The following is a 72089-nucleotide window of genomic DNA, read 5'->3' on the forward strand; positions in this document are numbered from 1 at the left end:
TACCCCGAAATACACCCCCTGCTTATACCCCCGGCACAAGCAAGACCAACCCACCACTCTCCTGTCAAGGGGTCTAGGTCCTCATCCAAACTTGGACTCTAAGCCCCTACTCCTGAGTTTCGGACTTAGTGTGGTGCTTAGACCTCCACCATCCCCACCTCCAATCAGTCATTCTAGAAAGAGCCAAAACCCACGATAAGAGAGCAACGAGCCTTCCCGCTCCTATAAGCAAGTATGTGCTCAGGATAATAAGTCTGTGACCTGACTAGAATCCACTGCAACGAACGGTCCTTAACCGACACGAACAGAAAAAACAGTGTAACCAAGCTATGCCCCGTTGGCCGGGGGACACAACCTATTACACCCACCAATACCTGTGCCATATCCCTGTCCGGTCTCTATTTCCTTTTACCATTTTGTCATGAGAGTAACAATAATCACCTATTGTGAGTAACGGCAGGTTACTCACGCTACCGATAGCCTAAGCATAGCAGCTACTAGACCTATGCTAGTAGGACTCATAGGTAGGTTTATCTATGCATGTAGTTTCAATATAGATCCTGTAACGGAAATGTACAACATAGATATATATATTCAATGATTATAAAAAATAAGGGTTATGCACCGGGGCTTGCCTTGGGCAGGCGGATGGTTAGCTAAGTCAGTCAGTGATAGCTCTGGGACCTCCTCCTCGTACTCCTCGATCACCTCCTCGTCCTCGTGATCGCCGATGGTCACGATCTCCACCAACTCATTCTCTACATGCATGCAATGGTGATGCAACACTTAGTATTTATGCAACAACAACTCTTAAAATAAGAATACACATGCTAAGCTACTAAGCTAGCTCTAATGACTAAGGCACTAAGCTAACTATCATCTTTACCAAATAGGTTCCAAGCTTACCCTACAAGTGCTTAATTTTTATAAATATTTAGCTACCATATTAAATAGTCTATTTTAGGGCTACAAAAATTACAGTGAGCACATAATAATACAATCAAGCTACTATAAAAATTTCAAGGTTTTTGTTATCACCAATCTACCACAAAAATTCCTACAATAATTAACTTAATAATATTGAGCACTCTCAAATGATTTAATAGCTCCTGGTATCAACAAGCACATATATGAACTAAATATACTAACAGATAGAGCACAATTTTAGAAACCTAACAAAATTTGTTTCACAATTTTTAGATACCTATATGATTTTATATGATTTACCAAAGATCAGCTCAAAAATTATATTAGAAAACTATTTCTAATTCCTCATGAAAAAGAAAAATGTATTCTCTCGCGCGGCCCACGCGGAGACAGCCCACGACAGAGAAATCCCGCGCGCACTGACGCTTTTGCAAAATAGTCCTCGTACTTCTCTCGAATTACAACTAAGTACTAACACTATTTCCCCTTCTCTCATAACTTCTCACTTAACCCTATAGACTTTCCCTAATTCACCCGCGTGCACCCTCGGTGACTCCGTGCACGGCGGTGCGGCGAGCAACGGCACTGGTGACATCGCCGACCACCCTAGACCCTTGCAGACCTAGCTAGGGGATTGATTCTCACCTATGGTCCGACGCATGACGATGGGCGGTGGTTACATGAACGGGGGTGAAGTAGAGCAGGCTCTCCTCGGCGGTGGGCGACCTGCAACGGCGGAAACCGCATTCCAGTGAGCCACAACGCTAACAGAACGAAAGAGATAGGGAATAAGCACCAGGGGCACACCCCAAACCCGACCGAAGTGGTGGTTTGGTCGGCGACTACCTGAGCAGTGCTGGCCACGTGCGCGCGATGAGCACGGCGACAAGCCGTGGTGGACATGGCCACATCAGCGGCAGTGGGAAGGCGGTAGCGCTCCCACTGGCGTGCGCATGGTAGAGAGGGAGCCATGGCGAGCTAGTGGTGTAGAGGAATTTGCACGGGGTGAAGTGGTGAAGGCTGGCCACGATGTGGGCGATGATGGTTCATAACGACACGATAGCGGGCAAAGCTCCAAAATTAGAGCTCAGCTGAGCTGCAATCAAAGCGGGGTGGGGGCGGCTGGAGAGGGGACGTGAGGGCGGAGATGCGGGCATGAGGAATTGATGAGAGGTGCTCGCTCTCTAACTCGTCGTGACCACGACATGACGATGGCGTAAAAACAGGGGGAGAAAGAGAGAAACGGGGCACAGCGGTGGGCTCGGCTCGTCCTGGCCTTAGCGGGACATGGTCGGCAAGTTCATGGAGACCCACACGTAGACTAGCAGACAGGCACATGCGTGCCCGATCAGTGTGGCCCACGCGGCCGTAGTGTCATAAATGACATGGCGACGGTGGCACATCCAGTGTGCCCATATGAGGGCTATGTCCGGTCACTGTTTTTTAGTGACAACCATCTCCTCCACTTCACCAACTTCTCCACCCTTACTCAAATGTGCCAACCACCAAGTGTATCACCTTGTGCACATGTGTTAGCATGGTTTCATAAACATTTTCAAGGGTGTTAGCTCTCCACTAGATCTAAATGCATATACAATGAGTTAGAGCATCTAGTGACACTTTGATAACCGTATTTCGATACGAGTTTCACCCCTCTTAATAGTATGGCTATCGATCCTAAATGTGATCACACTCGCTAAGTGTCTCGATCACCAAACCAAAAAGCTCCTATCAAGTTTCACCTTTGCCTTGAGTTTTTTGTTTTTCTCTTTCTTCTTTTCCAAGCCGAGCACTTGATCACCATGGCCATCATCACCATCTACATGATCTTCATTTGCTCCACCACTTGGATTAGTGCTACCTATCTCATGATCACTTAGATAAGCTAGGTTAGCACTTAGCATTTCATCAATTCACCAAAACCGAACTAGAGCTTTCAATCTCCCCCTTTTTGGTAATTGATGACAACCCTTTCACAAAGATATGAATTGAAATGCAATTGAATCCATGTTGCTTGCTCAAGCATATTTACCATGTGTAAAAGGATATGCACAAGTTTCATGAACCCCAATAGTAGCATTAGCTCCCCCTAATTATGCGCTAAGAGTTTGGATTGAAGCTTGCACATATGCATGGATTTTGAGTTTTGGGGAAGTAAAGTCTACCAAATGATGCTAAGGTATAAGAGATGGACCTTTGAAGCTTCAAGGGTGTTAGCTCTCCACTAGATCTAAATGCATATACAATGAGTTAGAGCATCTAGTGTCACTTTGATAACCGTATTTCGATATGAGTTTCACCCCTCTTAATAGTACGGCTATCGATCCTAAATATGATCACACTCACTAAGTGTCTCGATCACCAAACCAAAAAGCTCCTATCAAGTTTCACCTTTGCCTTGAGTTTTTTGTTTTTCTTTTTCTTCTTTTCCAAGCCGAGCACTTGATCACCATGGCCATCACCACCATCAACATGATCTTCATTTGCTCCACCACTTGGATTAGTGCTACATATCTCATGATCCCTTAGATAAGCTAGGTTAGCACTTAGGGTTTCATCAATTCACCAAAACCAAACTAGAGCTTTCAATCTCCCCCTTTTTTTGTAATTGATGACAACCCTTTCACAAAGATATGAATTGAAATTCAATTGAATCCATGTTACTTGCCAAGCATATTTACCATGTGTAAAAGGGTATGGACAAGTTTCATGAACCCTAACAGTAGCATTAGCTCCCCCTACATATGTGCTAAGAGTTTGGATTGAATCTTGCACATATGCATGGATTTTGAGTTTTAGGGAAGTAAAGTCTATAAAATTGTGGCAGAACTGCCCGAAATAACACACATTTGGAGGCACTCGTCTTCCTCCAGACACTAAGCACCTCGAAAGCGAGCTACATCGGGCGGATTCCATCGAGCACACCCCAAGGGAGAACTCGAATAATCCACATTTTTTCTCCAGGATCCAATAATGAGAACGAGTTTACAATACTTAGTCCATTTCATACAACCAGAGTTCTTAGAAATACATTGTTACAGTACCAAGTTCAGAGTGCGAAAATTAAACAGCGGAAAGAAAATAAACATCTATCGATAATATACAAGGATCCGTCTGTGCCCACTAGAAGAATCCTTCACACAACGGCTACTCAGGCTACACCTGCAACATGCATAAATAAACCTTGAGTACACAATGTACTCGCAAGACTTATCCGACTAGTGGGAATAATTTCTCGACTCTAAGGGATATAATAAGCTTTATAGCATGCTGGGTTTCCTTTTTGCAGAAAGCAATACTAATAGTGAATCCTTATGTATGTTTATCATTAGCAGTCATGGTTAGTTCATTATCTATTCATTCTATGAAAGCACCTGTTCTACTTTCAAGCAAGAGTTGAGCAACAGTTCTATTTTACCACCTTTCATCTTATAGTTCTTACTACGATGCTAGACTGTAGACAAGCCATACTGGATCATCTGACGATTTGCGAATCAATGTGGCCAGCTGGGTACCATGCAACACACACCCCGCTTGTACCCTAGGCACAAGCAGGACCAACCCACTACCCTCCTATCATGGGGTCCAGGTTCTCGTCCAAACTTGGACTCCAAGCCCCCGCTCCTGAGTCCTGGACTCAGTGCGGTGCTTAGACCTCCACCATCCCCGCCTCCAATCAGTCAGTCCAGAAAGAGCTGGAACCCATGACAAGAGAACAATGAGCCTTCCCACACCCATACATAAGTATATGTTTAGGATAATAAGTCTATGACTTGCCTAGAACCCAATGCAACGGCCGGTCCTTAACCGACACAGACAGGGAAACAGTGTAACCAAGCTATGTCTCGTTGGTTGCAGGACACAACCTCTTACACCCACCAATACCCAAACCATATCCCTGCCCGGTCTCCATTTTCTTTTCACCATTTTATCATGAGTGATAATAATAATCACCTATTGTGAGTAACGGCAAGTTACTCACGTAGTCATGCTACCGAAATCCTGAGCATAACAGCTACTCGACCTATGCTAGTAGGACTCATAGGTAGGTATATCTATGTAGGTAGTCTCCATAAAATACCTATAACATAAATGCATATCACACACACACACACACACACACACACACACATATATATATATATATATATATATATATATATATATATATATATATATATATATATATATATATATATATATCCAGTGATCATTCAAAATAAGGGCTATGCACCGGGGCTTGCCTTGGGCAAGCGGGGTGTCAGCAAAGTCAGCAACTGATGGCTCTGGGGCTCCCTTCTAGATGAGGATCTCCTCCTCATACTCCTTGATTATCTCCTCGTACTCTTGCTCGCCCGCAGTCATGAACTCTACCAACTCGTTATCTACATGCATGAAATGATGATGCAACACTTAGTAATACGGCAACAGCAACTCTTAAAATAAGAATACATCTACCAAGCTACTAAGCTAACTCTAATGACTAAGACGCTAAGCTACCTATTATTCCTACTAAACAGGTATGAAACATTTCACGTATTATGTTAGCAACTAAAGGCATCCTTATTCTTATTATCGATTTAATATATATACTACCACAAGGCGTACATAGCCACCATCTTTCTCAACCTATGCTAAGTCTACAAAAATTACAGTGAGCACATAATAATCTAATGAACCTACTATAAAAATTTCATGGCCAAATCTATTACCAATTTGCCACAAAAATTCCTACAATTATTAATCTAAATAACATTAAAACTTCTAAATGATTTAATAGACCTTAGCATCAACACAGATATATATAAACTAACCATACTATCAAGTAGACAACATTTTTAGGAACTCAAAAGAATTTATTTCACAATTTTTGGATACTTATGTGAATTGATATTAATTTCCAAAGTTCAACTTAGAATGTAAAATATAAAGCTATTTCCATCTTCTATAAAAATGAAAAACGAATTCAACCCACGTGGCCCACGAGCGAGCAACGCGGCCCACGCGGGATGTGGCCCAACCACGCGAAAACGGCCCATGACGGGGAGGCCCGCGTGCGCCGGTCACTTATGCAAAAACGCCCTTGAGTTACCGATGATTCACCCCGAGGTCTACAACACTATTCCTATAGTCTACACTCTAGCAAAGTAGCCCTTGGAACAACCCTTCTTTACTACGGCCAGGTCCTCGGGCCACCCCCGCACACACCGGCGTGGCGGCGATGCCCTAGACGGTCACACCGGCCAATCGAGACCCGCCCCGACCCAAATAGCGAGCCGAACAACACCTACAACCCTAGCGCCTACCATAGCCAAGGTTACAGGGGCAGCGGAGCTCGCAGAAATGGCGGCCACGGCTCGCGGCCTTGCACGATGGTGGTGCGACCATGCCGGCCAACCTAAGCCACCATGGGGAGAGCTAGCTAACTCTAAAGCACCACTATCGTACCCTGGTTGCTACTGTGGTGATGGTTTGGCCAGGGATTCCCCGAACCGGGCTGGCCACGTGCGACAATGGAATGCGACGGCGCACTATGGTGACATGGTCGCTTCAATGGCCAAGGCGAGCTAGTAGCGGCTAGGCTGAGGTGTACAGGGTGAAGGAAGGATCTAGGCAAAGGTAGTGGTGCAGCTAATTAGGCAGTGGGCGATGGGCGAGCGAGCTGTCCTCGCCCACGGCCAAGCACGGCCTTAATGGCTCATTGGGGCGGAAATGCCAAATTGGCGCCCGACCAGCCATCATCAAGGCTATGGGTGGCTTAGGCGGTGAGAGGACAAGAGAGCGTAGGTGCGGTCGAGGCAAATTAAATAGCGGTGACTCCTCTCTAGCGCACTCGTGGGCGCAAGGCGACGGCGACGGCAGAGAGAAAGCAGAGGCACGTGGACGGATGGGACGGTAGCGGGGCTCAGTCAGACTTCGACTAGGGCGCTTCTTGGTGGGGTGCGGGTGCCGTGGCCGAGGGACCCTCATCCCAAGCGTAGTGGACAAGGCAAATTAAAGCGTTCTAAAAATCTAAACCTTTGATCCAATCACCAAACCACCTTTGCTATACTTAAGAGGGCATATTAGGCTACTAAAACAAGCCATAAAATCACACCACTCCTTAACTCAATTACTCTACAAAAATTGCCAAACATAGCTTTGCCAAACCATTTTTCAGCCTTATAAATTTGACTAAGTCTTGATCGGATTCACATCAAATTCGATTTCCAAGCTATTAGACCAGTTAGCTAGTGAATTCATTTTTTGACCGCAGGTATTTCATCATCATCTACAAAGATTGTACTTCAATCTTTATTCAAGTATCCCATATATGTTGTATAGCATTTTCACTTAATAAAAATTGGTTTTAAACCCTAAGTGATATATCATAGCTATCAATTAAATTTTGTTTCGTATTTCTGTCGATCGTTTTAAGTTACAGAATTTGATCTACACACTATATTACATGCATTAACACATAAACATGAAGTTCATGACATGTTTTAGCAAAAGATTTATAGTGTAACATCGAGGGTGTTACAAATCTATCCCCTTAAAACAAAATCTCACCCCAAGATTTCATGTGCCTAGTGTGGAAAAAGAGATAAGAAATACATTTTGATTTTTAAATAGTTACCTCAGTTAACCAGATAGAAGGTGGGGATGATGCTTCAAGATATTGCTTTCTTGCTCCCATGTTGCTTTGTCCTCCGAGTGATTTTGCCACTGAACTTTATGGAACTTCACCACACTGTTTCCAGTCACTCTTTTTTTCTCATCTAAGATCTTAATAGGATGCTCAATATAAGTCAAGTCATACAGGAGGGGAAGTCCTTCAATTTCTATAGCTTCATCAGGGACCTACAAACATTTCTTCAACTGAGATATGTGAAACACATTGTGTACCGCCAATAAAATATCTTGAAGTTGGAGACGATAAGCCACCGGGCCACACTGCTCCAAAACCTTGTAAGGGCCCACATATCGAGGGGTTAACTTGCCATGGACACGAAACCGATGCACCCCTCTCGTAGGAGACACCTTGAGGTACACATGATCCCTGACTGCAAACTGCAAAGGCCTTCTTCGCTTGTCCACATAAGCTTTCTATCGGTTCTGAGCTGCCTTCAAATGACTCTGAATAATACTGACTTGCTCTCGAGCTTCTTTGATGAAATCAAGCCCAAAATATCCATGGTCTCCCACTTCAACCCAGTTAAGTGGTGTCCTACATTTCTTTCCATATAGAGCTTCAAAGGGTGCCATATGAATGCTTTCTTGATAGCTATTGTTGTAAGAAAACTCAGCTAAGTTCAAGCATTCATCCCACTTCTTAGGAAAAGAAATGGCACAAGCTCTCAACATATCCTCAAGTACCTGATTTACCCTTTCTGTTTGGCTGTCATTTTGTGGATGATAAGCTAAACTTTGGAGGAGACTAGTACCAAGACATTCCTGAAGTTACTCCCAAAAACGAGAGATAAAGACTGACCCTCTATCAGAGATGATAGTAAGAGGAACTCCATGTAGGGTCACAATCCAATCAAAATACAATTTGGCATACTTTCTAGCAGAATATCTAGTATCCACTGGGAGAAAATGAGCGGACTTGGTAAGGCAATCCACAATGACCCAAATAGAGTTATAGCCCTTGGTCGTGCGGGGTAAACCCATAATGAAATCCATGAAAATATCTTCCCATTTCCAAACGAGGATAGGCAAAGGCTGCAAATATCCTAGGGTACGCATATGGTTTGCCTTAACTCTACCACAAGTATCGCACTCCGCGACATACTTGGTGATATCATGCTTCATATTGGACCACCAATACAAGTGGCACAAATCATGGTATATCTTGTTACTGCCAGGATGGATGGACAACTTGGAATGATGAGCTTCATCCAAAATCTTTCTTCTAATCTTCTCATTTGACGGAACCACCAATCTATTCTTGAACCTTACTACACCTTGCTCATCAATACTAAACCGAGGACCATGCCCTTCAACAATTAATTTCTTGATGTGAGGAATTTTTAAAGTGTCTTGCCTTTGCTCCATAATAATCTGCTCAAGTAAATCCGAGACTAAGGCAATGTGAGCTAGCACCTCAGCATGGTTGAGAGACAAAGGTGTTTCTTCAACCTGATATGACTTTCTACTCAAAGCATCAGCTACCACATTAGCTTTTCTAGAATGATAATGAACCTCCAAGGTATAATCCTTGATTAATTCCAACCATCTCATTTGCCTTATATTTAACTCAAACTGAGTGAAAATATATTTGAGGCTCTTGTAATCCATAAAAATTTGTACTTTATTTCCCAACAGATAATGCCTCCAAATTTTTAGAGCGTGCATCACAGCAGCCATCTCTAAATCATGGGTGGGATAATTCACCTCATGCTTTTTCAGCTAACGTGAAGCATAAGCTATCACACGTCCATCCTGCATAAGCACACATCCCAACCCTATCTTCGAGGCATCATAATGTACATCAAAAGGTCTTTCAATATCTGGTTGGGCAATAACAGGAGCAGTGGTAAGAAATTTCTTCAAAGCTTGGAAGGCTTCTTCACAAGCCGGGCTCCAAACAAACTTGGCATCTTTTTGGAGCAGCTTGATCATTGACTGAACTATTTTGGAAAAGTCAGGAATAAAGCACCGATAGTATCCAGTAAGACCAAGGAACTGACGAATTTGATGCACTGACTTAGGAGACTTCCAATTTAACACATCTTGCACCTTGCTTGGATCTACAGAGATACCTTCAGGTGTCAGAACATGTCCCAAAAACTACACTCGATCTAACCAAAACTCACACTTGCTGAATTTGGCATACAACTTGTGTTCCCTTAATCGAGTCAGGACTATCCAAAGATGTTGGGCATGCTATTCCTTGTTCTTGGAGTATATCAAGATATCATCAATGAATACCACTATAAACTTGTCCAACACCGGCATAAAGACTGAATTCATGAGATACATGAAGAATGCATGAGCATTGGTGAGACCAAAAGACATGACTCGGTATTCATATAGCCCATACCTAGTAGAAAAAGCTGTCTTTGGTATATCTTGTGGTCTAATCTTGATTTGATGATAGCCTGAATAGAGATCAATCTTGGAGAACACCTTGGCACCAGCTAGTTGATTGAACAAAGTATCAATATGAGGTAAAGGATACTTGTTCTTAATGGTTACCGCATTGAGAGGGTGGTAATCCACACACATCCGAAGAGTGCCATCCTTCTTCTTCACAAAAATGGCTGGACAACCCCATGGCGAAGAGCTAGGATGGATGAACCCCTTTTCCAACAACTCTTCTAACTACATCTTCATTTCAGCAAATTCTTTCAGGGCCATGCGGTACGGGCGCCATGAGATAGGAGCAGTGCCAGGTTCTAACTCAATGGAGAACTCCACATCTCTATCCGGTGGCAACCTAGGTAGATCTTTAGAAAAGACATCTGGAAACTCACATACCATAGGAATAGAGGCCAGATCAGGAGAGGCTTTAGCATGAGCAGCAACAGGTAAGGCTAGATCTAAGGGCATGAGAAGAGACATCCTATCCTTAGAAGAAGGAAGCCGTAACTCAACAACTCTCTGCTTTAGATCCAAGACTACCCCATATACACGCAACCAGTTGATTCCCAGAATTGCATCAATGCCTTGCCCAGGCAGCACCATGAACTAGAGACAGTAAGTGTGAGTGGCTAGTACTAATCCAATTGTGTCCGTCTGAGTATTAACGCATAACTGCGCACCCAGAGTACTGATTCTATAGGCAATAGGTATAGTCATAAGAGATATATTATGCCTTTATACAAATCCCATGCTCATGAATGAATGTGATGCACCAGAATCAAACAACACATATGCTGGATGGGAATCAATGGTAAACATACCAGCCATCACCGGTTCATTTTGTAAGATTTCCTCAGCCTTCATGAAATTAACTTGCCCAGAACGGCTTACTGGCACCTTCTTCTTGATAATTGTTCACTTGATCAGACGAGAGTTAGCTGAGGATTAAGCAGACTATGCAGGCTGGTTCTACGGACACTCCCAAGCATAGTGGCCTTCCTTGCTATACTTGAAACAAGCACCAGGCTTGTTCCCCTATCCTTGATGAGGTGGGACCTGCTGTCCTTGGGGCTGCTGTTGTTGCACCTACTGGGTAGGTGCATGGTACTGGGTGGAAGATGCCTGGTAGGTCTGCTGAGGCTGATGGGACGAATGCCCACCCAAAGACTGATAGGGCACCCGCCTGACAACCTGTACATAATAAGCCTGGGGGTGACTAGAAGACCCAGTAGCCACCCGCTTGCGCTTCCACTCAGCCTGAGAGTCACACCGTAGCCCCTCTATGGCAATAGCAGCGTTCATCATAGCACCAAACGTCTTTTAGTTCCCTGTATATAACTTCTTCTATAGACTGCAAGAGAGGCCACGATAGAAATGACCCCTCTTCTTCTCATCAGTATCAATGTGAGTCCCAACATACTATGACAGATGGTTGAACTTGTTGACATAGTCCATCACAGACATGCTCCCTTGCCTCAGGTCTAGGAACTCTGTCAACTTTCTATTTAGAACACCAGCAGGAATATAGTACTCTTTGAAAGCCGTAGTAAACTCCTGCTAAGTCACCCAGTGATCCACCAGCTACATGGCATTGAATGTGTCCCACCATGCACTAGTAGATCCCAACAGCTGTTGCGCTGCAAAGCGCACCTTCTACTCCTCAGTTACGGTGAGTAGCAGAAACTTCTGCTCTAGAATACGAAGCTAATGCTCTGCATCTAGAGGCTCAGCAGTCGGCATGAACAAGGGTGTGTGCGTCTTCAAGAAATCCTGGTACAAACAGGGTCCCTCAGGACCATGGGCACCACCCCCGTTCCCACCATTGCCTCCATGGCCTCGGGTGAAGCCACTGATAGCCTGTGCTAACACCTCCATGGCACGGGCTGACTCGTGACGAGCAACCAACATCTCCGCCATCATCTCTGCATGAGTCATCGGAGACGGCGGTGATAGAGGAGGAGCTAGAAGTCGGGCCTCATGGCTCTCCCCGTTGCTGTTCTCATTTCCCCGGCCACTTTCACCTTGGCCTTCGCTAAGACCATGGCCCGCTCCGGCACTGGTGCTCCCGTGACCAGACCTCAGGTTCATCTGTAAACAGATAGGAACCGGCCATTTAGGACAACCCTCTAGATCAGGAATAAGAGATTAGAGAAATGGTAAGACATTTATTAAAGCATTCTTTTAGATTATCCTATCAATTTACTAATCCAGATTATACATGTAGGGGGAGTTTAGTTTAAGCAAGATTCTCCTATCATGATGCATGCATCGGCCTATATGTTCACTCAAGCCAGAATATAGCAGCATTCGCAAAAATTCTTAGCACGTCGCACACTCACTTTTCGCTTGCTAAACGATTCTTACACAGCGTAAGTTAGTGTACCTGTAGAAGATTAATTAGATAAAACCAGTGCCACTTTCCTAGATAGACCATATTGCTAGGGCTTATACTTATTTACATAATTTATCGCATCCTACCTTTCACAAAACTTTTGTTGGTCAAATTTTAAGTTTTTAAAAGAGTTATGAAACCCATAGACTCATTATTGGCTCTGATACCTCCTGTAGCAGAACCACCCAAAATAACACACATTCGGAGGCGTTCGTCTTCCTCCAGACACTAATCACCTCGAAAGCGAGCTACATTGGGCGGATTCCATCGAGCACACCCCAAGGGAAAACTCGAATAATCCACATTTTTGCACCAGGATCCAATAATAAGAACGAGTTTACAATACTTAGTCAATTTCATACAACCAGAGTTCTTAGAAATATATTGTTACAGTACCAAGTTTAGAGTGTGGAAATTAAACAGCGAAATAAAAATAAACATCTATCGATAATATACAAGGATCCATCTCTGCCCACTAGAAGAATCCTTCACACAATGGCTACTCCTCAGACTGCACTTGTAACAAGGGTAAATAAACCCTGAGTACACAATGTACTCGTAAGACTTATCCGACTAGTGGGAATAATTTCCCGACTCCAAGGGATATGATAAGCTTTATGGCTTGCTGGGTTTCCTTTTTGCAGAAAGCAATACTAATAGTGAATCCTTATGTATGTTTATTATTAGCAGTCATGATTAGTTCATTATCTATCTATTCTATGTAAGCACCCGTTCTACTTTCAAGCAAGAGTTGAGCAACAGTTCCATTTCACCACCTTTCATCTTATAGTTCTTACTATGGTGCTAGACTATAGACAAGCCGTACTAGATCACCCGGCGATTCACGAATCAATGTGCCCAGCTGGGTACCCTGCAACACACACCCCGCTTGTACCCTAGGCACAAGCAGGACCAACCCACTACCCTCCTATCACGGGGTCTAGGTCACCGTCCAAACTTGGACTCCAAGCCCCCGCTCCTGAGTCCCAGACTCAGTGCGGTGCTTAGACCTCCACCATCTCCGCCTCCAATCAGTCGGTCCAAAAAGAGCCAGAACCCATGACAAGAGAACAATGAGCCTTTCCGTGCCCATACACAAGTATGTGTTCAGGATAATAAGTCCATGACTTGCCTACAACCCAATGCAACGGCCGGTCCTTAACCAACACAGATAGGGAAATAGTGTAACCAAGCTATGCCCCATTGGCCGCAGGACACAACCTCTTACACCCACCAATACCCAAACCATATCCCTGCTCGGTCTCCATTTTCTTTTCACCATTTTATCATGAGTGATAATAATAATCACCTATTATGAGTAATGGCAGGTTACTCACGCTACCAAAATCCTAAGCATAGCAGCTACTCGACCTATGCTAGTTGGACTCATAGGTAGATATATCTATGCAGGTAGTCTCCATCAAATGCCTATAATGTAAATGCATATCACACACACACACACACACACACACATATATATATATATAAGGGTTATGCACCGGGGCTTGCCTTGGGCAGGCGGGCTGTCAGCAAAGTCAGCAATTGATGGCTCTGGGGCTCCCTCCTGGATGAGGATCTCCTCCTCGTACTCCTCAATTATCTCCTCGTACTCCTGCTCACCGTAGTCATGAACTCTACCAACTCGTTATCTACATGCATGAAATGATGATGCAACACTTAGTAATATGGCAACAGCAACTTTTAAAATAAGAATACATCTACCAAGCTACTAAGCTAACTCTAATGACTAAGACACTAAGCTACCTATTATTCCTACTAAATAGGTATGAAACATTTCACATATTATCTTAGCAACTAAAGGCATCCTTATTCTTATTACCGATTTAATATATATACTACCACAAGGCGTACTTATCCACCATCTTTCACAACCTATGCTAAGGCTACAAAAATTACAGTGAGCATATAATAATCTAATGAACCTACTATAAAAGTTTCATGGCCAAATCTATTACCAATTTGCCACAAAAATTCCTACAATTATTAATCTAAATAACATTAACACTTCTAAATGATTTAATAGACCTTAGCATCAACACGGATATATATATAAACTAACCATACTATCAGGTAGACAACATTTTTAGGAACCCAATAGAATTTATTTCACAATTTTTGCATACTTATGTGAATTGATATTAATTTCCAAAGTTCAACTTAGAATGTAAAATATAAAGCTATTTCTATCTTCTATAAAATGAAAAACGAATTCAACCCGCGTGGCCCACGAGCGAGCAACACGGCCCACGCGGGACATGGCCTAACCATGTGAAAACAGCCCATGACAGGGAGGCCCGCATGTGCTGGTCACTTATGCAAAAACGCCCTTGAGTTACCGATGATTCACCCCGAGGTCCATAACACTATTCCTACAGTTTGCGCTTAAACAAAGTAGCCATCGAAACAACCCTTCTTCACAATGGCCAGGTCCTCGGGCCACCCCCGCGTGCACTGGCGTGGCGGCGATGCACTGGATGGTCACGCCGGCCAACCGAGACCCACCCCGACCTAGATAGCGAGCCGAACAACACCTACAACCCTAGCGCCTACCCTAGCCGAGGTTATAGGGGCGATAGAACTCGCGGAAACAGCGGCCACGGTGGCGCGACCATGCCGGCCAACCTAAGCCACTACGGGGAGAGTGAAAGTGCATCTAGCCCTTTAGTGGGTTTTGGATGATTGAATGACAATATGATTAAAGGTCTAACCTATTTGCTAAGTGTGGATAGGTAATAGGTTATCTCACCGGTACTTAATGAAAGCCAAAAATGATGTGTTGTTGTATAAACAATCTAGTTCAAGTACAAGACAACAATGCAAATGGAATTTATACAAAGGCTTATTTATTGTGGGATTTTCATGTACTATGTGAAAGCAAGCTCGTAAGAATTAATTAATGAGATATGAGGGATTGCATATGGAATGGTCTCATATTTGAAGCTTGCTAAATAGAAATGAAAAAGATAACAATACAAATGAATGTATGATTCAACACAAGATGTGACTTAATGGCTTGAGATGGTGAAGATAACAAGGAAAGGCTTCGAGATACTAAGCAAGGGTGAAGGGCAAGCGATAGCTTGGCGGCCGAAGAACCTAGCTAGAGTGAAGAAGAAAGTACTTGTATTTAGTTGAGGTACTAATCAAGCTATGATGGTCATGTTTATGTGGAGGATCAAATCACTATTGGAGTGTTTGATGGAAGTGACTTGATGTATTTGGGATTATTCAAATTTGATGAATGGAATCAAGTCACGTGCTCAAGATGGCTATGCTCAAGTGAAAAGATCAATATCAACATGTCGACACCCTCACTTGATGAAGATTGGAATACATGGCTTCGGTTGAAAGAGATCAACTCAAAAGGTTTAAATTCGTTATACTCTTTAAATTTGAGTTAATAGGAATGTCGTACTATTAAGAGGGATGCATCATGTTGATAGATAATGTTTCATAAGTGCTCAAGCCAACCCATGTGAGTTTTGAGTGTTTGAGAGACAAAAGAGCTAATCTATTTTTTTGCTGATCTGGCAATACCGGACGTGTCCGGTATTTGCCCAGCAATGGTAAAGTTGTTGTTCTCGGGTTGGTTCGTTGGGAGTTCCAACATGAGTCAGGAGTTCCGGCAAAGGTCGGGAGTTCTGACATCTCGCGCTTTAACTGACTTGGAGAGTTCACTGTCCTGGTCATACCGGGCGTGTCCGGTATGGACGACCAGAGGCCAACAGCTAGTTTTTCCAATGCCTTGAGGGTCGGGAGTTCTGGCATATGTCGGGAGTTCCGACACCTCACACATTTTAACTCAGTTACCGTAGTTTTCAAATATGTTGTGGGTCTGGAGTTCCGACATGAGTTGGGAGTTCCGACGGTCAGAAGTTCTGGCATTCATCGGGAGTTTTGACGCCTCACAACACCACTATAACTCAGTTACCGTTGGCGTAGGTAACGGCTATAAAACGACTAGTTTTTCCAAGGGGGCTATAAATACCCCCAAGCCTCCTTCTTTGGAGGCTGCTGATTCTGCTGATCCTCTAGCACGTTTTTAAGCTTTGCTAACTCTCCCAACCCTCTCTTAGTGAGTGATAGATCAAATTTGCCAAATCTAATTGTGGTTGAGTGAAATTCAAAAAGAGAGCAATCCAACCACTTGATCACTTGTGCATATTGTCAATCTCGTGATTCGCATTTGTTACTCTTGGACTCTTCGGTCCTAGACGGTTAGGCGTCGTCGGAGAGCATCCGAGAGATTGTGGCATGCCTCGGAAAGTTTGTAACGGTTGATTCCGCCGCCTCAGAATCAACTAGTGGAAGGAGGAAAAGGAGTTGGAAAAGACTCTGGCTAGAGTGACCTTCGTGGTACCCTCTAGGGCTGACCTTCGTTGGGTCGCCCGTAGCCCCCTCAACGGAGAGTAGGACTCGAACGAGTCCGAACTTCGGTAAAATAAATATCGTGTCTCAATTCGTATTTCATTCGATATTTGTGTTGCTCTAGCTCTTATGCAGGTTCTCTATGTATATTGTCATCTCTAGTAGATACCTACAATTTGGTTTGAAGATAGAAATTGAAAGGACCAAGTTTGGGGCTGCTCTGCAGAAACCGTGCATACCAGACATGTCCGGTATTTCCTGTCTGTGCAGAATATATTTATTCTCTGTTCTAACTTTGTGTTGTAGGGTTGTAGCTTCTATATATATTCTTTATACCTTGTATACTCTGTGTCTAACTTATGAGGGGTGGTATTACTCTTTATTTGGAGTTTCCATTTTGGAAACTCCCTTTACTAATCATTTCCGCATTTAAAGGTGTTAATTTTTAGAAACGCCTATTCACCCCCCTCTAGGTAGCATCCTAGGTCCTTTCAGGGAGCTAGCTACCTCTAAAGCACCACTATCATACCCTGGTTGCTGCTGTGGTGATGGTTTGGCTGGGGATTCCCCGAAATGGGCTGGCCACATGCGGCGGTGGAATGCGGCGGCGCACTACGGTGACATGGTCGCGTCAGCGACCAAGGCGGGCCGGTAGCAGCTAGGCTGAGGTGCGTAGGGTGAAGGAAGGATCTAGGCAAAGGTAGTGGTGTAGCTAATTGGGTAGTGCGCGATGGGCGAGCGAGCTGTCCGCGCCCGACCAAGAGCGGCCTTAACGGCTCGCCGAGGCGAAAACGCCAAATTGGCGCCTGACCGACCGTCATCAAGGCTGCGGGTGGCTCAGGCGGTGAGAGGACAAGAGAGCAAAGGTGCGGTTGAGGCGAATTAAATAGCGGTGACTCCTCTCTAGCGCACTCGTGGGCGCAAGGCGACGGCGGTGGCAGAGAGAAAGTAGAGGCACGCGGACGGACGGGACGGCAGCGGGGCTCAGTTAGACTTCGACTGGGGCGCATCTTGGCTGGGTGTGGGTGCCATGGCTAAGGGACCCTCATCCCAAGCGTAGTGGATGAGCGAGTGCGTCGACGATAGGCCGTGGCCCACGCACTGCAGCGCCATTAATGGTGTAGCAACGGCGTGCATGGCCACGTGCGGAAGGCATCCGCCCGGTCATAGAGGAATAGCGCAGCGCAGCCTAGACGCGACGCGATGCAATGCAAAGGCAGTGACATGGCGAGGCAGAGCGGCCAGGTGGCAGCGGATCGGCTAGGGTGTCGGGCCCGCTACGGCAACAACAGCAACACGACATGGCAGAGCAGCTAGGCCAACCGGCCCCAGCGTCCCGACGAGCGTGGCGGTGCACGTGTGTGCGTGCGTGCATCCGTGCATGCGTCGGACGGCTGCCACTACGATGCCGAGTGCCCGAGGCACGGTGATCGCGCCCATGTGGTGAAACAGGCCGAGAGCATGCTGCGCGTGATTTTTAAAGCGTTCTAAAAATCTAAACCTTTGATCCAATCACCAAACCACCTTTGCTATACTTCAGAGGACATATTAGGCTACTAAAACAAGCCATAAAACCACACCACTCCTTAACCCAATTACTCTACAAAAATTGCCAAACATAGCTTTGCCAAACCATTTTTCAGCCTTAGAAATTTGACTAAGTCTTGATCGGATTCGCGTCAAATTTGATTTCGAAGCTATTAGACCAGTTAGCTAGTGAATTCATTTTTCGACAGCAGGTATTTCATCGTCATCTACAAAGTTTGTACTTCAATCTTTATTCAAGTATCCCATATATGTTCTATAGCATTTTTGCTTAATAAAAATTAGTTTTAAACCCTAAGTGATATATCATAGCTATCAATTAAACTTTCGTTTCGTATTTCTGTCGATCGTTTTGAGTTACGGAATTTGACCTACACACTATATTACATGCATTAACACATAAACATGAAGCTCATGACATGTTTTAGCAAAAGATTTATAGTGTAACACCGAGGATGTTACACAAATGATGCTAAGGTATAAGAGATGGACCTTTGAAGCGTGATACCAATCGGAGTGCACCAAATATACCATCCTTAGCACCATTAGTAACTAGACATACACAAAACTAGAAAACCCCCGTGAGATCAACATTAGAAGCAAGGGTCTAGTTTTTACAATATAAACACAAGTCTAGTTACTCAACCTATGCATGCTAGTTTTTTATTTCATCAATCAAACCTACAACTAGCATCCACCACACAAGCATGGAATTTTAATTTAAATCTTGTGCCATGCAAGCGTACATATGAAATGCATATTCAAATGCATCAATCAAGTTTATGAGCTTGCTCCCACTACTTGTGTGCTCAAAATTTTAATTGATCCCCTTACTTTCATATTTCCCTCCCTATGTTAAAGTTCTCCCCCTTAGTGATTACTTCTCCCCCTATCACTTTATATCTTTGTTTCTCTCCTCCTTTGTCATCAACGACCACAAAGGTTCAATTTTAGATAGGTTAAGATTATCAATGTCAATCAATGGCGTGAGAATCATTTTCACAAATTTGGTCCAATCTAGAATACTTGCCAAAGACATTTAACTCGGTTTGATCAAGGACAAGCTTCTTTACACCTCAATTCAAGGGTTATCTTGTACCATGTCGAGTTAAATACTTGTAGCTTATTTTCTAGGTCAAACACTAGGTTCACAAGCCCAAAAACATGTCATATGCTACCACTAGATCATATTAAGCATAGAAATAATAGTGGTACCACACAAGCATCAAATTCATTTGATTTTCATGAATAAGCCTATAACATATGAGGAATGACTAGATGCACTAAACATGTCCTTAGCAAAGAATATATGCATGCCAATCAACTTTTACCTTGGATTGCTCAAATGAGAGGCATGTCATATAAGTGGGGGCATGCATCAACACATATTTGAGAAGTCCAATACGTTCAACTCATTCCTTAGCTTGCAAAACCTCTTCTCATCCAATGGCTTGGTGAATATATCAGTAAGTTGATCTTCGGTGCCCACACTCTCAATGCAAATGTTGCCTTTTTGTTGATGATCTCTAATGAAATTGAAGCGGGCATCAATGTGCTTTGTTCTTGCATGTTGAACCAGATTGTTGGTTAGCTTGATTGCACTCTCATTGTCACATAGCAATGGCATTTTCTTGAACTTGATTTCAAAGTCACTCAAGGTGGCCTTCATCTAAAGAATTTGTGCACAACAACTATCGGTGGATATGTATTCGGCTTTGGTGGTTGATAATGCAACACTATTTTGCTTCTTTAATGACCATGAAACAAGTGATCTTCCCAACAATTGGCATGTGCCCGAGGTGCTCTTCCTTTCAACCTTGCATCCCGCATAATCTGAGTCAGAGTAACCAACTAGCTCAAACTTTGCTCCTTTGGGATACCATAAACCAACATTTTGTGTATGCTTCAAGTACCTCAATATTCTCTTTGTAGCCTTCAAATAACTTTCTCTTGGTGAGGCTTAGAATCTTGCACACATGCACACACTAAACATGACATCTGACCTTGATGCGGTCACATAGAGTAGGCTTCCAATCATAGATCGATACAACTTTTAATCCACCATGTTATCATTTGCATCACTATCCAAGTTGCCATTTGTTCCCATTGGTGTACTTATGACCTTTGCTTCATTCATGCCAAACTTCTTGAGCATGTCTTTAATATACTTGCCTTGACTCACAAATGTACCATTCTTCAATTGCTTGATTTAAAGACCAAGGAAGTAACTCAACTCTCCAATCATGGACATCTCAAACTCATTAGCCATCATCTTTCCAAACTCTTCACAAAAGTCTTAATTGGTTGATCTAAAGATAATATCATCAACATAGATTTGTAACACAAATAAGTCCTTGCAATTTTCTTGGTGAAAAGAGTGGTGTCAATCTTACCCATCATGAATCCCTTTGAGAGTAGGAAGTCCCTTAACCTCTCATACCATGCTCTAGGTGCTTACTTCAAGCCATACAAAGCCTTCTTCAACTTGTACACATGGTTGGGCTTCTTGTCATATTCAAAACCAAGAGGTTGCTCAACATATACTTTTTCATTGATGTAGCCATTGAGAAATACACTCTTGACATCCATTTGATAGAGCTTGATGTTATGGGCACAAGCATATGCAAGCAAGAATCTAATTGCTTTCAATCTAGCAATCGGGGCATATGTTTCTCTAAGGTCAAGACCTTCAACTTGAGTGTATCCTTGTGCTACCAATCTTGCTTTGTTACTTACTACTATCCCATCTTGATCTTGCTTGTTTCTATAGACCCATTTGGTTCCAATCTCATTGTGTCTCTTTGGTCTCTCCACTAATTTCCATACTTGATTTCTAGTGAAGTTGTTCAATTCTTCATACATAGCATTTGCCCAATCAACATCTTTCAATGCTTCATCTATCTTCTTACCAATCTTGCTTTGTTTCTTACTACTATCCTATCTTGATCTTACTTGTTTCTATAGACCCATTTGGTTCCAATCACATTGTGTTCCTTTAGTCTCTCCACTAATTTTCATACCTAATTTCTAGTGAAGTTGTTTAATTCTTCATGCATAGCATTTACCCAATCAATATCTTTTAATGCTTCATCTATCTTCTTTGATTCAATGGATGACACAAATGAGAAATGCTCACAAAATGAAGCCTATCTTGATCTTGTTTGTACACCTCTAGAAATATCTCCAATAATAGTGTCCAATGCATGATCCTTTGCAATATTAGTTGATTGGAGTATTGGAACATTGCTTGCACTTGCTTGATCATTGGGTTGAGATGATGTACTAGCCACTTGATCTTGCACATTGTCATGAGAGTCACTTGAACTTGCTTGCACATTTGAGTTAGAGAGCACTTGCACTTGATCATCTTCTTCATCAATCACTTGCCTAGGCCTCAATTCACCAACATCCATGTTCTTCATGGCATTTGAAAGTTGAATTCCTCTAACATCTTCCAAGTTTTCATTCTCATCTTGTGAACCCTTGGTTTTATCAAATTCAACATCATGAACTTTTTCAAGAGTACCACTTGCCAAATTCCAAACTCTATATGCTTTGCTAGTGGTTGAGTATCCAAGCAAGAATCCTTCATCATATTTCTTATTAAACTTGCTCAATCTAGTGTCTTTCTTCAAGATATAGCATTTGCAACCAACAACCCGAAAGTATGCAATGTTTGGCTTTCTACCATTCAAGAGCTCATATGGTGTCTTCTCTTTCAATGGGTGACAATAGAGGCGATTGCTACAATAGTAAGCCGTGTTGATTGCTTCGGCCCAAAAAGATTGACTCACATTGTACTCACTCAACATTGATCTTGCCATGTCAATCAAGGTTCTATTCTTCCTCTCAACAAGGTCATTTGATTGTGGAGTGTACTTGGCCAAGAATTGATGTCTAATTCCAAATTCATCATACAACTCATCAATTCTAGTGTTCTTGAACTCACTACTATTGTCACTTCTAATTCTCTTAATGGTTGTTTCAAATTCATTGTGAATGCCCTTGACAAATGATTTGAATGTTGCAAATACATCACTCTTGTCCACTAGAAAGAATACCCAAATGTATCTTCTATAGTCATCCACTATCACAAAGCCATATTTGTTTCCACCAATGCTAGTATATTGTGTTGGCCCAAACAAATTCATGTGCAATAACTCAAATGCCTTGCTAGTACTTATTATGCTCTTCTTAGGATGGGTGTTTCCAACTTATTTACCGGCTTGACAAGAGCTACAAAGCTTATCCTTCACAAACACAACATCTTTCAAGCCTCTAACCAAGTCATGCTTAACTAATCTATTCAATTATTTTATTCCAACATGACCAAGCCTTCTATACCATAACCAACCCATACTAGACTTAGTGAACAAGCATGTTGACAATTGAGCATCATTAGCATTGAAATCAACCAAGTATAGATTCTCATATCTAAAGCCTTTGAAGACCAAGTTAGATCCATCTACACTTATGATCTCTACATCATCTATCCCAAATATGCATTTGAATCCAAGATCATACAATTGAGCCATGGATAGCAAATTAAAGTTTAAGCTCTCAACTAGAAACACATTGGAAATGCTCATATTATTAGATATTGCAATCTTACCAAGTCCTTTGACCTTGCCTTTGCCATTATCACCAAATGTGATACTATCATAGTCATCATCGCCATTGGTGTTGAATGAGTTTAACATTCTTACATCACCGATCATGTGTTGAGTGCACCCACTATCAAGAACCCAATGCCTTCCTCTGGCTTTATAATTGACCTACAAAAGAAGATCAATTCTTTTTAGGTATCCAAATTTGCTTGGGTCCTTGAAGGTTAGTGACCAAGCTCTTTGGCACCCAAATGGCTTTCTTCTTTGAGCCTATTCATGGTGCACCAATGAACTTAGCCTTCACACCATTTGTACCCTTAGTAAGCACATAGAAAGAATCAAGCTTAATTGAGGATACATTAGCATTCTTGTTCTTGGTCTTGCACTCATGCTCTTTATGACCAACCTACTTGCAACTAGTGCAAAACCGACCATTGTTCTTTACAAAACTAGTCTTGTAAGGAGCAAAGGCTGCCTTGCCTTTCTTGGGGGTATAGCCCAATCTCTCTTTATAGAGAGAAGCTCTTTGGCTACCCAAGCACATAAGCAAGTGATCCTCATCACCATAGGCTTTGCCTAAGGCACGAGTGAGCTCATTGACCTCCTTCTTGAGGGTCTCATTCTCAATCATTAGTGAGGCATCATGAGTGAAACCATAACTACTAGATGAGGTAGAAGTAGATGTGCTACAAGAAGGGTTAGTGAGAGCAACAATGATAGGCTTATAGAATGATTCATCAATTATATCATAAGTTAAGCCTTTGTCACATGTTACAATATGCTCCTTCTCATTTTGCTCATTAAATAGAGAGGAATGAGCTTTCTCAAGCTTCTTGTGAGCCTTGCCAAGCTTCTCATGGGCTTCCTCTAGCCTCTCATGAGATGCATTGAGCTCATTAAAGGCTTGCTTAAGGGCTTTTAGTTCCTTTCGCAAGTCTTTGCATTCCTTTCTCTTAATGTCAAAATGTTCTTTAGCATCTTCTAACATGTCAATTAGTTCATCTTTAGTTGGTTCATTATCATTCACTTTCACTTTCATTATCATGTTCCTCATCACTTCCATCATCACAAGTTTGTACCTTAGTGGCCTTAGCCATGAAGCATGATAGAGTGTCGAAGAGAGAAGGCTTCTCATTGATAACAATACTTGCAAAAGTCTTCTTCTTGGTGGTCTTGTCATCATCACTATCATCATCATCACTTGATGAAGCATCACTATCCTAAGTAACCACATATGAACCATCCTTCTTCTTCTCGAAGGTCATCTTGTCCTTCTTTTCTTTCTTTTCCTTCTTGTCCTTCTTCTTGCTCTTCTTGTTGTTGTCATTATTGTCGCTTTTGTATGGGCATTGAGCAACAAGATGATCCTTGCTTCCACAATTGAAGCACCTTCTTGACTCTTTCTTGTTCTTGGATGAAGACTTCTTCCTTCTAGCACGGTAGCCCTTCTTCACCATGAACTTGTCAAATCTCTTGACAAAGAGAGCCATCTTCTCATCATCCATCTCATCAAAGCTCAAGTCTTCATCTTCACTTGATGATTCTTGCTTTGCCTTGCCCTTGGATGATGCGGCCTTGAATGCCACGCTCTTCTTCTTCTTCTCATCCTTCTTCTCATCTTTCTTCTCCTTCTTTTCTTCCTTTTCATCATCATCTCTATATGTGTCATCGGTCATCACATCTCCTAACACTTGGTTTGGTGTCATGGTGTCCAAACCACTCCTCACTAGAATAGTGACTAATGTGCCAAATCTCGAAGGTAAGCATCTTAAGAACTTATGGGAGAAGTCCTTGTCTTTCACTTCTTCTCCAAGTGCTTTGAGATCATTGACAAGCACTTGAAGCCTATGGAACATCTCCGGCACACTCTCATCATCCTTCATCTTAAAACTAGCAAACTTCTCCTTGAGGATGTATGCCTTGGCACCCTTCATGGCTTGAGTTCCCTCAAATGATTCCTCCAACTTCTTCCATGCCTCATGAGCCATCTCAATGTTCTTGATTTGCTCAAATGTTCTCTCATCTAAAGCATCATGAATGGCACTAAGAGCAATGTCATTATTTTAGAGTAGCACTTCTTCGGCGGCGGTGGGAGCCTCTTCATTGGCAATCTCAATCTTAGTTTCCACCACTTTTCACACATTTCTATTGATTGACTTGATATATGTTGTCATCTTAGCTTTCCAATAAGGATAGTTGGAGCCATTATATTGGGGTGGCTTCTTGGTGTTGTTGATTTGAGCCATTTTGACACCGAAGGTTGTTAATCCTCAAATCACGGTGACCACGGCTCTGATACCACATGAAAGGTCTTAATGGCTAGAGGGGGTGAATATCCTATTGAAAATTTCTACAACAACACTTAACAAAGATGTTAGACAATTAAACGACGAAGTGAGTGTTGAGCTAGCCTATTAAAAATGTAAGCCACCTACCACAATTCTAGTGACTATTATCTCTATGCCCACAAAGGCTAAGTCACTACACTAAGTTAGTGTGCTCTCAAAGGCTAACTAAAGAGCCACACTAACTACTAGACACGACACAAGCTTGCTCTCAAAACTAATTACACTAAAGAGCGAAGCAACACTAGAAATGTAAGTGCACAAGAGAGGGTGATGACGATTATACCGTCGTGTCGAGGAATTGAGCCAATCACAAGACATAGCCAATCAATTAATCACAAGATAACCAATGAAATCCTCGAACAATGATGACACAAGATTTTTTACCGAGGTTCACTTGTTTGCCGACAAGCTAGTCCTCGTTGTGGCGATTCACTCACTTGGAGGTTCACGCGCTAATTGGCATCACACACCAAACCCGCAACCGGGTGCTGCACAACCAACACAAGATGAGGATCACACAAGCCATGAGCAATCCACTAGAGTACCTTTTGGCTCTCCACCGAGGAAAGGTCAAGAACCCCTCACAATCACCATAATTGGAGCTAGAGACAAGCACCTTCCTTCGCTTGATGATCCTCACTGCACCAAGCCATCTAGGTGGTGGTAACCACCAAGAGTAACAAGCGAATCCTATGGCAAAACACGAACACCAAGTGCCTCTAGATGCAATCACTCAAGCAATGCACTTTGATTCACTCACAATCTCACAAATACGATGAATCTATGATTGAGACGAGTGAGAGGAATTTGGCTAAGCTCACAAGGTTACTATGTCAATGCAAATGGTCAAGAGAGTGAGCTTGAGCCAGCCAAACACCTTTTATAGAGGCTCCATCGAAATAGAGCTGTTGGGCTCTCACTGTAGCCCAACACGCATTGACCGGACACGTAGGTCCAAGTGACCTGACGCGTGGCACCCCAGCATCCAGTCGTGGATCTGCGTCCATGTGTCCCTGCTTCAAACACTGACCATCCAATCTCCAATGGCTAACTCACTCCTGCGCTCGCGTGTTAGTGATGATCGAACGCGCTCACGATCGACCTAACTCACCCGCGCCGCGTCAGGTCAGCATAATCGCACGCATCGCCAATAGGCGACCTAACACATCGAGGGAATGACCGGACACGCCACCAATGTGGTGTCTGGTCACTTCTAGAGAGCTCCCAAGCGCCCTTTCCATGACCTGACACATCAAGTTTGCCTCGACCTGACGCTGTACAGCATTCGGTCCTTCTCCCGCTTGCACGCCAAGTTCAAATCCCCTTATGTCAGCGTACGTCAGCATGACCGGACTCACCACCAATGCGTCAGGTCACAACATGCACCTACGTCTGGTCACAAGGCCAACAGAGCCCGAGCGTGCTACTGAGTTTTATAAATGATAGGACTCACCTACCAACACGTTAGGTCACAACGAAGGTTGCGTCCTGTCACTGGTTTTCAGTGACAACCATCTCCTCCACTTCACCAACTTCTCCGCCCTTGCTCAAATGTGCCAACCACCAAGTGTATCACCTTGTGCACGTGTGTTAGCATGTTTTCATAAATATTTTCAAGGGTGTTAGCTCTCCACTAGATCTAAATACATATGCAATGAGTTAGATTATCTAGTGGCACTTTGATAACCGTATTTTGATACGAGTTTCACCCCCTCTTAATAGTACGACTATCGATCCTAAATGTGATCACACTCGCTAAGTGTCTCGATCACCAAACCAAAAAGCTCCTATCAAGTTTCATCTTTACCTTGAGCGTTTTGTTTTTTCTCTTTCTTCTTTCCAAGCCGAGCACTTGATCACCATGGCCATCACCACCATCAACATGATCTTCATTTGCTCCACCACTTGGATTAGTGCTACCTATCTCATGATTACTTAGATAAACTAGGTTAGCACTTAGGGTTTGATCAATTCACCAAAATCGAACTAGAGCTTTTAGAAGGGAGTCTTATGGGCTATTCAAGCAGCTTATATGGGGATTAAGTGGTTAGTAGGAAAAATGGAAAGAGAATTAGATTTTCGAAAGATAACTGGTTTGAGAATTCTAGTCTTACTATTCAATTTTGGCCTCTTTATGTCATTTGTGACTGACAAGGTATTACTGTGGCAGAGACATGGGATGGTACTGACTTAAAGCTAACTTTAGGAGATCAGTCTCTTATAGTCTTATGACATTACTGGTAAGTATCGCCGAGGGTAACAATTTTACCGATGAGAATGATCATATTGTCTGGAGCTTTAGCTCAAGTGAGAAATATATAGTGCAATCTCTATACGCTGTGATTAATTATAGGGTAAAGTTCCAATTTAAATTCAAGATGTGTGAAAATTACTATCCCAGCTCATGTTCAAACCTTTTTATGACTACTGATGAACAATAAGTTGCTTACTCGAGATAACCTTGAAAAAAGAAAGGAAGTATCTGACCCAACCTGTTTGTTGTGCAACGAATTTAAGTCAATAGTCATTTATTCTTTGGGTGTCATGTAATACTTGGAAGACTGTTTTAGAGATTTTAAATGTACATCTTGGCCAAGACTTTGAATTAGTGACCCGCATCGGTTGAGCAATAAGAAGAATGGTTTTACTAATGTGGTTAGCTCTGATGCGCTTTAGGGGGCTTATGGAAACTCTAGAATGATGTTTGTTTTCGAGGAGTCAGATGGTCGGGGGAGAAGCAGGTGTTGACTCGACTTGCTGGGACATTGAGACACACGAAGATAGTGCTCAAGTGGGAAACCTTTTCTCTAAAAATCAAGCTCAAATCAAATGTGTAGATGTGTTTGGAGATATCTAGTAGCAAGTTTATGAAGTACCTGCACTCACAAACACACATAACTATGGATCAAGTGGGAAACAAATATTGTAACTTAGAACACAAGAGTGACAAGATATTTGTTTCACCACAGTATGGGTTCCCACTTGAACCATGTGTCGCTATTGTGGTGATAGTGAGCAACTCACAAAACTCATGCTTATACTCGTGACTGGTCCCTCTTGACCACTATCCTTGTCCTCACTAGATGATCTTCTCCCTTGCGGGGCAAGATCGCATGCCTCATAAATTTTCTCGCAGCTCACCATAAGCATGGGAGTTCACCGAGCGACACCTAACTGTCTAGGAGGTTTCTCCTCAACGAGTAACAAATGCTTCATGAATTTGGCGAAGATTGACAAGTACTCGAGGTTTGGCTTGCTCTCTTAGTGCTCCCTAACACCAAATCTCTAAACCCAACACTTGATCTCACACTAATCACTCACTCTCACAAAGAGAAGGGCTGGAAAGAGTCTTCACAAGACTTTGGAAGGCTCTAGCAACCACAAGAACATCAGCAACACCTCTAGAGGGCGTGGGATGGGTATATATACCCACCCAAAAAACTAGCAGCTATAGCTATAAAACTACCTGTTATGTCCTGAAGAGTGTGGAACTTCCGCACCTATGCGCGGAACTTCCGCGTTGTAGAATTTCAGCAATTTGTGGAACATCCACAGCTCTTCAGAATAGCTTAGGTCACCTAAAAAACCCCACAACTCTTAGCTTCGAACTTCAACTTTGATGATCCTTCCAAAAATCTTATTCGAAGATGTATCCAACCTAATCAAGGATGAGCTCCAAGATCAACAAGTTCAAGTGTTGTATCATATGTTTCTCTCAAGTTAACACTCGAGGTTATGTTAGTTTGAGCACTTGAGACTTGTCTAACTATACATGTTGCATCCCCTCGATAGTACAACATACGTATACTCAAAGATCAAAAGGTTACATATGTTTTAACAGCTTGAGTCTTCATTGTCTTCATATGTCATTTCTTCTCAACATCTCTTCACGAGGATTTGCAACCATCTTTGTCTCAATTCCTTGAGCAAACATGAGCACGTGACTTGACACCACTTCAACACATGCGAGTTTCTTTTATGGCTTCACGTCACTTCCACATGATTCAACAAATAATCGATCCTACACATAATATGAGATTAGTGCCAATACTCAACACGTACTCTTTTCTTCACCACAGTCGTGGTCGCATGCATGTTGACCATGGATGGTAGGTAGATGTTCGCCAAAGTAACTTCTCGAGTCACATCAGTCTATACTCTATACATAAGATAAGATACCATGTGCCATGTTCGCTTGGCTGATAAGCCATGACTGAAAGTACTGAGCGAACAGGGCGATGGATATTTTTCATATTATATCCATTTATTTACACAATTAATTCAAGTAAAAAATTAGGCATTTTATATTGAAAAGCGTAAGTGCATGACAAACCTTGGATAGTTGCCCGGGCTAGTCTAATCCTGCTGTAGATCTTTTTAACAAAAATGTCACGGCCTCGGTGAAAGATCTTCAAACAATATGACGTGGCAGCGCACCACCCACGTACTCCGCAGAAGGGTCCAAGAGTTCACCGCTCATGTGACTTGACTAGGAATGCAGGCGGGGCGGGTTGTTAACGTCGTCCATCGACCCGCCCCGCAAAATCAACGTCCGTGGACAATACGGTTAAGCAGCAAATTTCCTGTGGCCTAACATCTTTATGTCCACCAAGCCCACTGGACAACACAATAAACCCGCTAAGAACCCGCAAGGCCGCAAGAACTCCGTTGTTTCTCCCGACCCCATCCCCTACCGCAGCCACCTCCATCGTCGCCTCGTTGGTGTTGCACTCCTCCCCCCCGCCGTCTCCTCTACACGCTCTATCTCCAAGTCCTCATAGATGGAGAGTGTGTTTGCAGCCATGCCAGGCGCCGGTGACATGGCCGCGGTTGAGGAAGAGGAGGCAAGGGAGGATGGGGGACATGGCCGCCATGCAGATTCAGGCGCTAGCTTCTGGAGGATGTATACAGCTGGTAGTTCTTGCAGCTTTGTGGTCCGGCAATTAGTTCCACCTTTTTGTAGTTCAGTAAGTACTACAACCTTGAGTCAGTCGATATACATACTCTCCAGATGTTTGTGAAAATGCTTGTATGGGACAGCTATTTGATAATTCATACGGCTGCCATTTCTTATAGCTGTAGGATGTGCAGACTAGCTTCTAGCAATCAGAGCAACAATTAACGGCAACAATACTCATGTTTCGTTCTAGTTCTTTTTAAATTTGTGGCAACATTTTTTTTAAAAAAAATTGCGGCAACAATCCCTGTTCGGTATTGACTGGCATGAACAATGGAGGAAGGCTACGACAAAGTCGGTAACTATAGTCAGTGACTGCCCAGTACGGGGTAACCAAGGTAGCTATCACGTGCGTGGTTATGCAGCGTGCGGGTATATGCGGGACTAACGCTTGCTGCCGCAAAGCCCACGGAACTTTTGGTAGCTACATAATTTAGTTGGCGGACAGCATTTGCTTGTGACGAGCTTTGCGGGTTTGCGGTTGGGCACAACCCGCCCCGCCTGCATCCGGAGACTTGGCACACAGCTCAACCACACGCCCGGATCCAACAACAAAAAAGCGGAAACAAACAAAACCTGATCCTTACACGATCCAGATCGTCCAATTTCTCGATCAAACGGCCAGCATATCCCGCAATCTCCCCTCATCCTATCCATCCACTCTCACTTCACTACTACGCTCCCCTCGGAGGTCGGAGCTCGCACTCGAGAACGTCGAGCTCAAACGAAAAATCCTCCTCCCTCCCAAAGGCGAGTCCGTTAGCCAAGAATCCTGGCAACAATGACCTCCCTCTCCTCCGCCGTGGCACTGCCGTCCTCGTGCCGGGCCCGCCCGGCGGGGGGCAGCCGGAGGGCGCGGATGGTGGTGACGCGCGCGGCGGCGTCGAGCCGGAAGCTGCCGAACGGGCGGCGGCTGCGGGTGGCGGTGGTGGGAGGCGGCCCCGCGGGCGGCGCCGCGGCGGAGGCGCTGGCGAAGGGCGGCGTGGATACGGTGCTGATCGAGCGGAAGATGGACAACTGCAAGCCCTGCGGCGGCGCCATCCCGCTGTGCATGGTGTCGGAGTTCGACCTGCCGCTCGACCTCGTGGACCGCAAGGTGAGGAAGATGAAGATGATTTCGCCGTCCAACGTCGCCGTCGACATCGGCCGCACGCTCGCGCCCCACGAGTACATCGGGATGGTCAGGCGCGAGGTGCTCGACGCCTACCTCCGTTCACGGGCACAGTCCGCCGGCGCGGAGGTCGTCAACGGCCTCTTCCTAAGGTATGCACGGAAAACCCAACAGCAAGATTTTACAGGAACTGAAGTGAATGCTGTCATTCATACTCTTGCACTGATGTTGGCAGCATTTTGAATTGCATGCTGCTTGTGCCTACTAGTACAAATTGATTTTACTTTCCTAGGGGGGAAATATTTGATCTTAATTTGTGCATGCATGCCAGTTTAGATAGTTTGTGCATACGTTTTTAAGGGCACTCCCAATGCTAGAAATAGCTATTAATTTCTATAGACACTACGTATAGAAATCATGATCTTAATGCATAGTTTTTACGAAACAATTTTTTATCCAATCACATGCATTCTCTCCATTCTCTACCAATCATATCCCTTCATGTCTTAGTTCTCGTGTAGACATGGTTTCTAATTTAGATATGGTTTCTATGATTTTTGCTCTCTCTTCAATAACTACTTTGTCACATCAGCAAAACGTTTAGGCGGCAACACAATTAACGTACTATGGTGATTTCAGCATTGAGAGTGCCGTGACCCTCAATTCTAGTCATGCCACAACCTTCATGGAATTCGATTCAAATCGAATGAATCAAAGCACATATCCAAAAATGGATCTGCATGCTTTAAAAGCCAACTCTGAAATCTTGAATGTCAGTTGGAGACTTGGTGTGCAACAAGTGAACGCGCGGTGAGACTTGATCTATCTGATTGTTTTGCTCAGGTACGAGGCGCCCAAGGAGCCGAACGGCTCGTACGTGGTGCACTACAACCACTACGACAGCAGTAGCAGCAACGGCAAGATCGGCGGCGAGAAGCGGTCGTTCGAGGTGGACGCGATCGTGGGCGCGGACGGCGCCAACTCCCGCGTGGCCAAGGACATGGGCGCGGGCGACTACGAGTACGCCATCGCGTTCCAGGAGCGCGTCAAGATCCCCGACGACAAGATGGTGTACTACGAGGAGCGCGCGGAGATGTACGTCGGCGACGACGTCTCGCCCGACTTCTACGGCTGGGTGTTCCCCAAGTGCGACCACGTCGCCGTCGGCACCGGCACTGTCACGCACAAGGCCGACATCAAGAAGTTCCAGGCCGCCACGCGCCTCCGCGCCAAGGACAAGATCGAGGGCGGCAAGATCATCCGCGTCGAGGCGCACCCCATCCCCGAGCACCCCAGGCCCAAGAGGTACCATACTACCATGAGTTTCTCGGGGCAAGAATGGCATGCAGTTGCCGGATATGACTGGCAAATTGACCAACAAAATGCAGGGTGTCCGGGCGGGTGACGCTGGTGGGCGACGCCGCGGGGTACGTGACCAAGTGCTCCGGCGAGGGCATCTACTTCGCGGCGAAGAGCGGGCGGATGTGCGCCGAGGCCATCGTGGCGGGCTCCGCCAAAGGGACGCGGATGGTGGAGGAGAGCGACCTGCGTAAGTACCTGGCCGAGTTCGACCGCCTCTACTGGCCCACGTACAAGGTGCTGGACATCCTGCAGAAGGTGTTCTACCGCTCCAACGCGGCGCGGGAGGCGTTCGTGGAGATGTGCGCCGACGACTACGTGCAGAAGATGACCTTCGACAGCTACCTCTACAAGCGCGTCGTGCCGGGCAACCCGCTCGACGACATCAAGCTCGCCGTCAACACCATCGGCAGCCTCGTCAGGGCCACCGCGCTGCGACGGGAGATGGAGAAGGTCACCTTGTGAGCTGCCGCTTGCGATGTCGCCATCGTCGTCGTCGTCGTCGAAATGGCATTCACTTTAGTTGTTGGAGTCGCAGCTGATCGGTGAACTAGCAGAGATTTGCGGCTGATCAACCGGGTTAATTGAGGCCAACGTGCGTGGACAATGGGCACGGAGAGGAGAGAAAGAGAGGTTGTGCAAGTGCAGCAAGTAGATCAAGGTGCTGCCTATTTGTATCGATCGATCCTGCAACATATAGCATCTGATGATGTTGAGAACCCGGAGCAGTTCATCGATTGGATTGCTGACGACGGCAAACTTCGACGTGAATGAATGTATAATAGATCAAAACATAATAATGAAACTAAAATTTCCCCGTTCTGGTTCTGGTTCTGATTACTGTATCCCTGTATCTTTAGTTTCTGAACTCTGACGAGGAAGCAAATGTATCGAGACTGTTGGACTGCTCGTCTAGCAGTTCTCATACAGAATTTTTTTTAGAGTTTTAGGGCTCAGCCCCAGTCTTAGCATTAAGCATAGACACCTCTCCACAAAGTAACAGGCAAAAGACAGAGAATTCATGGCAGAACTATTCTAAAATCCGAAGTGGGAGGATGGCAAGAAGAGATAAACACAACAAAATGATTCATCGACTGCTGTCCAGTTAACTTACTGCCCAATGGCAAGCCTGATCTTGAGGTCATCATACTACACCTGATCTTAAGGTCATCATACTACACCATACCCTACTGCTAATTACACTACGAGACGGCTGACTGCTGCCCTAGTTAACTTACTGCTCAATGGCATGCCTAATCTGAAGGTCAACACACTATGGCTAACATTACTGCTAATTACATACACTGAAAGACTGACGCATTGCCATCAGACAAAATTCCTATGTGATCAGACCTGCACCAGCACAAAATTCAGGGACCAAATCGGCAAGCAGAGGCATCCTTCACCAGGTGCCATGGCAGCCTATGAGGCGCTTCCTCTTGAAGCTCTCCTTGAAGCACACCTGCCTGAGGTGCTTCGTCCTCTGATCCAGAGTCACATCGGGCCTCTCCTCGATCATCTTCTTGGTCAGCTGCAGGAATTCCACCACGCTCCTGGTCAGATGCCCGTCCTCTTGTGCATTCTCCTTGAAGCACACCTGACTGAGCTCTATCGTCCTCTGATCCAGCATCACATCGGGCCTCTCCCCGAGCAGCTCCACCGTCTGCTGCAGGAATTCCACCAAGCTCCTGGTCAGATGCCCGTTCTCTTGTGCATTCTCCTTCCCGAGCCCCTGCAGGACGCGCGCTCCATCCTTGTCAGTTCATGAAGATTGCAGAGAAAATCTACTAGCCGAAACGAACTTGAAGACAGTGCTAGAGCGAGAGAAGCAGAGACCTGGACGTTGTCGATGAGCTTCTGCAGACTCTTCACCTTCCGGTGCGGCCAACGCGGGATGCCGAGCTTCCTGCATTGCTTCTTCGGGACGGTGACCCCCACGTTGAGCTCCCGCGCCGCCTGCTTGATCGGCACGGAGAAGTGCCGCGACACCTGCTCGAAAGTCAGTTCCTTCTTCGTCTCTGACGACCCACCGCCCCGACGTCCTGGTATCTCTGCGACCGTCTGCACATTGGCAGACTCGATCAGGGCCTTCTCGCAGTCGCCTTCCTTGCTCTTGCGATGCGCGTCGTCCTCCTCTATCTGAGCCCAGAAACTGGGAAAGTCAACATCAAATAGGTCGCCGACCTCACCTGCGTTCAAAGAAGAAAGAACATGAACTCAAGAAAATGTGCAATGGTTGCTTGCTTGCGCGCATCCTTGTAACAAAGCGTCGTGGTACCTTGAGAGAAGCTGCTCTCTGAAGAAGAATCACCAGCACTTGAGCGTGACTCAAAAGTACTGCACATGACAGGAAAAGAGTAGCATTCGATCAAACAGAGAGAGAAAAAAATCCTTACAAATGTTCATCGTAGGGAACAGTCCTGGAGAAAGGTGTACCTGAAATCCTGAAACTGGAAGTACCAGTCGTCTTCCTCGTAGAAACGATCTTCCATTGGCGAAGGAAAGAAGTGTTCAAGGCTACGGAACAAAGGAGCTACAGCCATCAGGTTAAGGGGGTGTTTGTTTCCCGTCTCGTAAAATTTAGCCAACGTCACATCGACTACGGTAAACATATTTAACACTATTTAAAATATTAAACATAGATTACTTATAAAACTAATTATACACATTGGGACTAATTTATGAGACAAATCTATTAAATCTAATTAGTCCATGATTTGATAACCCCCTAAGCAGGGTATGCTACGGGAAGAGGACTTTGTGTAATGCGTAGTGAGAAGTACAATGTCATTCGTTTGGCAATGTCATTATTAGAAACTTTACGGCTTCCAAGACATATCCATTTTTTAAGCCTAACTCTTTTTCTCTCACCTCTGACGTCAGCTCGATGCACGCGTGCATCTTCTATGAACATCAAAATAAAAAAAAAATGGTCATGCATACTGGCTCTGTACCGAAATAATTGTCACTCACTTTATGAGAAGTCAAATATTTTTAACTTTAACTAATCATATGCAAGAAATCATTAATATTTATGATGCATAATATTGTAAGTATCATTAGGTTAATTATTAAATATATTTTAATAATAAATTTATTTGGAGACATAAATGTTGTTAGTATTTTATATAAATCTAGTCAAATTTAAGAAAGTTTACCTGCACAGAGCACGGGGCGGAGGGAGTAAACGAGCAACCGCGCGAATTTTCTAGACAGAGCACTTGCTCCGTTACTCATTTACCTTTTTGCCTGAAAGGAGTGACGATTACCAGGGAAAAGGGTACAAGGGGTTACTACCTTGTCGAAATAGATGTTTCTTCATAATTTTTTTTTCTAATACTCTCTCTATCCTAAAATTATGATAACCTAAAAAAATTAAAATATATTATGTGGTAAATAAAAAATATATAACTCTGTCATTATCATACTTGGTGAGTGATAAACACTAATGATTAATATGTATCACATATGTATATGTTGTCTTTTTAAACTGAGTTGAAAGGTTGATTCATTTAGAATATTTTGTAATTTAAAATAATTCTTGAATGTTTATATTTTGTATTTTAGGACGGAGGGAGTTTTCTGTTAAATTTACTAGCCTGCGAAGCTGCACCTGGCGACCAGTGATTAGGAGAGCATACTAGTACACGATCACGAGGTAGGAGCACTTTGAAGGTGCATACATGTCTCTTTATGTTTTTTTAAGACGCAAAATAGCAGAGTATCTCTTTATAGTTCTTTTAAGCAATACATACCCTTGATTCCTAAAATATTAAATAAAAGAATTCAGAGAACAGAGAAGTACTACATTCGTCCTAAAAAAATGCAACTATAGGCTACGTGCCACGAAAAGTGGTTCACGTTTGATCAAGTTTGTAGTGAATAATATTCACAGTTAGGTCTTTAAAATAATTTATTATGAAAATACATTTTATAATTAATCTGATGATATTTATTTAGTATCATAAATATAGATATTTTTTATCTATAATTGATCAAACTTAAAGTACTAAAACGTGATACTATATTAGAATTGTATTTTTTTTTGGAGACGGAGGTAGTAATTTTTAACAAGAAGAAGAGAGGCGTATTGGTATTGCTGACAGTAGAAGGGCACGCAGGGTCCTAAAGAAAGACGAGTGGAAGGCCACGTGCGCTTATACCCCAAGAAACGTTGTGCATACTGTATTACCGTAGCATTTAATGCATCGAAGTATTCTTCCGAATCATGATTGTAAGGCCCTGATTAGTTTTCAAAAAATTTTGGCTCCTACGGTAAAAGAACATGTTTGAGCACATTCATGAAGTACTAAATGTAGACGAAAAAAAATTAATTATACAGTTCTCGATAAAATCGCGAGACAAATTTTTTAAGCCTAATTAGTCCATAAAAAGCCTTAAGTGCTACAGTAACCCCACATGTGCTAATGGCCGATTAATTAGTATCATTAGATTCGTCTCGCAGTTTCCTGATGGATTCTGTAATTTGTTTTTTTATTAGTATCAAAAACCCCTCTCGACATCCTTCCGACACATCCGATATGACACCCAAAAATTTTCACCTCCCCAACTAAACACACCCTAACTTGTGAGAGGTCTAATCAGCCAATTGCAGACTCCTAGAGTTTCTGAATCACTATGATTGCCCAAGTCTTAAAATGGAATCTCTGGCTCTTTGCCTACATGCACGAATGACAGCACACGGCGCTGCTAAACCAGAAACTGCTATGCCTTATGATCAAGCAAATAATATTACAAAGAATAATTAAATAAAGCATATTAATTTCTATAGCTACTGCCCTGCCATCTGCTGGCCAAAGCTCCAGCATGCACAGGGTCGACATAAGCATGGTGCATGAACAATTAAAATGTAATTTAAGAGATGTTCATAATGTTTATTTTTTTAATCCATCTTCACGATGCGTGAACAATTAAAATATAATTTAAGTTTTAGCATAAAATCTAAACAATTTTATTTTTTTGAAGAAATCAAAACAATCTTATTGCAAACTGCCAGGACAAAACTCGATCTTAATATGTCACCTGCAGCTGTCCTGTTTATGAAAGTATGGTCCTGCATATAAACAATTATTGTTTAAACATAAAGTAACATTAATTATCATAAACAAAAATATAAATTTGTATTACGGTACTTGCTCCTAACTGGCTTGTTTAGTTGGATGACATAGAACCTAAATGGAGGCCTAAAAAAATGAAAGCGGGAGAAGCAACCTGAATATTATAGGGAACGTCTAAACAGGAATTGCACTTGAAAGCTGGAGAAGCAATCTAAATACTAACCAAGTGACAATTGGCCACGAAAGTTTTGGAGACATATATACCTGGGTGATGATGCGGTAGGCGAGGTTATGCGCGGTTACGCCTAGTACTACCGAGATCGATGGGTGCGGCGGCCAAACTGTCAAACTGACGAGGACAGTGGACTTTGCCCTACCAAGAGGGCAACAGCAGTTTGAAGACGCTGGCGGAGACGTACTGATCCTTTGACGACGACGAGCCGGTGGGGAGGGCCTGGCGGAGACGCACACTAGCTGTCCGGTTGGCTGCTGGACGCTGTTCCTTTCCTTTCTTCCACGGACAGGACGAGCTGAACGGTGGCTTGCGCGATGATCAATCCACTACGATGATCGATGACGGCCAGAGCGACGATGGTTCGTGGTGGGGTGGGGTAGCAGGATATGGTGTCTGATCTCGTCTGCCTCTCTTTTGTGCGGTTGTCGCTACAAGGAAAGAGAGAAGGAGGAGAGAATATGAAAATCTGGGCTTGCATGTAATGTGATTTTAGGAAAGAGAAGTGACGTATTTTTTTCGCAAGTCTTAATTATGCCAGATGGACGTCCGTTTCTTCCCTTCCTATTTGGCCGACCGGAGACGTGAGATTTTTTTTCACGAGCGTTAATTACGCCCAGATGGACGTCCGTTTCCCCTCCTTCCTATTTGGCCAGGCAATTTGAGATTTTTTTCACAAGCGCTTACGATTGGTGGACGTCGTTTGGCCGTAGGTTTCCGTCTATTAGTGGCATATGATGAGACGTGATCATGTGATTCTCGCGTGGAGTGGCATTTTTAGGGAAGAAGCGTCGTGTGAGCCATTGTGGGGGGGGGGGCATCGCAGCCGGGTGGGATAACGAGCATGGGATCGCACGCAGGTAGACCGATGACCCGATGTTGGATTGTCGCACCAAAACGGTGTCCACTTTTTAGTCTTTTTAGACGTGATAAGAGAAGAGATTGATGAGCCATGCTAACGTGCCGCTTGTGGTTGGTGTGGTCTTTGATGATGGCAGTTTCCTTCTTGATTGGTTGCATGGCTTCCTTCTTGATTGCACATGCACGATTCCTGTTTGCATGCACCATTGTGGCGCCGTGCATGGAAGGTGGTTTGGTTGCTCGATTTCACGTAATCGTTGATATTCTTTCTTCCTTCCAAAAAAAGAATGGAGATTGGTCTATAATCAATCATTCGTATATATAGTCCTCATTTAGCAAATTGTATTGTTATAATTGTGCATGACTAATTTGAAAGGAAGAATTTTGTTGCAAGGGATGGGTGTAGGAGCGAGGGTTGCGGGAACGCAGCAGGCAGGACTATGGGCCCATGTTGAAATATCGCACCAAAAAGTGTCCACGCTTTTTTCTTTTTAGTTGTAGGGGATTTTTAGACGTGATGAGAGAAGAGATTGATGAGCCATGCTAACGTGCCGTTTGTGGTTGGTGTGGTCTTTGATGATGGTGGTTTCCTTCTTGATTGGTTGCATGGCTTCCTTCTTGATTGCACATGCATGATTCCTGTTTGCATGCACCATTGCGGCGCCATGCATGGAAGGTGGTTTGGTTGCTCGGTTTCACGTAATCCTTGATATTCTTTCTTCCTTCAAAAAAAAAGAATTGAAATTGGTCTATAATCAATCATTCGTATATATAGTCCTCATTTAGCAAATTGTATTGCTATAATTGTGCACGATTAATTTGGAAGGAAGAATTTTGTTGCAAGGGATAGGTGTAGGAGCGAGGGCTGCGGGAACGCAGCAGGCAGGACTATGGGCCCACGTTGGAATGTCGCACCAAAAAGTACACACGCTTATTCTTTTTAGTTGTAGGAGATTATTAATTAAGACCCCAAATAAATAAAAAATAATGTGACATTGTAATTAAGGAAGAAAGAGAGGAGCAAATAATGTCTTAGACACATGAAACTATGCCTACACAGAAACCAACATATAAATAAGTCGGAAAATTAAATATGTGATAGGTAAATGATAGAAGATATGATATATGTCGGATAAAATTTATTTCGATGAAACCATACATTAAGACCAACAAGGAGTAGGACTAGCTAGCACTCCGTGCCAAAGGTTTTGCAAAATAGGAGTATTCTCGAAACAGCTTCACACCATTTCAAGGTTTTACAAAATCAAAACCACAAATTGCAACGGTGGATCCTTGGTAGGTTATGTCATCAGGTTCCTATGCAAGATTCAGATTGGACGATGCAATGACAAGGATAGCGGCAATAGGCCAGTAGCATTTCTGCAGAAACCGGCAGAGACATATGCCTCTTCGCTCTGATGCTAAAATTTGGTTTATGCTAATATTTATGTTAAAATATCATGAGAGAAAAATATTACTACCATTCAAAAGTAGTTCGGAATAATTTTCTCTTGCAGAACCGACTCCCGAAGCAGAACTGCCTTCCGGATCGGCCTGCATGGGCGGCGCGGGTCTGCATGCTGCGCGAAATCCAAAGACACGTCACACGCTCCGGAGCGGCACGCGCGTCCTGTCCTCTACAGTGTTATCTACCCGTTTGATCACATCAACGTAGCGTCCCAAGCCCAAGCATCATCGCTTGGCAGATAAACCAATGCTTAAAAATATCCTGAACAACTGCATCAGGGGAGAAGGAAAAAAACTCATTTCTTGTACAAAGTTGACATGGCACGTATGGAAAAACGAAGAGTTTCACAAAGCCGTCGAACCAAAAGGCCACAAGTGTTGCTATCTATCTTGGGAATAATTAATGTATACAAAAGGATAAACATTACAGCATTTCAGCTCAATTAGCCTGATTTGGGACTAAATCGAATCTGGCGACTGGCATCACTGCCAAGAGCAACCGGTCATCAAACGCTAGTGCAGGCGTGCAGCAAAACCCTCCAATTCGGTGCTTTCTACTCAGATTTAATGCACGGGGGGTATGTTATGCTGTATTGTAGCTGCAAACAACTTCTCAAGCTTATACCAGAAGAGCCCACAGATTGTCAGTTGCAGAGCAATGCAATCGTGCAGCAGGCTAACAGTAACATTGGCCAATTAAGCACCCTTATAAGTGATCCTGTTTCCCACAGCTGAAGTTACTTCCAAACTATATCACCCAAAAACTTGAGAGCTGGAACACCTCTAATCTCCATGTCCACAAGAGGTGCTTGGATAATGTTCAAACCCATCAACTCCGGGTCACTCCTTATCATATCCAATGCACGTGTTTGATCCTGTGTAAAAGAAAATGAGATGCATAAATTTTCCTGCAGGCCGGTAGTTTTTACAAGAACCAGATATTAACTGAAAATCTAAACTGTCGGTGCCACATCATTTGTACCTTTCTTTTTATAGCACAGAATTTGCAGTCTGATGTTGAAGGTGGCAGAACTTGGTTCACAATGAGTCTCCTTACAGGAACACTTTCCTTTTGCAACGAAGAATGCAGTCTTGATGACTCACTGATTGCCATCACCTAAAAAATGCCAAGTATTACCTTCAAGGGAGTACATATGCTAGGGGGATGGGGAGCTAAGAATACAAAAGTTACCGTTGGGATTGTCACGATTATAAACTCTGTTGATTCCGTGTCACGGAAAAGCTCTCTCACTTTGACCATCCTTTCTCTGAGTTTCTCTAATTTGTTTGCCTTTAGGAGGATGAATATGAGTTAGAGGTTAGAACACCTAGTGAAGAAACAAATATACTGTATTCCACAGGAACTGAGCAGAACACCTACTGCATCCTGCTGTTGGACCTCTTGTCCAAATACTGATTTAATAGCTGATGTTGCAGAAGCAATCTTGCTCCTCAGCTGCAAAAAGAAGGCAGACCTCAACAAGATACAAACAGCACCATTTCAAGTTGCCGGAACACAACGATAAACATCTGATGAAATATTATCTCCTAGCTATGATATCTGAAGAACAACATCATTATCAAATTCCAATTAAATTATAGAGACAGCAGATGGAATGAACAAATAGTTGCATACTGGCAGTCATGATCTTTGGCCATACCAAGCCATTTCAATGAGATGCATGTGATGTTTGGCAACGCCAAGGAAAATAAAATGTTGAGCTCACTAACACAGACATGAACATAGTATAAGGAATGTTTTGAGCACATAGATGTAGAAAAGCACATACGGCTATCCAATTTCACAAACTGAATGTGTTAATAATACAGCACAGTGCAGAAGGCTATATTAAATAAGTCACAGGAAACCATATCAGAAGGATATGCAATCACTACAAGTCGAGCCATCAGAATAAAACAAGGGGATTGTAAGAAGATTACAATATAACTATTTTTTTCTTCACTCAGCAATCAGTGTATATTAAGGATTTAAGGGCCTTAAATCATAGCATAATAGCACAAAGCATGGAAGCTAACAAATACCTTCAAGATTTTCCCAATGGACGCATCCAAGAAATCTGGCAAGGATAGTAACCGGAGTGTATGGCCCTGTCAAAAAATGAAGCAAATAATAGCTGATAATGTGACTGGGTATCTTGACTCAAAATTTGATACACAATGGTAGGGTTATTACCGTAGGGGCAGTGTCAAATACAATGCGGCTAAACATGCTGTAATCTTGTACTTCAAGAAATTGCATAACCTGAGTGACACAAAAATGGAGGTCACAAACTACAATCAGAAGAATGAGAAGGAGGGATACCATAAGCTATGCACATGTCTTCTTACCTTAGAAATTGCAATTGCTTCATCCAGGCCAGGTGGTGGTGTGTCCAATAATTCCCCCAATTTCAACTCTCCAAGCTGTACTGGAAGATGGCATTAGCCAAATACTGAACTGAACTGGAACAAAGTGCTTTATGCTCAGGTTACTGAAAGTTGACTGAACACAAAGTATACATAAATATGATCATGCACCTGCTCAACAACCACCCCAACGCCCATGCTATCCATGAAATCTTTTAGCCCAGTCCCTCCATTTTGTTGACTTGCTGTCCGAAACTCCTCCCGGGCCTTCTCAGGATTTATCTGCATCAAAACTCCGAACATGTCACACATAAGAACGGTGCGCACCAATCTATTCTAGGCATTCATAGTGGGGCACTCTCCTATTGTTTCCACTAAAAAATCTATTCTAGGCATTATGAATATAACAATGTAAGTTGTCAACTCATCACACTTATTTTAGTTTCATTGGCATTGCCCTGTTAGAAGACTGTAACCATTCATAATAAAAAAAAGTTTGAGGTAACAGGAATGCAAACTGCCCTGTTAAGAGAAATCAATAATGGCAGCAACTGCCAACCGGCCAGGAGCTTCATCTTGCAAGGATCAAAGCTGCTCGTGGCCAATGGAAATCAATTCTCATACATGCTTATATTATGGAACACTAACTACTAGTCTATTACACTACTGCTCAGAATTTTTAGATGGAGGTGTGTAGACTCAGTGCACCTATGACTCCACCACACCCACGGTGCTTTTTGCAACACTTATGCTCAATTGATCTGCATGTTCCATAGGTCCTTGTCACTGTTCAGAATATGATATTTCTCACCTCAAGCGCAAACAGAGGTGAATCAGGGCCCTCGACCTGCACGAGCGTCCCACCACTCAAATCCTGAAACGCCAAGGAAGCAAAATGAAGCAGTTAAGTAAGAACAAGATGCTTTAGAATCAAGCATGTCTCAGGAAGCATTCAGCGGGATGAGCGACCTGTGCGAAGGAATCGCTGAGCGAGTGCGCGGGGTCGGTGGAGACGACGAGGGTCGGGTGGCCGTCGTTGGCGAACCGCACGGCCAGCGACGCCGCGCAGCTCGTCTTCCCGACCCCACCCTTGCCCCCGAGCATGTAGTACCGTCGCCGCGTCCCGGACGACATCTCCTGGAACCCCAGGTCCTCCGCCCCTTCCTTCGCGGGCGGGGCGGCCGTCGACGCCGCGCGCACCGACGCGTACCGGCCGGGGCGTCGGTGCGGGAGGCGGACGCTGCTGCAGCCCTGATTCACGGGCACCGCTAAAGAGAGGCGGCGCGCGGCCGCCTGGAGGTGCGGCGAGGCGGTCGCTAGCATCGTGTCGAGCCGCCGAGCCGGGGATGAGGCGGATTGCTTGGTTTCTCTTCGCTTCGCTTCTGACTCTCTCGGCTCTCAGGTCTCGGTCTCGCACCACCGCGGAGAACCGGCGCAGCCACGAGCTGCCACGCCAACACCGCAAGGCCCGAGGCAGCCCAACCAGACACACAGCCCCGCTGACCTGGGCTGTGATACGAGCCCACATCAGGAAATAGCGCAGTCGTCCGTGGCAGGCCAAGAGTTTGGCCCCGCTTGTGTGAGGATGGAATTCTGCACCGAGCAAATTGTGGCCCATAAGGCTGACATTAAAGCCCAGGCGCCGCAACTCTCAATAGTAGTTCAGTGTGGGCTCACTACAGGATCAAATCAAATTGACGCACGCTTACAGCGACGCCATTCTTTTCAACATTCATCGGTGACGCCATTCCGTATGATCCAAGCTCATCGAGCTGTCCGCCGCTAATTGTTTACAAACCTTTCGTTAACCACCCTCGCGCCCGCTCTCCTTTCCTAATCACTCGATTGTGTCATTCTTAAACCACTGTGCAGCTGTCCGTACTTAGCCGAAAGCAGGGGAATAGAGAAATGGCGATGGACGGTTGAGTCCAGGCGACCACTTGATCCACTTGGGGGCTGGCACTCATCCTGACAGAGGTAAAAACAACGCTGTCGCCAGATTAATTGCGGATTCCATCTCCACTAACTCACGGGATTGGCGAATTGTGAAGGTTTCCTTGTCGTGTACTTTTGGAATGGAAGTCGTAAGCCAGTTTAGTCAACTGACAGGCTCTTTTTAAGATGGCTTCCTGTCATGTTCACGGGCGACCTAGGTTGCCCTCTGGCTCCTCTTGATGGGATAATGGCTACACGCAAGCGTGATGCTACGTCAGAGAATGCTATGCACCAGGAGTTGCAGGGAAGCACACAGAGGATATTTCCTTCTGAACTTTTTTATTTTGTAGCAACTTTATTTTCAGCACCAAAAAAAAAAGAGATTCTTCTTGTAAATAATGACCTCTTTTGCTGAATCTTCAGAATTCAGACACTTTGGAGTTTCAGAATTCAGATAGACAATAGCTGTATCACGCAAACGGTTTGTAACTAACCACAGGTGCTTCAGGAAGAAGAACTGATCTGGCATACATGCAGAATAATGCAGGCACAAGAGCAAGCTGCAGACAAAGTGAAAAGGGTTCAGAAATCAGGTAAGCCTCCTGTGCGTTCCTATAAAAAAAAGCACGCACATCGTGACAATGTCTTCTGCACTCACTAGCCACTAGCCTGGAAGCTAGCGAGAGCAGCCAACCCGAGCTAGCTCCAGAGAAATCATTGGCACGAATGATGAAGCGATCAGTGCGGCCAGCCGCCAGCCCTCCACTGGCGCGAGAACGGCGTCAGGATCAGGCTGGTGTCGCCCTTTTCAGTCCGGTCCTGTCCTGAAGAGTGAAGACTCAAGACTCTTCCTTTCCATCCGTAGTTCGGTGCAGCCGCCGATCAACTGATGCATTCACCGCCTGACAGATAGGCTAGCGTTTAGGTAAAAAACCAGCAAGGTTTTCGCAAATCGCAATCAAGCCTCCACTATCGCATGTCAACTTCTCTATCTCATGTCGACATTGCTCACACCCTCTCGTGTCGCTGAGAATCATATACGCCTACACAGCTATGGCGACGACTCGGGCGTCAGTGTGTGCAATGGCCAACATGTACCGATGCTTCTACTGCTCTAATCTAGCTAATCCAAGAGAAGCTAATAGGCACGGTGATGGGACTGATCACTTAGTAGCTCAAATGCTCAATTAGTTGAGGGTGCTAACAAGGAGGTGTGGATCGGAGCACCACGCACGTCCAGGATCGGGATGCCATTGCCACAGAGAAGTTCCGGCAGCCAATGGGTATCCTATATCCTTACGTACCTGAAGTCGGAACACTACTAGCAGTGTGCTAAGACGCTTGAGGCCACAGTTTCAGGTTGATTTGACGGGGAAGTTGATATGGTTCTTGTGTCGAGATCCAAGTTCTGGGGTCAGGCGTGAGCCAGGACAGCACTACAGCTGCAAGAATCTATATCTTCCTACTAATTGGACTTGGGTAAAGCAGGTAATAAACCATGGATGGTGATTCTACTGCAACTAATGATGCTTCTTCAGACTCAGACACCAGGTGCTGAACTGGTGGCCAGGGGTCCAGCCGTCCAGGTCTCCAGGACACTAACAGTGACCTAAGCAGATATCGGATGGCACGCCTTGACAGTTGACAGTTGACACAGGTTACAGGTGTCGCACTGTCGCGTCTAGGTTGGACTTGAGCTCAAGCTCAAAGCAGTTCAGTGTGGAACCTGAACTGTGTTTATCTCTGAAATTACGGGTGATATGGATGGCTGCAGGGCCAGGGCTAGGGCAGGCTAATTGCAAGAGCTTGAATGGACTGGAGTGACGATTTCTGAAGCTCTGGTGCATCTGCAGTGTAGGTGCAGACAAAGCAAAGCAATGATCAGCAAAGAAAGATATCAATAATACTAGTGTGTGTCAGGATGCATCTTCGGCCTATCTGATCGATTTCTCGTCAGCTATCATGGTTCGGTTTCCGTGGACGAGAGAAGCATTTCCTCTTGTGGCTTCATGCTAACGCACTGTTTGTTAGATTCAGGTCAGCAGAGCCGTCTGCTTCACCTTTAACAAAATCAGAAGCGAAATCACCAGCTCGCCACACCCAAACACCACACGTGTATGGATACCAGTAACTGTTTCTTGTACGCGTCCTCTTTGTACAGTATCTCTGCACACGTTCACAAAAAAATTCCTGAAACGCGGTGCAGAATCCTTAACTGATAGTAACAGTGAGTTCTTAGAGTGCGCAGTCGGCCTGCAAAGCTAGGTTGGCAGAGTTCTAGAGGTTTCGGATTTTCCCAAGTTGAGTGGCTGACTTGAAACGAGTTGTAGTGATCAACAAAGCCGCCTTCTTTTTGAAAAGCACAGTGCCACGCCGTGGAAATGGAAGGTCTTGCCTTGCGAGACATCACAGTCCAATGCTGGAGCGCAGTGCACGTGCCTACCGTCTACTACTCCCCCATCAGGGAGCTTTGCGATTGCAGCCCACAGGAGGAAGTGGCATAACTGCCATACACTCGTGATGTGTACCAGCACTGTTGACACACCATATGGTGGATTGGTGGTCCATGAAATGGGCCTACCTCCAGCAAATTAGGCCTGAAAATGTCAGGAACGCGCAATTCATGTACTGAGACAACACAGTGGTACAAAAATTAGTACCAGAGGGAAAAGTGGACAAATGCCGGTGTTAGGATTGGTACATCGTTTGTACTTTTGAAGCATTGCTCAAACCGGCAATTGTTGAGGATCCTATGCAGCGGAGCAAGATGGTGAAAATGTAGACCATCCGAGTTGGGTAGGTCTGACCTCTTAACCCTGAAGACAGTTAGTGGTTTTCAGTTAAGCCTGGAAAACCAAAAAAAAAAGAAAGCAAAGTGAAGGTGAGAAGAGAAATATCAGATTGGAGTACTCAGGACTGGTAATCGTTGAAGTAACGAAGATGATATTTTCAGAAGTGGCAGGTTGTTCTTCCCGTTTTTGAAACCAGTGGCAGGTCAGTTTTGACAGTGACAATCGATGCAAGCATTGGTTCTTAGCTCATTCAGAAGGTCTGCGGTCCGCAGAGCACTAACTGCAGCTTGCATGCTGATTGCTGAAGCACAGAGTGGTTAGGATAACTCCGTATTGTAATACATTCTTAGCAAATCTACAACTGCTCATCATTTGAATTCGGTCACTGATGGGCAAGCCGAGTCGGCGACCCTGCAATTGAAAATTGCTCAGTTGCTGCAGCTCCATCGGTAATACGGCAATGGCGGCAATGCCATGACAGCGACGATGTCCCTGAACCAATGGTAAATTTCGGCACGGTTTGTCCTGGTTGGCTTGCTCATGCTACCTGAATTGTACGAGCAGAATATGCTAAATAAACGTCAACTTATTATACCAAGTCCGGCGACGCCAAAATATCCGTCCCTACAATAGCATTTGTCGCTTGGGATCAAGCGCCCCCCGGCCCTCCCTATTTTAGAATTTGTTCGTCACCCACACCCCTATACTATACCAGCGTCATGACCTCGACGTCGCGCTTTATCCCGCGGCATATTATACACACTTACCAATTGATAAACCCCAAATTATTTTACCTGCTGCAGACACAAATACCATTTGTTTTGTCTGCGGTCACGGGAACGATGACGCGAATTCGTGTCCTTAAGTAAGAGCAAATATAAACGTGAGAGTTCATACATCCCGTCCAATGGCGATCCGACAACGTGTTGGAAGAGATTAAACTAGCTGGAACGAAATCGGGGAAATTCATTTGAGCAGCGATGATCGATCCCCTGGCCGATTAGGGAGCTAATAAGTAGCACTGCGCCTCTGTGGACCCGACAAGTAGGCCTAATAAAAAGGCGTTGTGTACCTGCCACCTCTAGCTCACTCCTTGAGGACCTGGCTCTCCCTATAAATACCTCCTGCTTACTGCCTCCAAGAGCAAGCAAGCAAGAAAGAGAGGCAGACACATAGCTGCGAGTAGAGCTTCTTCTTCCTCCTCCTTCTCTTCCTGAGTGCAGTACGTGTGCTAGCTCTAATCGCCGGAAATGTCGACCAACTCGAGATCGAACTCCAGGGCCAACTTTAACAACGAGATCCATGACATCGGCGCGGTGCAGAACTCCACCATGATGCCCCCCACGTACTACGACCGATCGCTGGCGGACATCTTCCCTCCCCACCTCCCCAAGAAGGTATGCATATCTATGGTGGTGACTGGTGTCTGGTGAGGCAGATCATCGTCACACAGAGACAGAAGCTTCTTCTGGTTCATTCTGTTGTCGTTTCGTTGGTTGTTAATGACCGGAGACTGTGTGTGGTGCTCCCTCCCATGGAACCCATCAACAGGTGGTCTCGGAGGTGGTGTCCACGTTCTTGCTGGTGTTCGTGACCTGTGGGGCGGCGGGGATCTACGGCAGCAACAAGGACCGCATATCGCAGCTGGGTCAGTCGGTCGCCGGCGGGCTCATCGTCACGGTGATGATCTACGCCGTCGGCCACATCTCCGGCGCGCACATGAACCCCGCCGTCACGCTTGCGTTCGCCGTCTTCCGCCATTTCCCCTGGATTCAGGTACGCGTTCGCAACTGTTGTTTACAGCTGCAGGCTGCAGCCTGCTGCAGACTTCGTCTTCTTGCATCAAAACTGAACCATAGTTGATTGGGCATAACGATGCACTCGTTGACATGCGTACAGCTAAGCTCCTCAGTGACATATAACAACGCACACCAGCGATTCCTTTCGCTTTGCTGAGCTCTTCTTCCTTTGACATTCTTATATATTTCAGTCCCTTTTTAGTATATAGACAACACATTTCAACCAATTTTATATTTCTAAGAGGAAAACAGACGTTGGCAAACATAGGCCTTGTTTAGTTGGCGAATTTTTTTGGAAAATGGTACTGTAGCACTTTCGTTGTTATTTAGTAATTAGTATCCAATCATAGTCTAATTAGGCTTAAAAGATTCGTCTCGTGAATTTCGTCTAAACTGTGTAATTAGTTTTATTTTTTATTTATATTTAATGCTTCATGCATGCGTCCAAAGATTCGATGTGATGGGGAATCTTGAAAAATTTTGCAAAATTTTGGGAACTAAACAGACACATATATAACACTCGTATATTTCGAATGCCTGGATACAAGTGTGTCAGAATATTTAAACATAAACATAACTTGTTCTGACCAACAGGTACATGGATATATAACAAGAGGGGTATCTGTCTCACCTGGTTTTGCCGTATCTAAAATGTTTGAGAACTATACTAACATTAAACACAAAACCAAATACATGGCTTAAGTTGAGCTGCACATACTTGTCATGGTGTGATCATGGGCCAAATTATTCACCTTTTTCTAAGGCATAATAGATGCCAAATGATCAAGGTCTAGCTTAGTATTATCCTCATCTAAAAGGAAGTCAAAGAACAACGCTTAGTATATGCTCATGCATGATGCATGTAGCTTGTTGTCCCGGACCAACCAATCGTGTATGCTTCATATTCATAGCCCAAATAGTGCCCACGCGGAATTAAAGAATCTTGTAGCAGCGACCGTAGCTTGTTCATTCCCCTCACACGTCCCTTTCCTTGGCCTATTCGGTTGCCTAGCTAGCTGAAACCTGGAGCCAAGCAATCAGTAGCATTAGCAAACACAAATAATGCAGAGTGCTAGTACTTGTATATATACAGATAGGGCACGCAATATATACGTTGGGCATGGGCACGGCATGTGAATACCTGCCGGCGGTTCCAGCAGCTGAGCTGACATGAAGCGAAACTGCCAGCCAGAAGCTCGTGTAGTCGTGCCAATGCCAAGACGCAAGTGCTTGAGGACGGCCAAAACGCAAGAGCCTGGCTATGGCCATCCACATGGGCTCCAACCCCAACCGACCAGATTGGCGCCGGGCCGTCGGCCGGCCACGTCGCTTTCGTGGGCACGATCTCCGCGTTCTGAAGGCCGGAGACAGACAAGTGTTCCCTCCCGTCCCGTCCTTTTTGGCAGAAAACGGTGAATTTGGCCGTTGGGTCGGGTGCCGCGCGCGTGCGGCGCAGGCGAGAGGTGTTCCGTGGTGGTGGTGGTGCGGGGAGGGACAGGGACCGAGGGAGTGGCCGCGCCACGCACGCTGCGGCATGTGCACATGCACATGTATTATTCCTCGGGGATGTGCCGAAAACGGCAGCGCGGGCGGCCTCTGGTTTGGCACCCTATTCCGGCAGCTGGCTGGCTCAGTTGCCGGCTGCATGCGAGCCCTGTTTCACGACGGGTGAGGGGTGAGGGTGAGGCTGACCCGAACCGAGATTCGATGTGCCGTGCCGAGCACCGCATCCGGGTCCGATAGGTGCACCCTATATCTTTGTGATTTGTGAAGCGATGCACGATGCTGTCGTTCCTTTTTTTTTCTCTCTCTCTGATGACGTTTGCGGGATGCTGACGAGCTAGTGCGTTGCATGTGTATGTATATATGGCAACAGGTCCCGTTCTACTGGGCGGCGCAGTTCACGGGCGCCATCTGCGCGTCGTTCGTGCTCAAGGCCGTGCTGCACCCCATCGCCGTGCTGGGCTGCACCACGCCGACGGGGCCGCACTGGCACTCGCTCATCATCGAGATCATCGTCACCTTCAACATGATGTTCGTCACCCTCGCCGTCGCCACGGACACGAGAGCGGTAAGTGTGCTGGACCTGAGGCCCGAGCAGTGATTGCTGTTGGTTTCGCCGTGGAAAACGACGATTCTGACGATGTTTTTTTTTTCTGTCGTGGATGATGCAGGTGGGTGAGTTGGCGGGGTTGGCAGTTGGTTCCGCGGTTTGCATTACGTCCATCTTCGCAGGGTAAATACATAAATACGCACGCACGCGCGATTAGAGACTGACAACACATATACATGCCGGGTTATTCAATTCGTAGAATACTTAATTATTCAGGTTGAAAATAGAAAATAGTTGAGAGGGCTACGTCAATACTCATTTGATTACTATAAAACCAACAGTTGCCTCCTTCCTACTAGTACTAGTAAACAAGAGCAAAATCCAAAACATGATTAGCCAGCAGTAACGATTCTTTAATTCAGCTAGCTAGCATGTCCTACGTAGCAAGTTTAGTACGCCAGCCCTGACCTGGTTCGTAACGTAAATTTGACCGTGTCCCGAGAGCGACCCGCACACGCCACGCTGACATATAGTGACATAGTAATAGAGCTAGTTGAGATGAAGGAATGAACTGAGCACTGAGACGCGAGGGAAACCTACCGAGTGGTGATTGCAGGGCAGTGTCGGGCGGATCGATGAACCCGGCGAGGACGCTGGGGCCGGCGCTGGCGAGCAACCTCTACACCGGACTCTGGATCTACTTCCTGGGCCCCGTCCTCGGCACGCTGTCCGGGGCCTGGACCTACACCTTCATCCGCTTCGAGGAAGCAGCGCCCAGCAGCCACAAGGACATGTCGCACTCGCAGAAGCTCTCCTCCTTCAAGCTCCGCCGCCTGCAGAGCCAGTCCGTCGCCGCCGACGACGAGGAGCTCGACCACATCCAAGTGTGATGCCTGCAGAGAGTGCACACTTGGTTACTCGCTCCTCACTCTGTGTATCGGTAATACTCCTAGGATCGATAGTGGTGCGTAGTTGTGATGATGTCTGGTCTGTGTGTCGGTGCTCATGGTCCATGCACGTACATACGCACGCACTTGTTGCACTGTGTGTCCGGTCCGTGGCGCGGTATGGATATATGGCTCGCTCTGTCAATGTGCCAATGAGCTGGAGCTTATTTTTGGGACGAACACTGTGCCGTGTGCGTGTGTGCAGTCAGTCGTACGCGTGCCAAGTGTACCTCTCCTGTTGTCACTTGTTCAAAAAACCTGTTGGTGCTTATATAAACATGCCTTCCATGACCAAATCTCACTTCCTTCACTAGTAATCTCTGCAAAAAAGAAAAGCTTTGTTACGGTACTCCAGTTACCTCATAAAATTTCAGAGGCCGGTTTGTATGCGTGTAGCTCTCTCTCTCTCTATCTGGATGATTCGACCAAGCGGACAATTCGTTTTATCTGTTGCTATTCCTATATATATACTACCATATCTTTAACAGAAAGATGAGGCATATAGTCTGTTATTTATGCCTCACCTTTTGTTCTTTTCTTTTTGGCTTTGATACCTTCGCTTAAATTTGGTTCCCGGTCCAAGGGAGTAGCTAGGTCTTGGTGACGATCGGTTTTGTTACCTAGCCGTCTTGTCCTTGCATTATAGTTAAGCATGCAAACCTTGCTGAGAAAGGTGGGTCGATCAATCACCTTTCTCCAAAAGAAAACTTAAAAAAACTCATTAAAAAATCCTCGCATGGTAGTGGCTTAATTAAAATATGCCATCCGTGTGTAACCTGATATTTGCAATGCAAAGAGTATCAGGGCACATACATATTTTCCTGCGATTATGCATCATTGCACAATCACGGTGTAACCATTATTACAACAAAAGTAATATAGTCCCTCAGCACCCCCGCCCCCCTCCCAAAAAAACTCTCACTTCATAATGAGTCAAACTATCCTAAAAAATACTCCATTAACGGAGATGGTCGTTTAAAGACGGTCGCCTTCGTTAATGGACGACATCCGTCCCCGTTAACCATTAACGCAGGCGGGCGCTCGGCCACGGGCGCTGGCCACGATTAACAGAGGCGGCACCCAACTGTGCCCGTCTCCATTAATGTGAGGTCAATGCCTCGCGAAACTATTTGTGTAGTAGTGTATACTCTATACAAAATATTATCAACATTTATATCTTCAAATAAGTTTATTATAAAAATGTATTTATTAATTAATTTAGTAAGACTTATTATTTATCAATTAGATAAACTTAAATCATTATTTATGATAAAAGCCACTAGAACAATTCCATTTTTTTTAAAAAAATTATCTATATTTTGCCATTTAGAAAAATAATACAAGGTAAACTTTTTTTTTCTTGCACTCACAAAAGGTTTGCGCATCATTGTATTAAGAAAGAAGGAGTTTGAGTACAATGCGCTTTGCCCGCGCTGTAGGGTGGCTCAAATGGATTATAGTTAAGCTCGTGCCCACCCTAAAGGCCATAGAAATATAAGGTAAATTTTTCTGTGGAACCTAAAGTAACCCATGGCCTTACAAAAGATAATATGAAGTAGCTCTATAAATTTGTATGTAATTATGAACGACTATATAAAGTAACCTCTAAATTTGCAACTAAATTATGCTATAAAAGATTATCTAACTTGTGCACATAGGGCATTATTAAAAATAAACTAAAATATCCCCTCATTTTATTTCTAACATCTGAAGTAGCTCTGTTTATCTCACATAAGGTAACATACCTATTGTGTCAGAAAATAAAACAGATAGAGATAAACAATTTTGAATTGATGTAGGTACTAAATTTATCCTAAACTTTTAATACTTATATCTTAAGATTGGTTCTGCATTTGGCCAGTTTTCGAGTGCTCGTCATACCATTGCTAGGGGTGTCAAAATAACAACGCAGCGCAAGAAAAACAGTTCTACTCTATCAATTTTGTGGCAGAATCGTCCGAAATAACACACCTTTAAAGGCGTTCGTCTTTCGCTAGACACTAAACACCCCGAAAGTTGGCTACATCGGACAGTTTCGTCGAGCACACCTCAAGGGAGAACTCAAACAATCCACGTTTTTCATTCAGAATCCACTAATGAGAACGAGTTTACAATACCTAGTCCATTTCATACAACAAAAGTTTTCAAAAATACATTATTACAATACCAAGTTCAGAGTGCGGAATTTAAACAGCGGAATTGAAATAAACATCAAACGATAAGATATAAGGATCCGTCTGTGCCCACCAGAAGAATCCTGCACACAGCAACCACTCCTCAAGCTGCACCTGCAACGAGGGTAAATAAACCCTGAGTACACAATGTACTCGCAAGACTTACCCGATTAGTGAGAATAATTTCCTGACTCTAAAGGGTATGATAAGCTTTATGGTTTTGTTGGGTTTCCTTTTTGCGAAAAGCATTACTACTAGTGAATCCTTATGTATGTGTGTTTAATAGCAGTCATGATTAGTTCATTAGCAAACCATTCTATGTAAGCACTGGGCCGCTACACCGGCCAACTAGGGACCCCCTCGACCCATCTAGAGGACCGATTCTCACCTACGGGGCAGCGCTCAACAATGGGCAGCGATTCGGAGACCGGAGACGAAGCAGGGCGACCTCTCCATGTCGACGGACAACCTGCGGTGGCGACAACGATGTTTCGGTGAGCCACGGCGCTAAGGGAGTAGTAGAGGTAGTGGGTGAGCATCAACGACTCACCAAGGACCTAGCCGAGGCGATGGTTCGGCCAGAGACGCCCCGAGCAAGGCCGGCCGCGTACGCGCGGTGAACTTGACGACGAGTCACGGTGGACACGACCACGTCAGCAGCGCTGGGACAGCGGTAGGGGTACGGCTCAGGTGCGCATTGCAAGGAGGGGCTCGAGGCGAGTCTAGCGGTGCAGCCAATTTGGCCCGAGGTGGTCAGATGAGAGCTGCCCTCGGTGATGGGCGGACTCGGCCTTATCGGCACAGTGGCGGGGAAAAGCTCCAAAATTGAAGCTCGACCGGGCGCCATTCAAGGCGGGGTGGGGGCGGGTAGCTAGGCAGCTAGGTGATGAAGCCAGCGATGCGACGAATCGGGCGATGGCGACTCCTCCCTGCTTGTTTTTATGGTGCGGCTTAGTCCACCAAGGCAGCAGCGAAGAGAGAGGGGAGGGGGTAGGTCAGAGCTCAGCTCATCCTCGCCTTGGCGGGACGCGAGCGACGCGATTAGGATGCACACGCGCAGGTGCTACAGACAAGGCGTGCGCGCGACCGACATGGCACGAGCGACTGTAGCGCCTTAATGGGCGAGGCGACAGCAGGTATGGCCATGTGTCGATGCCGCGGATACGCCAAGCGTGCACAGCAGCGGCAAGGCCACCGGTAGGGCGGTCAGCGGTGCAGAGTCGCAGGGGGTGCAGATGCGACAGCGAGGCGACGGCAGCGCAACGCAACTGTGGCAGCACCAATGGCGGCAGCGCGAGGCAGGGCAGCAGGGCGCGGGGCCAGCGGCTCGCTGCGGCCGCCTCGGCCAAGCCCAGGTGGCCCGACCGACCCAACGTGGCGGCAAGGGGTGACCGCGCGGGACGCGGCCATGTGTGTGGCACGGGGTGGCCACACGGTGACTGCGCGCACGACGCCAACCATCCCGAGACTGTGTCGTGCACGAATTTTAAAGTGCCCAAAACGACTAAACGGTTGCTTCAGGAGCCAAACCATCTTCACCATGCTACAGATGGCATATGAGACTACCTAATCGAGCTATAACATCACACCACCCTTTAACTCAATCTCTCAAAATAATTTGCTAAACATAGCAATGTTTACTTGTTGACAACTTAGAATCTTTCTAAGTTTTTGAGCTGAACTTGATTTCAATTTGTAATTTCTAAACTAGTAGAAATATTAGCTAGTAATATCATTTTTCGACAACAAGTATTTCACTATCATCTATAAAGTTTGTACTTCAAACTTTATTTAAATACCACACACATATTCTATAGTATTTTTGTTTAATAAAAATTAGTTTTAAACCCTACTCGATATACCTGAACTATTGAATCAACTTTCGTTTAACATTTTTATTGATCATTTTAAGTTACAAGAAATTTATTTATACATTCTATCACATGGTATTAACACATAAACATGATGCTCATGACATGTTTTAGTAATTGATTTAGGGTGTAACACTGAGGGTGTTACATATTCCAAATATAGATGCATAGTAAAATAGATAAAAATTTAGATGTATAACAAAATGGATGAACCAAAAAAAATCAAAACGACTTATAATTTCGAACCGAGTGAGTAGTTTTCAAACCCTAGTGCGCTAGATACCATCATTATATTGAAACCTATAGCTTTCTAAGAACTGTGCGGCTCGCTCATTTTATGGACATCGGATCCGAGAACAAGAGGACCACGAAAACAAGACGGCATGCTTGATTCTCCAATCTCCATCGCACACTCCAAAGGGATGGCACAGTCGCAGCACTCGCTTGAGACAAAGAATACAACGATCCCGCCGGATGAGCCTGTGACCTAGTGCCCCAAAACCGTCATCCCTGTCATGGTCATGGCCTCACGGCGCAGAACGCAGAATCTAATCACTCACTGACCGAGCCGTTGTTATATGCTCGACAGGGGCCCAAGCATCTCATCGCTGATGAATGGCTGCCCTGATGTTCCAGTGCCTGTGCGACTGTCGTGGATGGCCTCCGCGCCATGGCTGCTGGTGTGTGGCCATCGCTAATTTAATTCTGCACACCGGGACCCGGTCGCCATGGCTGATCTACCTGCCAGTCGGTCGTCGTTAGCACTGAGTTCATGTCGCTGTATTTTTTTTTTTTTGAAGGGCATGCCGCTGTGTATGTCTGCATGAGAGAAAGGGGCATCAAGGCGTGCTCGAAGAATATAGCCATCACCTGATTCGTAACTAGTAGAGTTTCGTCTCCTTTTTAGTCTACTGATAGCATTTTTTTTAAAAAAAAACATGTCTACCTGACTCTAGATAACTTTTTCTTAAACATCGTTTTTTTCTTATTTGAAAGTTTTCCCCCCCATAATGCGTGATGTGTGCAGCGACTGAGGGACACAATATGGTGTATATACCCCCCCATTCCAGATTTTGAGTTGTTTAGGTTAGTTCGATCAGGTTTATAGAAGAAACATAGTAATATACTTTCTCCGTTCCAAATCATAAGTTATTTTGATTTTTTCTGGTACATCTAATTTGCTATGTATTTAGATAAGTGACCTATAATTTAGAACAGAGAGAGTATATTCGTAGTTGGAGATGCTTAAAGATATGGATATCATTCTTCTTTTTTTTTCTTTTGTTATTATAATGGCTGCGTACCACCTTGTTGAATACTTCTCCTGTCCAAGAAAAAGCGTCCCTATAATATTCGTGCTGGTCAAATTTTCTTAAATTTAACTAGGTTTGTAAAAAATATTAGCAAAATTTATAGCTCCAAATAAATTTATTATAGAAATATATTCAACGACTCATATAATGATACTAATTATGATCATAAATATGAATATTATCTTATATATATTTGATCAAAGTTAATAATGTTTGACTTATTGGAAAGTGAAAATGATAATTTTATGGACGGAGGGAGTAGGTCTGAATTTTATTTTTAATATAAATGTTTTCTTCATCTAAAAAATGTACAACACCAAATTAATTTCATTAAAATTTAAATCCAGCAAGAAATATAATTTTATATTTTATTTTATTTATTTTCGATCTAAAGGTTGCTAAGTCTTTCTATAAATATGGTCGGGCTTAACAAATTTTATAAAGCCGCTAGCGCGCTGGACACTCCTGCTGCGCCCCTGCCTACGCATGCTGCGGTGTTCGCCCGCACACCTACACCTGCTTCACGTGGAGGCCCGAGCCGCTCCATTTCCCGCGCGTGCGCGCGCTCATGCGGGGGCCGTGTCTCAATCTACGCCCGCTCTGTTTCCCGTGCATGTCGCTCGCGCGCCTCCGCTCCCACACATATGCACGCGGGCCCAATAGCTGCAAGGGCGGATGTGTCCCACTACAATATGTATAATACCATATCTACTTTTGCAACGTTCAGATGAAATATTTTCAACATACGTCTAAAACAGATGAAACATTTAGGACATACACTTGAAACACCATTGCAACATGTTGAAAGCTCTAGTTTGGTTTTGGTAAATTGATGAAACCCTAAGTGCTAACCTATTTTATCAAAGTGATTATGAGATAGGTAGCACTACTCCAAGTGATGAAGCAATGGTGAAAATCATGATGATGGCGATGGCATGGTGATGATCAAATGCTTGGACTTGGAAAAGAAGAAAGAGAAAAACAAAAAGCTCAAGGCAAAGGTAAAACTTGATAGGAGCTTTCTTGTTTTGGTGATCGAGACACTTAGTGAGTGTGATCACATTTAGGATCGATAGCCGTACTATTAAGAGGGGCGAAACTCATATCGAAATACGGTTATCAAAGTGCCACTAGATGCTCTAACTCATTGCATATGCATTTAGAATTTAGTAGAGTGCTAACACTCTTGAAAATGTTTGTGAAAATATGCTAACACACATGCACGAAGTGTTACACTTGGTGGTTGGCATATTTGATCAAGGGTGGTGAAGTTTGGGGTCAAAATGAGTTATTTCGTACTGACCGGACTCTGCCTTGCGCAGTGACCAGACTCTGACCCTGCGTCTGGTCAGTGGTGCGCAGTGAAGGCCGTCCTCGGTCCTTTGACCGGACGCTAAGAAGAAATAGGACTGGACGTGCTGGGGGTTGGTGATAGTCTCCGGCTCCGATTGTGGTGATTGTGAGGGGTTCTTGATCTTTCCCCGGCGGTACTCTAGTGGATTGCTCGTGGCTTGTGTGATCCTCATCTTGTATTGATTGTTTGGCACCCTATTGAGGGTTTGGCGTGTGATGCCAATTAGCGCGTGAACCTTCAAGTGAGTGAATCGCCACAACGAGGACTAGCTTGCCGGCAAGCAAGTGAACCTCGATAAAAAATCATTGTATCATTATTTGATTTCGAGGTGATTGGTATTCATTCTTGTGATTAATTGGTTCATTCCTCGACTCAGTGGTATAACTATCTTGCTCTTTCTCTTTACATTACCACAAACTAGTTGTCAAGCTCTTTAGTGTAGCTAGTCGTGAGAGCTTATTAGTTTGGTTAGTGTGGCTCTTTAATTAGCCTTTGAGAGCACACTAACTTAGTATAGTGACATAGCCATTATATGGATAGAGACTATAGAAACTAGAATTATGGTAGGTGGCTTGCTTTTTTAGTAGGCTAGCGCAACACTCGCTTCGCCTCATATTTGTCTAACCGGTTTGCTAAGTGTTGTTGTAGAAATTTTTAATAGGCTATTCACCCCACCTCTAGCCATTAGGACCTTTCACATGTCCAACATCCCGATCTACTTTTGAAACTTCCAGATGCAACACTTGAAACATACAAAAGAAGACTGATGAAACACTTAAAAATACTTAAAAAGCCATTGCAAACTATATGTAACATCTAGATAAAATACTTGCAACATATGTGCGCAACATATGCAACATCCATATAAACTCATTTGTAACATACGTCTAAAAAACAGATAAAACATTGAGGACAGACGCTTGCAACATACGTGTACAACCATTGCAACATAGGCAACATCCCGATCTACTTTTGCAACATTCGTATGAAACACTTGCAACATACCTCTAAAACATATGAAACATTTGAATTGTACACTTGCAACATGCATCGTATCTCGGTGTGCCTCCTCCTCGGTCTGCCTCGGGGCACCAGCACGCCGCAGCTGTAGCAGGAGGCGAGGCCAGAGGGCTTCCGCACAAGGGCACGACGCTTCTTGCGCTAGCAGCGTCGTCAGGCGGGGCAGGCAGCGGAGCAAGAGTAGCGGGGTAGGCACGCGAAACAGGAGCAGGAGTAGCAGGGCGGGTGCGCAGAGCAGGAGCAGTGCCAGGAGCAGCGTTAGGAGCGGTGGGGCGAACGTGCGGAACAGGAGCAGTGGCACGGCGCGGCGAAGCAGGAGCTGGGGTGGCTATGGTGCGGGGGTGGAAAACGCCATGGCGGATACGACCGATGCGAATGGGAAAAATATCACTCTCTCTCTGTTTTTTTTATAAACCGTGTACTCTGTGGTGAAGGGAGCATGCCTTTAGGCCAATCCGTGGATCTAGCTAGGAGTGTTCGGATGGATGAATACGGGAAAGATGCACGTGGTGGAGCATTACCGTTTGTAATACGATGACTATACACGAGTTTAGGAAGACCCAAACGTGTTACATCCACCGTGCTTGAAGACCTACATGTCGGCACCACAACAATCGCTACCGGTTTCAACTTCAAATTGTCGATAAAACAAGATGTACTAGTTCGCATGTGGGCCCATCATCAATAATGAACTGTGCAGATGGATGCACTGCACGCATTAAACTATCTCCAATGACAACACTCAAAATACAAGATCTATTCAACGTTTGGGTAGCGCTACAGTCAAAGGTTCAATACCCATTCGATATCGTCTCCAACAACAGGACCCAAAAGATAATTCTTTCTGCAAATGAGTTTTCAGGAGAAAGGATATTCATATTTGGGTTGTGTCTATCAGGTAACCCAAAATGAATCTCTCATATAGGTACTCTGTTGAAGACTAATTTTAAATCTCCTGCTGGCCATTTTGAGTTTATGTGCCCACATAGATCATCAATTGGAGACAGTCTTACGCATTGGCCACTGCCTAATAGCGAGGTGACGGTACGTAACGACGATATGATACTGGTACAAGCTACAGGTACTCATTGCGTCCGAATGCTAACGTTACGTACCTTTCCTTGGAGGTCGTCCGAGACAGCGAGTTACTACCATGGAGCACCGAGCACGACGACGACCCCTGGCAAATGGCGAGTCGTTGACCGAGTCGTTGATGGCCTGGAATATGGGTAGGAATCCTGCTGCAAGTCAACTTAGCTCGCCGTCTTTGTGGATTATGGAGATATGTGTTGCTGTTGCCTGCAGTCATAGATTAACGTCTTGCAGATCTATGGAGTGTAATAATGTAGGAGATTGACGGGACGATCTTCTAGAGAAAAAAGCGCAATCCAAGTCAACACGAGGACGACAGTCACGACAAAGGGAATAGTAACATACTAACACATCTGCTACCTTCGTCCAAACAAAAACAGTTCTAGATTGGGTTTAGTCTCAAACCGTTCTAAAATTAACCAAGTTTATAAAAAAATTGTCAAACAATTATGATCCTAAATAGATATACTATGAAAATATTTTCTATGCACTATGATGAATTTGATGTAGTAATTTAATATCATAACTATTAGTACTTTTGAGGTTGATGTTCTTGCCCTCTGCTTTGAACGTCAATTGAGTTTTATCCTCATTGTTTCGACTTCATGATTTTATCCTGTTTTTTTTTATTTGAAACCACTCGGCCAGAAATTCTGAGTACTCAAGTTTGAGCCGAAAATTCAGTGCGGATTTTCAAGATTGCAATCTATGACCTAATCTTTATTTTAATAAAATACAAAAGAAGAGTTAATAAAAGATACATGTCGGTGTTTCGAGTTACCACCGACGAGTAAATTTTTAGTATTGCGTGTTTGGCTCGGATGGTGTGCTTAGAGGATACGAGGTTTATACTGATTCGGACAGAAAGTCCCTACGTCCAGTTCATCGTTGTTGCTCGTGTTACTAGCACTGAAAGTTTATAATAAAGGGTTACAAACGAGCGAGAGAGGGAAGGGATCCCAAGTCTCTGGTGGAAGGAGTGAGTGGGTGCTGAGAGCTCGATCGCTGCTCAGCCGTGCGTTCGTGTCGTGCTCTTGTGCGGATTTAGATCGAATTTCGATGGGTCGATCGATCGGTCTTGCACGGATCTGGATCAATGGGGTCTCTCCCCTACATGGGGCGCCTCGCTTTTCCTTTTATAGGCCAAGGGAAAGCGCGGGTTACAACAGAGGAAAAGGAGAAGAACGAGAGAGAGAAAGGCTTACAGGATCGCTGGGTCCTTCTCCTTCATGCGGGTCCCGCCGATCCTGTAGACATCAACAGGGACGACTCCGCATCGCGGCCATGTTCATCACTGACGCCATTTGCAGGCGTCGTCTGCCGGTCATGGCGTCACATTCTGTCCCGGGGGCGTCGTGGTGAACTAACGCGTCTGTCAGCGTTCGTACGAGGGTTAGGCAGAATAGGACCGGCACGTCCGACGCTGTTCTTGATGTGAATCTTCAGGTATGGCCTGTCATGGCCATAAGTTACATCGGAGCGTGCCGGTCTCTTTCTTAGTGTCGGAGTTTTGCCCTAGGCCCATACGTTTGGATCTGGAGTGGTTGGCGGCGGTATGGATCCCCGTCGGGCGAGACGGAGCCCGCCCTCAAGGGGTCGAGCGAGGCGGAGCCCGTGGCCTCGGGGTCGGGCGAGGCGGAGCCCGTGGCCTTAGCGTCGGGCGAGGTGGAGCCCACGGCCTCAGGGTCGGGCGAGGCGGAGCCCGCCCCAAGAGGTCAGGCCAGGCAGAGCCCGCACACCTAGGGGTCAGTTGGAGTTGTAGTTGCACTCTTGACTGCTCGGATGAATCAATGTTGATGATCATTAGCTCCTCTTCTTTGGGTACCATAGTATTGGTCACGGACAGTAGCCCCGAGCCCGTGGAGGAGTAGAATACTCCTTCGAAGGCTTGTCCAAATGGGAGGACTCTAAGGGCCTTGGCCTTCTTTTATCGCCCATGGCGTGTCCTGGGGACAGCGATTCCCTTTCGTTGTGATCGGACCCCTCGGGGGTATAGCCGTGAGATTTGGTGGGTCGGAAAAGGCCTTTCCTAATTTCGACCCCTACAGGGGTCTGTCATTCTACGACCGCCCGTTCGGTCTCCTTGCGAGTCCAACTTTCCTCGAGCCCCCACCCATAGCAGGGGTTCGGTCGAGGGCCGTCTTGTCTTTGTGATCGTCTTCCCCCAAGCGTTTTTAATAAAAATGGAGGGGCTGAGCTGTGCCATGATCTTCTTCTATTGGACGAATCATGGTGCTCAGTGAGCTGTTAATGGGCTAGTCCGAGTGGGGCCCTGGCATCCCGTTCGTGGGGGTTCGGCTTAGGTCAGCTGGTGACCGACTTCATATTCTCAGCGGTCAATCCATATAGTTCTCGGGTCTGTTCAATCGGTCCCGAGGGCTCTCTGCCTTTCTTCGAGGAAAAACCATGGATCGTATCCGGCCGAGACTCGAACGTGGGCCAGGATGCCCACGGTGCTCGTGCGCCTGAGTACTAGCCGCTAGCGGGCCCATCCCTTTCCACTGCTAAAAGCTCTACTTTGGTTTTGGTGAATTGATGAAACCCTAAGTGATAACCTAGTTTATCAAGTGATCATGAGATAGGTAGCACACTTCAAGTGGAGAAGCTAATGAAGATCATAACATGACAATGGTGATGGCATGGTGATGATCAAGGGCTTAAACTTGAAAAGAAGAAAGAGAAAAACAAAAAGCTCAAGGCAAATGTATAATTTGTAGGAGCTATTTTGTTTTGGTGATCAAGACACTTAGAGAGTGTGATCACATTTAGGATTGATAGTCATACTATTAAGAGGAGTGAAACTCGTATCGGAATGTGGTTATCAAAGTGCCACTAGATGCTTTAACTCATTGCATATGCATTTAGGATCTAGTGGAGAACTAACACCCTTAAAAATGTTTGTGAAAATATGCTAACACATGTGCACAAGGTGATACACTTGGTGGTTGGCACATTTGAGCAAGGGTGGAGAAGTTAGAAGTGAAATGGAGTTGGTCGCAATGACGCTGGCGTCGGTCAACTGACCGGACGCTGGGTCGCTCTACGACCGGACGCTGAAGGGCTGCGTCTGGTCGTGTTGTCGGTCGGCACAGCGATTAGGGTTAAGCACCGGACGTTGGGCTGTGTCCGGTCAAGCATGACCAGACACGTCCAGTCGGCAAAAACATGTTTTGGACCCTTACTGTAAACGACCGGACGCTGGGGGTCCAGCGTCTGGTCAGCTCTGTCGGAGCGTCCGGTCAACATGTCGACCGTTGCGATCAAACGTTCACTGTTGAATGCAGGAGACACGTGGACACCGTCGGGTGACCGGACGCTGAGGAGCAGCGTCTGGTCAGTTGGACCGGAGCGTCTGGTCCGCCCGTGTTATGCCCAGTGAAGGGGTATAACGGCTCTATTTCATGGGGGCTTCTATTTAAGCCCCATGGCCGGCTGTAGCTCATAATCTTTGGCCATTTTCATTGACATAGCAACCTTGTGAGCCTTGCCAAAGTCCTCCCACTCATCTCCATCATTGATTCATCATCATAGTGAGATTGGGAGTGAATCCAAGTGCATTGCTTGAGTGTTTACATCTAGAGGCACTTGGTGTTCGTGTTTCGCTGCAGGATTTGCTTGTTACTCTTGGTGGTTGCCGCCACCTAGACGGCTTGGAGCAGTGAGGATCGTTGAGCGGAGGGTGGTGATTATCTCCGGCTCTAATCGTGGTGATTGTGAGGGGTTCTTGACCTTTCCCCGACGGAGCGCCAAAAGGTACTCTAGTGGATTGCTCGTGGCTTGTGTGATCCTCATCTTGTGTTGGTTATGCGGCACCCTATTGAGGGTTTGACGTGTGAAGCCAATTAGCGCGTGAACCTCCAAGTGAGTGAATCGCCACAACGAGGACTAGCTTGCCGGTAAGCAAGTGAACCTTGGTAAAAATCATTGTGTTCATCTTTGATTCTAAGGTGATTGGTCTTCATTGTTATTCATCCTTATGATTGATTGGTACCTTCATCTACACGGCGGTATAACCTTCTTGATCACTTTCTTTACTTTACCGCAAACTAGTTGACAAGCTCTTTAGTGTAGCTAGTTGTGAGAGCTTGCTTGCTTGGTTGGTGTGGCTCTTTAGTTAGCCTTTGAGAGCACACTAATATAGGGTAGTGTCATAGCTTTTGTGTGAATATACACTATCTAAACTAGAATTGTGGTAGGTGGCTTGCATCTTGAGTAGGCTAGCACAACACTTGCTTCGCCTCATAATTGTCTAACTATTTTGTTAAGTGTTGTTGTAGAAATTTTTATTAGGCTATTCACCCCCCCTCTAGCCATTAGGACCTTTCAAATGGTATCAAAGCCGATGTCACCGTTATTTGAGGCTTAACAACCTACGGTGTTAAAATGGCTCAAATCAACAACACTAAGAAGCCACCCCAATTTGATGGCTCCAACTATCCCTATTGGAAGGCCAAGATGACAACTTATATCAAGTCAATCAATAGGAAGGTTTGGAAGGTGGTAGAAATAAAAATTGAGATTGAAGATCCAGAGAATCCCACTGCGGCCAAAGAAGTACTTCTCCAAAACAATGATATTGCTCTAAGTGCTATTCATGATGCAATTGATGAAAGAACATTTGAGCAAGTCAAAAATATTGAGATGGCTCATGAGGCATGGAAGAAGTTGGAAGAATCATTTGAGGGCACCCAAGCTGTGAAGGGTGCAAAGGCTTACATTCTCAAAGAAAAGTTTGCAAGCTTCAAGATAAAAGATGATGAGAGTGTGCCGGAGATGTTCCATAGGCTTCAAGTGCTTATCAATGATCTCAAGGCACTTGGAGAAGAAGTGAAGGATAAGGACTTCTCCCACAAGTTCTTGAGATGCTTACCTTCAAGATTTGGCACATTGGTCACTATTCTAGTAAGGAGTGGTTTGGACACCATGACACCGAACCAAGTGTTGGGAGATATAATGACCAATGATACATATAGAGATGATGATGAGAAGGAAGAAAAGAAGGAGAAGAAAGATGAGAAGAATGATGAGAAGAAGAGCGTGGCATTCAAAGCCACATCCTCCAAGGGCAAAGCAAAGCAAGAAACATCAAGTGAAGAAGATGAATCTTGGGATGATGATGATGATGAGAAGATGGCTCTATTTGTCAAGAGATTTGGCAAGTTCATGGTGAAGAAGGGCTACCGTGCTAGAAGAAAGAAGACTTCATCCAAGAACAAAGAAGAGTCAAGAAGGTGCTTCAAGTATGGAAGCAAAGATCATCTTGTTGCTCAATGCCCATACAATAGTGACAATGATGATGACAACAAGAAGAACAAGAAGAAGGACAAGAAGGAAAAGAAAGAGAAGAAGGACAAGATGGCCTTCAAGAAGAAGAAGGGTGGTTCATATGTAGTCACTTGGGATAGTGATGCTTCCTCAAGTGATGATGATGATGATGATGATAGTGATGATCACAAGACCACAAAGAAGAAGGTTCTTGCAAGCATTGCCATTAATGAGAAGCCTTCTCTCTTTGAATCTTCATCATGCTTCATGGCTAAGGCCACTAAGGTATAATCTTGTGATGATGAAAGTGATGAAGAACTTGTTGATGATAATGAACATGAAAATAAAAATGATAGTGATAGTGATGATGATGAACCTACTAAGGATGAATTAATTGACATGCTAGAAGATGCTAAAGAATACTTTGACATCAAAAGAAGGGAATGCAAAAGCTTGCATAAGGAACTTATAGCCCTTAAGCAAGCCTTTGATGAGCTCAATGCATCTCATGAGAGGCTAGAGGAAGCTAATGAGAAGCTTGGCAAAGCTCACAAAAAGCTTGAAAAGGCTCATTCCTCTTTGCTTGATGAGCAAAATAAAAAGAAGCATGTTGAAACTTGCAATATAGGTTTAACTTGTGATATAATTGATACATCACTAACTATGCCTATAATTGTTGCTCCTACTAACCCTTCTTATAGCACTTCCACTTCTACCTCATCTAGTAGTGATAGTCTCACTTATGATACCTCACTAGTGGTTGAGAATGAGAACCTCAAGAAGGAGGTCACTAAGCTCACTCACACCTTAGCTAAGGCTTATGGTGGTGAGGACCGCTTGCTTATGTGCTTGGGTAGCTAAAGAGCTTCTCTCTACAAAGAGGTATTGGGCTATACCCCCAAGAAAGGTAAGGCGGCCTTTGCTCCTCACAAGACTAGTTTTGTGAAGAACAATGGTCGGTTTTGCACTAGTTGCAAGCAAGTTGGTCATAAAGAGCATGAATGCAAAAACAAGAGCAAAAATGCTAATGTATCCTCCATTAAGCTTGATTCATGCTATATGCTTACTAAGGGTACAAATGGTGTGAAGGCTAAGTTCATTGGTAAACCATGGATGGACTCAAAGAAGAAAGCCATTTGGGTACCAAAGAGCCTAGTGACTAACCTTCAAGGACCCAAGCAAGTTTGGGTTCCTAAAAAGAATTGATCTTCTTTTGTAGGTCAATTATAAAGCTGGAGGAAGGCATTGAGTTCTTGATAGTGGGTGCACTCAACACATGACCGGTGATGCAAAAATGTTCAACTCAATCAACACCAATGGCAATGATGGTTATGATAGTATCATATTTGGTGACAATGACAAAGGTAAGGTCAAAGGGCTTGGTAAGATTGCAATATCCAATGACATGAGCATATCCAATGTGTTGCTAGTAGAGATCTTGAACTTTAATTTGCTATCTGTGGCACAATTGTGTGATCTTGGATTCAAATGCGTATTTGGGGTAGATGATGTAGAGATCATAAGTGTAGATGGCTCTAACTTGATATTCAAAGGCTTTAGATATGAGAATCTATACTTGGTTGATTTCAATGCTAGTGAAGCTAGATTATCTACATGCTTGTTCACTAAGTCTAGCATGGGTTGGTTATGGCATAGAAGGCTTGGTCATGTTGGAATGAAACAATTGAATGGATTGATTAAGCATGACTTAGTTAAAGGCTTGAAAGATATTGTGTTTGAAAAGGATAAGCTTTGTAGCTCTTGTCAAGCCGGAAAACAAGTTGGAAACACCCATCCTAAGAAAAGCATGATGAGCACTAGTAAAGCATTTGAGTTATTGCACATGGATTTGTTTGGGCCAACACAATACACTAGTATCGGTGGTAACAAATATAGCTTTGTGATAGTGGATGACTACACTAGATACACATGGGTATTCTTTCTAGTGGACAAAAGTGATGTGTTTGCAACATTCAAATCATTTGTCAAAGGCATTCACAATGAGTTTGAAACAACCATCAAGAGAGTTAGAAGTGACAATGGTAGTGAGTTCAAGAACACTAGAATTGATGAGTTATGTGATGGATTTAGAATTAGACATCAATTCTCGGCCAAGTACACACCCTAATCAAATGGCCTTGTTGAGAGGAAGAATAGAACACTCATTGATATGGCAAGGTCTATGCTTAGTGAGTACAATGTGAGTCAATCTTTTTGGGCCGAAGCTATCAACATGGCTTGCTATTGTAGCAACCACCTCTATTGTCACCGATTGAAAGAAAAGACACCATATGAGCTCTTGAATGGTAGAAAGCCCAACATTGTATATTTTTTGGTCTTTGGTTGCAAATGCTATATCTTGAAGAAAGGCACTAGATTGGGCAAGTTTGACAAGAAATGTGATGAAGGATTCCTACTTGGTTACTCCACTACAAGCAAAGCATATAGAGTTTGGAATTTGGATAGTGGTACTCTTGAGGAAGTCCATGATGTTGAATTTGATGAAACCAAGGGTTCACAAGTAGAGAATGAGAACTTGGAAGATGTTAGAGGCATTCAACTTTCAAATGCCATGAAGAACATGGATATTGGTGAATTGAGGCCTAGGCAAGTGAATGATGATGAAGATGATCAAGTGCAAGTGCTTTCTAACTCAAATGTGCAAGATGATACAAATCAAGTTAGTGCAAGTGACTCTCATGACAATGAACAAGATCAAGTGGCTAGTACATCATCTCAACCCAATGATCAAACAAGTGCAAGCAATCAAGTTCCAATACTCCAACCAACCAATATTGTAAGAGATCATCCATTGGACACTATCATTGGTGATATTTCTAGAGGTGTACAAACAAGATCAAGATTGGCATCATTTTGTGAACACTTCTCATTTGTGTCATCCATTGAACCGAAAAAGATAGATGAAGCATTAAAGGATGTTGATTGGGTGAATGCTATGCATGAAGAATTGAATAACTTCATAAGAAATCAAGTATGGGAATTAGTAGAGAGACCAAAGGGACACAATATGATTGGAACCAAATGGGTCTTTAGAAACAAGCAAGATCAAGATGGGATAGTAGTAAGGAACAAAGCAAGATTGGTAGCACAAGGCTATACACAAGTTGAAGGTCTTGACTTTGGAGAAACATATGCCCTGGTTGCTAGATTGGAAGTAATAAGAATCTTGCTAGCTTATGCTTGTGCCCACAACATCAAGCTCTATCAAATGGATGTCAAGAGTGCATTTCTCAATGGTTATATCAATGAAGAAGTATATGTTGAGCAACCTCCCGGTTTTAAAGATGATAAGAAGCCCAACCATGTATACAAGTTGAAGAAGGCATTGTATGGCTTGAAGCAAGCACCTAGAGCATGGTATGAGAGATTGAGGGACTTCCTCCTCTCTAAAGGATTCACAATGGGCAAGGTAGACACCACTCTTTTCATCAAGAAGATTGGAAAAGATCTATTTGTATTGCAAATCTATGTAGATGACATCATATTTGGATCAACAAATCAAGATTTTTGTGATGAGTTTGGAAAGATGATGGCTAATGAGTTTAAGATGTCCATGATTGGAGAGTTGAGTTACTTCCTTGGTCTTCAAATCAAGCAATTAAAGAATGGTACATTTGTGAGTCAAGGCAAGTACATCAAGGACATGATCAAGAAGTTTGGCATGATTGATAGCAAAGTCATTAGCACACCAATGGGAACCAATGGCAACTTGGATAGTGATGCAAGTGGAAATATGGTGGATCAAAAGTTGTATCGGTCTATGATTGGAAGCCTACTCTATGTGACCGCATCAAGGCCGGATGTCATGTTTAGTGTATGCATGTGTGCAAGATTTCAAGCCTCACCAAGGGAAAGTCATTTGAAGTCTACAAAGAGAATATTGAGGTACTTGAAGCATACACCAAATATTGGTTTGTGGTATCCCAAAGAAGCAAAGTTTGAGCTAGTTGATTACTCTGACTCGGATTATGCGGGATGCAAGGTTGAAAGGAAGAGCACATCGGGCACATGTCAATTGTTGGGAAGATCACTTGTTTCATGGTAATCAAAGAAGCAAAATAGTGTTGCATTATCAACCGCCGAAGCCGAATATATATCCGTCGGTAGTTGTTGTGCACAAGTACTTTGGATGAAGGCCACTTTGAGTGATTTTGGAATGAAGTTCAAGAAAGTGCCATTGCTATGTGACAATGAGAGTGCAATCAAGCTAACCAACAATCTAGTTCAACATGCAAGAACAAAGCACATTGATGTCTGCCACCATTTCATAAGAGATCACCAACAAAAAGGGGATGTTTGTATTGAGAGTGTAGGCACCGAAGATCAACTTGCCGACATATTCACCAAGCCATTGGATGAGAAAAGGTTTTGCAAGCTAAGGAATGAGTTGAACATATTGGATTTCTCAAATATATGTTGATGCACCCCGACTCATATGGCATGCCTCTCCTTCGAGCAATCCAAGGTAAAAGTTGATTGGCATAGCATACATCCTTGCTAAGGACATGTTTAGTGCATCTAGTCATATTTTCAATCTTATTAGGACCTTTCAAGTGGTTCTATTTTATTAAGCTCATTCATGAAAATCAAATTATTTTGATGTCTATATGGTATCACTATTGCTTCTATGCTTGACTTGATCTAGTGATGACATATGACATGTTTATGGGCTTATAAACCTAGTGTTTAATCTAGAAAATAAGCTCTAAGTATTTAACTCAACATAGTACAAGATAACCCTTATTTGGAGGTGTGAAGAAGCTTGTCCTTGGATCAAACCGAGTTAAATATCTTTGGTAAATGATCTAGACTAGACCAAATTTGGGAAAACAATCCTCACCCCATTGATTGACATTGATAATCTCGACCCTACAAGTAATACTATCTATATTTAGAACCTTTGTGGTTATTGATGACAAAGGGGGAGAGAAACAAAGATAGTAGCAAAGATAGTGAAAAAGGGGAAGAAATATCATAAATGGAGTGAAACATAAAGATATCTGGATATATGACATAGGAGGAGAGATATGACAAAGGAAAGGGGGATCAATTAAAATTTTGAGCACACAAGTAGGGGGAGCAAGCTCATAAACTTGTATGGTGCATTTGAATGTGCATTTCATATGTTTGCTTGCATGGCACAAGTATTAAATTTAAACATCCATGCTTGTGTGATGAATGTTAGTTGTAAGATTGAATAATGAAATGAAATCACTAGATAACTTTCATTTCCAAGTAAGTCTTTACAAGTGGTATCTTTCCAAAGTATGTTTCCAAGTGATATTGTGCTAACCATGGTGCTAAGGATGGTATATTGGTGCACTCTGATTGGTATCACGCTTCAAAGGTCCATCTTTTATACCTTAGCATCATTTGGAAGACATTGACTCCTATATTTCCTATCTAAGCATATGTGCAAGCTTCAATCCAAACTCTTAGCACATATGTAGGGGGAGCAATTGCTATCATTTGGGGTTCATGAAACTTGTCCATATCCTTTTACACAAGGTAAATATGCTTGGGCAAGCAACATGGATTCAATTGAATTTCAATTCATATCTTTGTATAAGGGTTGTCATCAATTACCAAAAAGGTGGAGATTGAAAGCTCTAGTTTGGTTTTGGTGAATTGATGAAACCCTAAGTGCTAACCTAGTTTATCAAGTGATCATGAGATAGGTAGCACACTTCAAGTGGAGAAGCTAATGAAGATCATAACATGACAATGGTGATGGCATGGCGATG

At 44.3% G+C, this 72089-nt stretch overlaps 4 protein-coding genes across 4 annotated transcripts; 2 read left to right on the forward strand and 2 right to left on the reverse strand.

Moving 5' to 3' along the window:
- Positions 1-30925: 30925 nt before the first annotated feature.
- Positions 30926-33538, forward strand: LOC136467741 (geranylgeranyl diphosphate reductase, chloroplastic-like). The gene is made up of 3 exons (XM_066466516.1): positions 30926-31497; positions 32189-32650; positions 32734-33538. Exons 1-3 carry the CDS (start codon positions 31016-31018, stop codon positions 33167-33169), a joined length of 1380 nt encoding a protein of 459 aa, XP_066322613.1. The 5' UTR covers positions 30926-31015; the 3' UTR covers positions 33170-33538.
- A 568-nt stretch (positions 33539-34106) lies between these two features.
- LOC136466138 (protein RKD3-like) lies at positions 34107-35196 on the reverse strand. The gene is made up of 4 exons (XM_066464595.1): positions 35141-35196; positions 34983-35041; positions 34541-34893; positions 34107-34457 (listed from the first exon to the last, which is right to left on the reverse strand). Exons 1-4 carry the CDS (start codon positions 35194-35196, stop codon positions 34107-34109), a joined length of 819 nt encoding a protein of 272 aa, XP_066320692.1.
- A 5504-nt stretch (positions 35197-40700) lies between these two features.
- LOC136467742 (ATPase GET3B-like) lies at positions 40701-44112 on the reverse strand. Its single transcript, XM_066466517.1, has 10 exons — positions 43679-44112; positions 43521-43583; positions 42881-42991; positions 42692-42766; positions 42537-42605; positions 42386-42451; positions 41724-41798; positions 41535-41633; positions 41325-41459; positions 40701-41217 (listed from the first exon to the last, which is right to left on the reverse strand). Exons 1-10 carry the CDS (start codon positions 44030-44032, stop codon positions 41080-41082), a joined length of 1185 nt encoding a protein of 394 aa, XP_066322614.1. The 5' UTR covers positions 44033-44112; the 3' UTR covers positions 40701-41079.
- Positions 44113-48576: 4464 nt separating this feature from the next.
- On the forward strand, positions 48577-52548 carry LOC136467743 (aquaporin NIP2-1-like). The gene is made up of 5 exons (XM_066466519.1): positions 48577-48833; positions 48988-49212; positions 51112-51306; positions 51410-51471; positions 51905-52548. The coding sequence occupies exons 1-5, from the start codon at positions 48687-48689 to the stop codon at positions 52176-52178; spliced, it is 903 nt and encodes a 300-aa protein (XP_066322616.1). The 5' UTR covers positions 48577-48686; the 3' UTR covers positions 52179-52548.
- The last annotated feature ends 19541 nt before the right edge of the window (positions 52549-72089 follow it).

The sequence above is a fragment of the Miscanthus floridulus genome, chromosome 7, assembly GCF_019320115.1.
Source record: "Miscanthus floridulus cultivar M001 chromosome 7, ASM1932011v1, whole genome shotgun sequence".
Classification (NCBI taxonomy): domain Eukaryota; kingdom Viridiplantae; phylum Streptophyta; class Magnoliopsida; order Poales; family Poaceae; genus Miscanthus; species Miscanthus floridulus.

Bases quoted from the DNA above. Each gene is read 5' to 3' on its own strand.
- LOC136466138 (XM_066464595.1), bottom strand. From the start codon at position 35,196: ATGGAAGATCGTTTCTACGAGGAAGACGACTGGTACTTCCAGTTTCAG. The intron at 35,042-35,140 runs GTACACCTTTCT...TGTCATGTGCAG, and splicing joins TTCCAGTTTCAGGATTTCAG to TACTTTTGAGTCACGCTCAA. The intron at 34,458-34,540 runs GTCTCTGCTTCT...TGAACTGACAAG, and splicing joins AGCTCATCGACAACGTCCAG to GATGGAGCGCGCGTCCTGCA.
- LOC136467743 (XM_066466519.1), top strand. From the start codon at position 48,687: ATGTCGACCAACTCGAGATCGAACTCCAGGGCCAACTTTAACAACGAG. The intron at 48,834-48,987 runs GTATGCATATCT...ACCCATCAACAG, and splicing joins CTCCCCACCTCCCCAAGAAG to GTGGTCTCGGAGGTGGTGTC. The intron at 51,307-51,409 runs GTAAGTGTGCTG...TGGATGATGCAG, and splicing joins TCGCCACGGACACGAGAGCG to GTGGGTGAGTTGGCGGGGTT.
- LOC136467741 (XM_066466516.1), top strand. From the start codon at position 31,016: ATGACCTCCCTCTCCTCCGCCGTGGCACTGCCGTCCTCGTGCCGGGCC. The intron at 31,498-32,188 runs GTATGCACGGAA...TGTTTTGCTCAG, and splicing joins GTCAACGGCCTCTTCCTAAG to GTACGAGGCGCCCAAGGAGC. The intron at 32,651-32,733 runs GTACCATACTAC...AACAAAATGCAG, and splicing joins GAGCACCCCAGGCCCAAGAG to GGTGTCCGGGCGGGTGACGC.
- LOC136467742 (XM_066466517.1), bottom strand. From the start codon at position 44,032: ATGCTAGCGACCGCCTCGCCGCACCTCCAGGCGGCCGCGCGCCGCCTC. The intron at 41,799-42,385 runs GTATTTGTTAGC...TTCTTTTTGCAG, and splicing joins CCATTGGGAAAATCTTGAAG to CTGAGGAGCAAGATTGCTTC. The intron at 41,218-41,324 runs GTACAAATGATG...TCTTTTACACAG, and splicing joins TCTGTGCTATAAAAAGAAAG to GATCAAACACGTGCATTGGA.